Below are 72,089 nucleotides of genomic sequence, written 5' to 3' on the forward strand. Positions count from 1 at the left end.
GCCGAATGCCCTTTCTGTACCCTCGATGACCTACAATTGGGACGGCATGTGCGGTTGCATGTCTCCTCTCCAACAGTCTCACCAGCACGCTCCATATCTCCCCATCGACCCTCCATTGGTGATAGATGTGGGCCCCAGATGGGTGCTCACAGTCACCGGTCCTAAGGCTGGTTGTAATGAGAGTATCATAGGTAGTATCATGCATGCCAACTAGGCAAAATTTGATGAGGTGACATAGAATTAAATGAAGAAAGAGAGGGTTGAATATAATATCATAATACCGTATCATATTAAATGTTGTACTACTATGTGTCATGCATGCTAATAAATGAAGTCATCTATGATACTAACATATGATACTATGCACTATGGATACAATATCATACACTAGTATCATATGCATGATACTAGTATATCATACTTGCCATTACGACCAGCCTAACACTGCCCTCGAACGCGGGCGCATAGGAGGGCGAGATGAATAACTGCACGCCAATGTCCGTAAGGGGTGAGGTCGAGAGCTATATGTCAGCGTCGGCCAGTGGCGCCCAAAGTGAGACACCATGCTGCACGCCTGCTTCCTCCACGGCCTCAACCTCGGATATGCTTGCTTAAACCGTCTCGGTATGTACCCTACAGTAGCGCCATGGTAGGATGGGTTGAAGTGACTAGTGTTAGCGCTCAGCATGGGCGTTGCCATCCAACGAAGCGTGCCATGTACTCCTTTCGTTCCGAATTACTTGTCTTATATTTGTCTAGATACGGAGGTATCTAGCACTAAAACAAGTCTAGATATATCTATATCTAGACAAATTCAAGACAAGTAATTCGGAACAGAGTGAGTATATCATTAAGCGCATGCAAGCTATCCATATCCTCAATTTTTTAGCAACAATTAATTTAACCAGAATGCCACAAAGCCAGTATAACATGCATCTGCCCTCCATTTACCCTAAGTTTGGCTACCATTCTTACAACGAGAATGTGGCGTTCCATTATTCTCATATATCCTAATTAGTTCTCTTTTAAATTCATTGATCTAACTTTCCACAACAACCACAGGGAGTTATATAGTTTTACAAACACTCAACAATATTGCTGCAGTGGCGTCCACAGTAGTTTTGAGAAGCAGTAGGCATGCGGGCAGCTTTGTTGAGAAAAAGATAATATCACCGGGAGTCATAAAACTTGTGTCGCATATTCAGGCCTCCTTTGGTTCATACGATAGGAATAGTATGGAAATAGGAAAATTATAGAAAGTGAAATGACGTGCATCTCAATTCCTATAAAGAAAGAGATGTCATCGGATGCATAGATAATAATTTCCATTAAGTCTAGGCTAATTTATTTTGATGTGAACGATTGATTCCTATCCTATATAGGAATAGAAATCCATTCCTACAAACCAAAAGGGTTCAAAGGTATTTTCCCTACAAAGTTTCTATAAATGACATGGAGAACTTAATAAATTAATGCTAATACTTACAACGCCATGCAACCACTTTTTGGAAATGATGGCTTGAAGCATATCAGGTGTACATGTTTCCCCACCAATTCCCATCATGTGCACGACAATTTCCTACAAAGCTTCTCCGAGTCTGCTAGTGTCTGGATATAAACCGTCGCAACCTCTATGTGTTCCTGATTAATGTAATCGGTACTAATCATAGCGGCTCTTATACCAAACAGATCTAAAATAGTAAAAAAAAATCATTGAGTTAATAAAGTGCACATGAAAGGACTGAAATATCTTACAAGAATAAATTGCCTAGCACTTACTTTTCTTTGGACGTTTACGTCCACCGTTCTGCTGGTAGGGTGAAAGACAGTATTTTGCCCGTTTTCTATTGCGTTTCCCATCATTCTCCTTAGTGCCACTTTCTTTCGCATTTTTAATACGGGTGTTCAGACTATCCATACTAATCTCCTCAGATTTATCGACGGTAGAGCCGTCCGACATTGTATTTATATTCTCGGGGGTTGCAGTAAGAGCTGGAAAGTCATTTGTGTCTACCGTTGCTAGAGAAGGGTTGGGTGAATTACCATTCTCCTCAATAATGAAGGGGTCGCCTTCAGCTCCTGTACCGGGTGTGTTGTGATGCACACCTTTCTCCCGCGCCGACTTCTTCCCGTTCCCCATGGTGAAGGATGCCTCCATGTCTTATTTTGCAGGAGTTGATTTTACATCCGTCCAATATTTTGATGGACAATACTTCCCCATCCAGTCTTCACTATGCTCCACAGACTCAACATCATCATGAAACCCCCCTGTTTGGATTGAAGACAAGACCTTCCTTCTCCAGCTTCTCCAGTACTATCTTCAATAACACATTGAAAGCATTAACTGCATGCAAACATTATGAATAATCCTATGTAAATTGAAGTACACAACACTCGTTACCTCAGCACATTTTTCAGGGAGAAGACGAATTTCTTTTTGCATATATTTGATGCATTTCATCACTTCATCTAAGGTAGTATCCCTGCTCGACGAAGCCTCGTCTCTATTATCTTTCCTTTTTCGGGCACGACCTGTTAGATCTTCTGGCTCAAGTTCTTCCTCTGCAATTTTCCCTTCTCGAGCAATTAATGCCTGTCTGTACCTCTCATTTATTATGTCATCAATCTAAGACACGTTAAATAAGTTTAAATTACTCAACATTTAAATAGTAACATAAGTGCATGCAGTACAAACTATAAATACTTACCCTCCCATTCCCGCGGACGTACGATGTGTCGTACGCGTCACGCTTAAGAGCCTCATCTTCTGTCCAGTTAAGTATCAACGGTTATTCATGAGCCAGTGGATCGAATGTCTCTTCATCTACTGGCTGCACTTTCTCCCAAAACAAGTACTGCATGAACATGAAATATATTAGCAATCTTAATTTTTCAAACTATTGTTCAAAATTAAAACTATAACATACAATTTACCTGTATGAGGGCAAGGTTTCCCACCAGCCATGTAAATTTTGTAAGATCTCACATGGTCTTTTTGATGCCATCAACGCAAACGCGTAAAGTAAACACATTCCAGTTAAATGATTTGATGCTCTCCACACCCTCCACTAACTTGTAAAAAACATTAGGAACTTCTATCGTGGAGTGCGGTGCAAGAACTGTGCCAAGGAGAACCAGCAGAATTCGACGCAGGAAATCATCATCATATGTGCCACTAGTAGTGATGTCCTGAATAAGCTGGTCTATCATTATTTCATTCGTACTAGAATCTATGAAACGACTCGGCACCTTCACCTTCGCGTTTAACCCCCTTTACCTAAAGCTCTCATGGCATCTTTGCCCTTGTTCTCTAGACCAAAAATATCAAACACATCTTCAGCGTGCAATGATATCACACCATTTTTTGATGGCATGGTGAACCTATTTCTGTCCAACGCATATGATTTAATAATGAACTTAAGCAAACACTTGCGCATGAGCACACTAGGAATCATCAATATTTTTTCTAGTCTAGTGCTTGCAAAACGCTTTTTCTGCCTTGAGTTCAGTTTGCTGACCAACAGACACCACTTCTGGACAGAATAGTAAATCTCTCCGTACTCCTCCATCACTACCAATAGAAGCGAAAAAATATTAGCTACTTTACATGTCTAGATGATAAACATGATGAATGCACCGTTTGAAAAACAAAAAAAATACCTCCCACCATTAGGCCGTACGTGGCCAGCCGGGGGGGGGGGGGCACGACATCATGCTGTGGAACCGCGGACGGCAATGTCAGAGACTTCGGATGACGTGATGGGCCAGATGTGGACGGCGGACGGCGGATGGCGTGTTCACGAACAATGGACGGCGAACGGCGGCACGCCGTCACGGGGCCAGATGGGCATGATGGATGGCGGCGTGCTGAGAAGGTAGGTGGCGGCGTGCGTTAGGGTTGGGGCAGGGCGTCGTGTGTGTCGTGGGCATATGGCGGCGTGCATGCCAGGTACAAGGTCCCAATCCCGATAGATTCTGTCAGGCCCGCGTCGCCTCTCTCTCTTCTGCCGTCCTCAATGATTGGGCCGGGGCCCCAGACAACGCACGTGATTCAGAGTCGGGCGGTCGGACGGCATGCTAGTTTAGTCCCACCTCGGTCACGGAAGTGATGAAATGGTCATATTTAATACTGTGCCGCGTCGGTTAACCCATGCATGCTCATATTTAATACTGTGATGTGACTTTACACAACTGTCCGGACAGTGCACTTTCTGGGTACTACCCGAGTAGTTTTGTAAAGTCACATCGCACTATTTAAAATGTCTTTTTATTTTTTCGCACAATTTTGTCATTTTGTGCACTTTTTTAACCTTAGATTACAAACGGGGCTACTTTTTTTCGACTCCCTCAAATGGCCCCAAACTTTTTCCACACGTTGGCATCACCATCCACACCACCCACGCCAATTTTCATACTTTTCCGACGCTCGATGCATTTACTAGGATTTTCCATGCGAAAATACCCTAAAACACTGCCCGGACGTGACGCAACGTTCGTTTTATGTCCATTTTCGTTCATTTCTTGCGTGGGGGCCTACGTTGGCCGTACCCATATGTATGCACACTTTGGTGCAATTGCATGCATGTGATCGTGTAGCCCCAGTGCAACTAGCTCCGTTTCGGTATGTCGGAGAGGGGGTTCCCAACTACGTTTTTTGTCGACTCCGTTAAATGGCCAAAAACTTTTTCCACACATTCGCATCACCATCCACACCACCCACGCCAATTTTTATATTTTTCCAATGCTTGATGCATTTCCTAGGATTTTCGAGGCAAAAATACCTTAAAACACTGGTCAGACGTGATGCAACATTCGTTTTGTGTCCGTTTTCGTTCATTTCTTGCGTGGGGGCCTACGTTGGGCGTGCCCACATGTATGGACACTTTGATGCAATTGCATGCATGCGATCACGTAGCCCCAGTGCAATCAACTATGTTTCGGTCTGTCGGAGAGGGGGTTCCCAACTACGTTTTTTCGACTCCGTCAAATGGCCCGAAACTTTTTCCACACGTTCACATCACCATTCACACTACCCACGCCAATTTTCATATTTTTCCGACACTCGATACATTTCCTAGGATTTTCCAGGCGAAAATACCCTAAAACACTGGCTGAACGTGATGCAACGTTCGTTTTGTGTCTGTTTTCATTCATTTCTTACGTGGGGGCCTATGTTGGCCGTGCCCACATGTATTCACACTTTGGTGCAATTGCATGCATGCGATCACGTAGCCCTGGTGCAACTAGCTCTGTTTCGGTCTATCGGAGAGGGGGTTCCCAACTATGTTGTTTTTTGAGTCCGTCAAATGGCCCGAAACTTTTTCTACATGTCCGCGTCACCATCCACACCACCCACGCCAATTTTCATATTTTTCCGATGCTCGATGCATTTCCTAGGATTTTCCAGGCGAAAATACCCTAAAAATCTGGCCGGACATGACACAACGTTTGTTTTGTGTCGTTTTTGTTCATTTCTTGCATGGGTGCCTATGATGGCCGTACCCATGTGTATGCACACTTTGGTACAATTGCATGCATGCGATCACGTAGCCCCAGTGCAACCATCTCCGTTTCGGTCTGTCAGATCGGGGGTCACGCCGGCTGCCGCGAGGCGGAAGGCGGCCATGACCTCCCAATAATCCTTCCCGCGCCAGAAGTTGCGGCGGCCGAGGATGTTGTGCCGGCCGCCGCGGTGGCTCCGGAGCTCCTCCTCCGTCGCGCCGGGCCCCGACATCCGGCAACCGTCCTTGTCGATCTTCCAGTTGCGTGGAAGAGGACAGCCCGACGGCACGGGGAGGCATTAGCGGTGGAGCTCCTCCGTCTCCGGCACGCCGATGCTCGTCGGCTAGGAGCCGGGGATGTTGTCGTCGTCGTCGTCGCCGCCTACCTCGCCGACGTTGCTGCTGCCGCGGTAGAACATCGTCGCCGGTGGGTGTTGGGGGGACGAAGGTGTGTGGGGCGTCGGGGGGACGGGGGATGCGTGTGGCGTCGGTGGGCGTCGGTGGCGGGGCGTCGGTTTATATAGTCGCGGGTTCGGTGGGTGTCGGTGGGCGCCGAGATCGACGGGGTGGCGCGACAGGCGAGGAGGTGGCCGCGGTGGCGTGCTGGAGGCGGGGAGGCGGCAGGCGGGCGCGGCAGGCGAGGCGGCGGTAGCGGGCAGGCGGCAGGCGGGCGCGACGGGACGGGGGCGAGGCGGCAGGGCTGTCGGGCGGCAGCGGCGCGGGTTGACGAGGGGGCGCGACAGGCGAGGCGGCCGGCAGTGGCGACCGACGGGACGGCGGTGCGGCAGGCGTGGCGGCCGGGCGGCCGGGCGGCAGCGGCGACCGACGGGACGGGGCGGCGCGCGGATGACGACGCGCGGCAGTTCCACGCATTGACTGCGGGCCTGCCACGTTGTTCGCGGATGGGCTCGTCGGCATGCACGTTCGCAGGCGCGTGCGGGCGGGCAGGTACGCTCCGGTCTTTTTTTTTTTGCGGGCGGCCGGGCGAGCGGCGTGCACACGTCTGCATGCGTGCCATGCTCGTAGTCGCGTGCGGGCGGCCGACCGGAGCGGTTCAAGTTTTTTCCTGGCGGGCGGGATTTCAATTTTTTTCGGGCGGGCGGGGTACCACTTTTTGTGCGGGCGAGCGGGTCTTGTATTCATATATGTATACATTCCGGCCTTTTTTCCGCGGGGAGGGGGGAGGGCGGTTGGGCGGACTCTTTAAAAAAAAATGCCCATCCTGCCTTCTGTTATGAAGAGGTATTAGGCAATCTCAGCCGTCATTGTGTTGGGGGGGGGGGGGGGGTCTATCGAAGCGGAAGTGAAATTAAGATTGTTGCGATAATGGATCTTTGTCAATTGTTTGATTCACCTATGAGATATGACGAGAGGTTGGTAATTTGCAGAATGGATGCAGGGCCCAGTTTCAGTCGAGCTATTACGTTCATGCAGGGCCTAGTAATTTGCAGAATGGAGTACTACTATTTTCGCCTTGTTTGGTGGTCAATTCGTTAGCAAAGCCATGAGAAGTTGAGGATCGGTTAGGTTTTAACCAATTGGGGATAAATTGATTAATAGTATCAAGGAACCTGGACGACAAAGCAGCAATTGTGGGGGTTTAATATCTTCAATTCAACTTGCATCGTTACGAGATGACTGAGGGACGACAGCATGTCTGCGCAAGTTTGCGTACCAGTTCGTTCTCCACAGATACAAAGGTCGCTCCAAAATTGGACAATACGACCGTGCATGATGTTGTTTCTACCTTGCTGAACTGAAGTGGAAGATTCCACTACGATTTGCTTCTGTTTGTGCGATGAAGCCATTGCCTTCTAAACTTAAGATCCCCAAGAATATCGTCTCCTATATCAAGTGTAATCATGCTTGTACGTGTATCATGCTCAAATCATTTTGTTGCGACATTCATTTCCTCTGTGAAAATCCAAATTTATGTGTTTTAGAGAAGTCTTACACATATCTATATATCTATACCTAATAATAAAGGACGAAAATTTTCATAGTTCTTCATAAGTCAACCTTTTTATATTCATTAGTTTTATGTTTGTCATGAAAATTGACGGCTGAGATTTAATAGAAGGTGTGTCTAATTTTTCCATCTCACCTCCGACTGATTTTGGTCAGCACTCGCTCGCCCTATTCGCCAGGCTGGTGTCCGTATGCAAGTACAACTCATATTATGTATACTTACTTTATGGTTGATCAAATTCATCAGCAACACGTTATCAATCGGCCCACACACGCTGCCGTGCCTTCACAAAATCACGATGGGATAAATGACATTGTTCCCAATACGTAGCAAGTTCTGTCTGTCCCTCAAATTCCCGCGTCCACACGGTCGCTCTCGCTAGCCACAGCGGGAAGCCTGGAACCACGGCCCTAGGACCCTGAAAGTTCATGAATGAATCATCGTATACCTGCAGATGACCGCATCGCATCTCCCCTACACCCTCAACGGCCTCAAATATTTCACCAAGCGCGACGGGCGACACGGCATGCAAGTATGTCGTGAGGAAGATGGGCCTCAGCGGCGGCCTCCGCATGCCTCCGGTGGTCATGCGCGTCAACCTGATGAGCGCCTACGCGCAACACCTCCGGGACATCATCAAGGAGTGCGTCGACCAGCCGACGCGCACAACAACACCCTGCTCGAGGGATTCAAGGTCATCTTGAACGCCAGCAAGGGCTGCGGCGGGTTCTTTTTTTTTTTGACGGGAAACTACGGCGGGCTTACGCCAGCCTGAACTTATATTAGCCAGGGAGAGATGACAACATTCAGGTAGTTACATAGGGTGAAGAAAAGAAAGATTACAAGGGGTCAGCCCCCAACAAATGGCAGATGATAAGCTAAATTCTTGCAGATAAGTGATACAACATGAACTCCAGTCCTTTAGAAGGGTCTGCTTGACCGCATTTTTGCAGCGATTAGACTAGAACACAAGATCCTCTCCAGATCGTCGTAGAGTGACATACAGATCCTCATCGTGAGCACGGAAGACCATAGCATTTCTCGGCTTCCAAATAGACCAAAGAATGGCAATGATAACTGTAGAGCGAACTTTATCAATTGAGGGGTTAGACCAAATATCTTGAATATGTTCGACTTCTGGAGGACGAAGAGGAAGAAGATTGTCCCAAAGCAACTTGATGGAGTGGCAGTTCAACAGTAAGTGACTTGTGGTTTCTGGCTCATCGCAAAATGGGCAAGTATCGGAGCTTGACATCCCATGCCGGAAACACGGATCATTTGTAAATAGTCTGTCCCGGAAGGCTAGCCAAGTGAACAACCGACACCTATTTGGAGCATAGTTCTTCCAAGTAGCCGTGGCGTACCTGTCCTCCGGCCTAGCTGCAAATATAGAAGCATATGCTGATCTTGCCGAGATCGGCTTGTTGTTGATACGTGGGTTCTCGGACGTGCTATCGTGCTACCAACTCGCGCTAGCACCAGTATAACTTTCTATTTTTTTTCAAACAGAATGAGTATATGTAACAATATAAAGACAAACCATTTTGTGAATACTAACTGAAAACACTATTTGTTGTGCACTTTCAATTCATCACTATCCACAGTGGAATTTAGCATTCTTTTACTGTGAGTTGGTTTGTGGCGCAGACGCAAAGCATTAGATACTCTCTGGTGTCCATGGTAGCATACCATGTCATAGGCATGGTGGAGCTTCAAAGTGTGGCAACTGACGAGAGCCTACCACAAATGTATAGGTGAAGATAGAAAATCTAAAAGCTGGGTAGAGAAGCTGCTGCCACGACTCATGTGCTAAAATAATAATAGCGCACACAAGCTGTGTAATGTGGTGGTCCAACAAGGAACCTTCATGTCATCAATTCTCAATTGATAAATATCAATCTCTCTTGGACCTCTCAGCTCCAACCCCTCTAGTAACAATGAACATAGATCATCTGTATATCCACACAGCAGAAATCGTACGCTATATCGAAACCGGTCTTGTAGGCTTGAAAGGCACCAGGAATTATTTCACGACAGGCCCTAAGACCAAATATATATCTTTCTTTTCTTCAAGGTGCAAAGATACCACCTGGCCAGGGCATGAAGACGACATTGTGGTCGTACGGCAGTAGGAGACAAGTAAATGCTCTCTGGGCTGTTTCCTCTTCACTCTATGGGCGGAGACCCTCAAACGCACACCCCGAGTTGAGAGAGAGTGCAAACACACAGGAAAGGGTGGAGCAAGGATGATAGTACAGCCTGGTCATGCTTATTTACCCAGGGCTCCGTTCTTGCCAAGGGACTCATTATTGTGCTGCTCACGGCCAACACGCATACACCTTGGGATGAACCTCTTGCCAAGGGGCTCGTTTAGCAGTCGACAGCTTCTGCAGACCGTTGTGAAAGCTTTTTGGTATGGATGCTCGACATCTCTTCAAGGATTGTGTAGACTTGAAAGCCACCGGAAGTGATTTTATGACAAAAACACGGAGTCTATGTCTGGGACTTCACTCTCTTGAGGACATGGCAATTGGACCAGAGGGGAGACGCAAGATCATGCTTTAAGAACATCTCCACCAGACTAGGCAAAAAGCCAAGAAGTGTAAATAGCGAGGGTTGTTGAAACTGCATAGGTCAAGATTAATCATCCAGAATAACCCTGAGCAACCACAATATTCTCTTCGGCTTGACGATGGCATTTGTTTTAAAGTCCAAAACCACATCTGTATTTTCCATTGATATCCAATAGCTTCCATTGATCTCCAATTAAAATGTGACATGTCAGCCAGTAAAAGCAAACCTGGAAAAATCATTCGTAGATTTAGCATTGCTCTTGGAGAAAAGCCTACAAAGAGGAAAGGGAAGCTAAAGAGGAAACTAATTGATGGATCATTCTGCCTAGCGCGCCAATGCCTTGAAGGCACAATCAGTGGCAAGTCCACGAATTGAACTTACGAGGCGTGCAACATTCGAGGTCAAAATATTTTAACGTACAAATGCAAGGCTGGTCTACCAAAACTTATAAAATTCACATACAGAGCCGAACACACTCGAAAATTAACATAATTGGTTCAAAATTATCGGCGACTAGATAACTCTATGGGGGCATTTTGAGGGTCCGTGGTTACCCACATTCAACACATGTTCTGCCGATTTATACTCCATGTAAGGGTCTTTCCTGGAAGTGCGGTGCCTTTGTGTTTTTAGATCAAACAATGTTTTTGGCTAGCACGGACCATGAACATGTCTCTACTGGCGGAAGCAACCTAGTGGTCACAGGCAAGTGCTAGAGGCTATCCAGGACACTGCAATTCACTAGTACCATATGATCGGAGGAAAAGACCAGATGATCGTCTAGAAAGATATCGCACTTGGTCCCTTGTACCCCGAAGCCCTCCTGCAGTGCTCCTCGCATGGTCACACAAATGCTTATTATACGCCCCGCAAACACACAGAGACATCCTTTTTTTTCTTTTGAATTCCACACAGCGACATGCTGCAATGGCCCTATGTTGTGTCTATTTTTTTAACTGCTAGGCGCGTCTGTTGCAAATGTTGTGTTGATGGATGCAACAAGCGTTTTCTTAGTGCAAGCATAGCTTCTCGGCACATTTTTTAACTACTCAGATTTGAGGAGTTAAGATTTTATGAGCAATCTGACAGAGTAGTGGGCTCCCTCATAATCTGACGGCCACGATCCTATAACTCCCAAGCAGAATCTGACGGCCGCCGTGATCTCTCCCAGCACATTGACGCCCGGCCGTAGCGCAAGTCCCGGCCACTTCCCTGGCGGCAGAGGACGGCGACCTCGACCTCCTCCTCGACGTGCTCGGCCCTCACGCCGTTGCCCCCTATTCTGGTCTCGTCCCGACGTTTGGGTTTGCACTGGACCGGGGCGCGTGGTGCCCCTACACGTTGGCAGCTCGGCGCGGCGTCGCCGTTCGCCATCCCGCGGTTTCCAATGCGACCCCAATCAAGGGAAGTGTTCTACAATGCATCCCTTTTAGATCTGGGAAATCGGGTGCTGGGGCTTGAGAATTTCCCCTTCCTCTTGGTGTTTAGATTGGGACAGTTATTTTTAAGGAGATAAATTGAGATTGTTGCGATAACGGATCCTTATCAACTGCTTGATTCGCCTGTGAGGTTTGACGAGAGATTGGTAATTTGCAGAATGGATGCAGGAGTTAGTTTCAGTCGAGCTTATCATTATTACTATTGTTTTCGCCTTATTTGGTGGTCAATTTGTTAGCTCAGCCACGACAAGTTGAGGATTGATTAGTTTTTAACCAATTGGTTTAACCAACTGGGCATAAATTGATTAGCTCAGCCGGTTAGAACACATGCCTCGAATAAAACAGGGTGTATGTATGTTTGCTGATGCCATGCTTGATAAGGCTCTGTATATAGGCATACATGCTGTCTGGAAGATAGGTCATCAATTGAGAAGCTGCCCTTCACAGGGGCAGGTGTTAAGGCCAGCTTCAGAGGTTCGCTCCTGATAAATGAATCTATTCTGACTGAAAATTATAGTTGTGTTTCTACTAGTATTATAGATTGGTTTCTGTGATCCCAGTCCACTAGTCCAATACTTGGTACTTTTCCCCAAGAATCACTGTGCAGACTCTTTTTTTCCCTAGTTTTTTTATCGTTGTATAGGAATTAACATACAGTTTCCCCCCATCATGTAGATAACTTCTATACAGTCCTTAGTTGGGTTCACTGATGTCTTAAACTTGGCCCCTTTTTTTATATGTCAAAATATTATTCATTCTCCTTTCCATTTTAAACCAACAGACAATATCTATAATAGGATTAGTAATGAGCTTTTTCATGATACATACTGTCAGTCTAGTTCCCCCGATAACCGAAATGAGATGTTTCCTTGTTTGGCCTAAACCTAATATGTTGTTTTTTCTAACATACTAACACATCTGCAGGACATTCAAAACCTGTCCCAAGGTGTGCGCTCCCAAAGGATCTAATTGAGGAACTTCAGAAGCACATCCAAAACACTATATTTGTAAGCAGCCTCTGCAGGTTTGTCACGAAATTAAAGCACTTGCAGCATTGTCTATCATCTACATATATCTTAACCATATGTTTATGTGGCTATAAAGGACCACGGAATACAGGGATATGTCCTTTTGCGATGCAGTTCTAAAAATCTGATGTATGACATGTCTGAAACCCGTCCTCTTTGCTAAAGTTACAGTATTGATGCTCAGTCTGGTAATATGTACTACCTCCTTTCAGAAATATAAGATGTTTAACTTTTTGCGAATCAGATGTATATAGAGTTATGAACACGTTTTAGTGTGTTTGTTCCCTCATTTTAGTCCGTATGTCGTAGTCTATGTTAAAATATTCAAAACATCTTATATTTCTGAATGGAGGGAGTACCACATATGTTCGTCATAGCTGTAAACCAGGCTAACAGAACTTTGTTTCTAGTCCAGAATTGTTGCCACTTCAAAGATTTTATTTCACTAATTTGTAAGATTTAATCTGATCGACTATATCAAAATGAACAGGAAATTGGCAGCTCTCCCCACTCTGCACTCGTTTGTTGATTGGCACGAATCTGTACGTGTGGGCTCCCTGATCAAAGTATGAACTTAGTTACAGCTTGAAGAGTGGCAAGAAGAATCATCTTTTAACTTTTTGATTGTGCGTGCTTACATTAATCTCCATCATTGTGGGCACAAGGTCATTACCCGTCTGTTTCCAGCTTTTGGTGCATTGCAAATTTGCAATGATGCAATATGGTACCACATGTTTTCAGTTTTCACAAATCACAGTGGCCAGGCAGTTTAGGTGTGATAGAACCAGCATATGAAGTTGGGTGTAGTACCTACTACCTAGCAAGAACAAAGAATATATATTCTCCTGTCCAAAATAGGTCTGGAGTCTTTTCGCCAAAAAAAAGGTCTGGAATCATATCTATATTTTTAAACATATCTTGGCCAATGTTAGTGTGGTCACTTTATTCCACCATTAAACAACAATATCACATCTAATTTTAAGTTGGAAAAAATGATACTGTAGGAGTTTATATGCGATATGCGAATTTTATCCCCGTAGGAAAACCTTTGTTTATGTCAATAACGAATTAACCATACTCATTGTCTTGCTCCTGTTGCACATGTGGGGTGAGCTATGGTGAACTGACATGTGTCGGAACAAATGCTTTCGAATGTATCCTCTAGGACTTTTGTGTTAGTGCTTTGCAGTCAGTTCGGTCACCTGCTTTAATACAAGGTCTGTCAGCTGTCAATCCCTTTGGAAAAATCAACAGACATATTCTTATAGTTGGTGGAAATAAAAATAAAAAACAAGTCTAGATCAAAATGATCGTGCATGAAGAATATGATCTAGCAGGGGATAAAAAGAGGATGGGATTGCTGAAGAGCTTCAGGAACCCACCATGGCCCAATAGCTATTGCTTCTAACCATGTATTCTACTGCTACGATGAAGTATAAGTAGTCTGCATTGGGACTACAGGGTGTTTCCACTTTCCAGTAGTGCCAATGTAATAACACTTCCCTCTTTTGGAGCTACAACATGATTGCACTCTGTTTCTCTAAAGACCACTATGAGTCGTAGAACATGATTATGATCAATCTACCTTGATTGTTATCATTAATATATGATTTTCTTCGATGAGTTGGCACATACATGCATATTGTATCCTTGTTCTTCCTACTCATCCTGGCCAGGTTATGTTGAGAGAACCTAAGAAGGTGTGCACAGGCAGAATTGAGCAGCGAGGCGATATACTATAGACCTAATCTTCATATACAGCATGAACGACACGGAGAATCGAAGACTTCAATAAGAGCAATATGCAAATATCCTCCACATCAGGGTGCATTTTAGAAGCTCCACATCAGGGTTTGACATCCTCTTCAGAGCAATATGCAAATATCCTCCAGCTTTTAGCTGGCTGTGGGGCTTGTGGCATCTGCTGGTGGGAGCATAATTTGGCTGGGGAATTGCAGGCCCCGCCTCCACCCCGTTTCTGTTTTTTTCTTCCTTTTTAGGGGAGCTATGGAGCCTCGTGGTCTCAATCTCTATCTTCTATAAGTACTGCAACCTCTCAACATTGTTATTCGTGGGACAGACTGCCTCCGAGGGCAAAGGTTCCAAGGATTCATCCAAGCTCTGCTGTCCCACACAGATTGCAATGGCAGCAGTCTCAATGGACGTTGAAGCGGGAAGAGATGACAAGGTATGTAATTGTGAGATAGCTATACGATACGAGTTTTCCCTTTTTTAGGGATTAATTTGTTCCTTTTAAAACAGTAATCAATAATAATTGTATATCTTCACACCAGTCGATTTAAGTCTGTCTTTCCTGCAGAAGAAGGGGTTCCACCAAGATCTGGTCCTAGCTTACAAGACATTGGGTGTCGTGTTCGGTGGCCTCGTCACTTCACCTCTCTATGTTTATCCATCGATGAATCTGACCAATCCCACCGAGGAAGACTACCTGGGGATATACAGCATCATGTTCTGGACCCTGACTCTGATCGGTGTCATCAAGTACATATGCATAGCTCTGCATGCCGATGATCATGGTGAAGGTAACAAAATTAACCAGAGATTCTCCCAAGCTATCAATGATAAATAGGCCAGACCGTATATTTCTTGATTTCTTACTTGATGGGAGTTATTTTTCAAATGCAGGTGGCACATTTGCCATGTATTCTCTTCTCTGCCAGCATGCCAACATCGGCATCCTCCCGTCCAAAAAGATTTACATCGAAGAAGAGGATCTGGTCTCGACTGAGCCTGCTGTGACCAGAAGGCCAAGCAGGCTGAGGAGATTCATCGAGCGCAGCATTGTCGCCAGGAGGCTGCTGCTCCTCACTGCTATATTGGGCATGTGTATGCTAATCAGAGATGGCATTCTCACACCTGCTATTTCAGTCTTGTCTGCTATAGATGGACTGAGAGGCCCTTTCCCATCCGTCAGTAAACGTATGCAGTTAATCCAAAGTTGTGAATTTCTTCATTGCAACAAAGGATTGTGCTTAATAGTGTGTCTGGGATTAATGTTTTGCAGCTGTGGTGGAGGTTGTGTCTGCAGCGATCCTCATTGGGCTCTTCCTGCTGCAGAAGTACGGCACGTCGAAAGTGAGTTTCATATTCTCGCCAATCATGGCTGCGTGGACTTTTACCACACCGATCATCGGCATCTACAGCATCTGGCGCTATTACCCTGGCATCTTCAAGGCCTTGTCGCCACACTACATCATTATGTTCTTCATGACCAACCAGAAAAGGGGCTGGCAGCTGCTCGGTGGAACCGTTCTCTGCATCACTGGCATGTACATTTAAGTTTTTATCTGTTTCACGGACAGTTGTAATGTCCTCCATTGACAAACTTACCGTTTTAATTCATGCAGGTGCCGAGGCCATGTTTGCGGATCTTGGACACTTTAGCAAGAGGTCTATCCAGATCGCATTTCTCACAAGCATATACCCCTCCCTCGTGCTCACCTATGCTGGGCAGACGGCGTACCTGATCAACAACGTCGATGACTTCAGCGATGGGTTCTACAAGTTTGTGCCGCGTCCCGTGTACTGGCCCATGTTCGTCATTGCGACACTGGCAGCTATCGTGGCAAGTCAATCGCTGATCTCAGCCACCTTCTCCGTCATCAAGCAGTCAGTAGCCCTCGACTACTTCCCCCGTGTCAAGGTGGTGCACACCTCCAGGAACAAGGAAGGGGAGGTATACTCGCCGGAAACCAACTACATACTCATGCTGTTCTGTGTTGGTGCCATCCTCGGTCTCGGCGATGGTAAGGACATCGGAAACGCGTTCGGGGTGGTAGTCATCATGGTCATGCTAATCACCACCGTCCTGCTCTCCCTGGTGATGCTCATCATCTGGGACACGCATGTGGTGCTTGTGGCACTCTACTTCGTGCCATTCCTGATCCTCGAGGGCACCTACGTGAGCGCAGTGTGTACCAAGATCCTCAAAGGTGGGTGGATGCCGTTTGCAGTGTCATTGTTGTTGGCATTAATCATGTTCGGCTGGTACTATGGTAGACAGAGGAAAGCGGAGTACGAGATGGCGAACAAGGTAACACTCGAGCGGCTCGGTGAGCTCCTCGCTGGTGCTGACGTGCACCGCGTCTCCGGGCTCTGCTTCTTCTACAGCAACATGCAGGACTGGCTCACACCGGTGCTCGCGCACTACATCAGGAACATGCGGTCATTGCACAAGGTGACCATCTTCCTCACACTTCGGTACCTCCTGGTGGCCAAGGTCGATGCCAAGGACCGTGTGGCCATCCGGCGGCTTGGGCCCAACGGGGTTTACGGGTGCACGATACAGTATGGCTACGCCGACCCGCTCGACACCGAGGAGGACGAACTCGCTGACCTGGTGGTGGGTGCCCTGCGGGACCACATCACCGAGGAGGAGGTGGCTCTGCTTGAGGAGGCGAGGGAGGCTGGGGTGGTGCACATCAGGGGCAAGATGAGGTTCCACGTTGGCAAGGACACGGGATTCTTCGACCGGGTTCTGCTCGGCTTCTACGAGTTCCTGCACAGCACGTGCCGGTCGGCGCTGCCAGCACTTGGGATCCCCCTGCAGCAGTGCGTCGAGATCGGCATGCTCTCCAAGGCCTGACGCTACGCTTGCACACACTTGCATATGTATGACGCAGTGCGTGCTAATAAATCGTTCTGGTTTTCGGTTGTTTCAGCTACCTGTAGTAGCCACGCAATGGCGTTTGTAAGTAAACCTCAGTATGAAGGTTGCCATGGAATAAAGCATGTATACATGCTGCGGAAGGTAAGCTTTTGCAACCATAACTTAAGAGTTTCGGGTACTCTGGAAACTTTCAGCTCAAAGTATTGCTTCCAAATTTCTTCGCCACCCCAATCATGGCATTTGTTTCTGATATACTTGAAAAAATTGCTTTTTGGTATAGCATATTAATTCTTGTGGTTGTGGGTAATTTATGTTGGTCGCGATGACTTCGCCGCCAATTGTGGGCTACAATGGTCTGGTCTTTATCAGGATTTTTTCAGGTTGTTGGCATGGATACCAATTGGTGTCATAAATAGTTCCTATTGCAACATGTGGAGCGACGAAATACATTGACTATTTGGTGCATTTACTTAGAGATGGTAACAGGTGCTTCTTTGCTTTCTTTGGACTACAACTTCTTAATAGACTCTGTGATGCATGCTTTTGTATCACTTGAGTGTTTTGCTTCTTAATTCCTTGGAGTGAGAAATGACTTGGTAGTAACTCTTTTCCGTTAAATATATCTATGTGCATCAATTATATATACAAGGGATGTAGAGGTCGGTGGTCATTTCTTGTATATATATATATATATATATATATATATATATATATATATATATATATATATATATAACCTTCCAACCCACACATCCAGTGAAAAATAATCAAATTTAAACTAATTAGCTTAGCCAAGTGTCGAAATTTGAACCATGGATCTCAACACTCATATGGGATTGGTTAACTTGGGAGTTTCATCTTTAATCTCATATGTACGTTAGGATTCTTGCTATTAGCATGTTTCTTAGTTTTTATTTTGCTAATTCTAAGTTGTTTCCATGGCTTTCGGGTAGCTTTGAGATAATTCTTATTTTTTCTGATTATGAGCACTTTTCCGTGATTTTTTTTGTTTATTTCATTTTTCCGAGATTTCCTCTAAATTTATGTTTTTCTCCCTCTTAAATCAATTATGACACATGCCCTGTTCTATGCCACAGTTAAAGAGTAGTGCTAACAAACTGTGTTTTATAGTGTGGAATTGTTGCTGCTACTAAGATTGGACTTCCCAGTTTTGTAGAACCTAATCGGATCAATTATATCTAAATGAATGGGAAATTGGTTTCAATTATTGGCAGGCCGTACATAATTCTGCCCACTCTGCAACAACCCTTCTTGGACGACATGATGATGCTGAGTGATCCACATAAATCTGCAGGTGTTGGCTTCTCAAATTATGTACTCATTTGAGATCTTGAAGAGTCTAAAGAATAATCATCTTTTTAGCTTTTTCCTAGTGCGTGGTTACATTGAACTCCATCCTCATCCTTGTGAGGAGAAGGTTACCTGCCTGTCTCTAGCTTTTGGAGCACTGCAAATTTGCAATGATGCAATGCAAGATGTACCATGGTTTTTCTGATTTCACAACTCACATTAACCATGAAAATCAGACTGCATGCTGAACTTGCTCTGTTGTTTATAAACAGGACTTGATTTCAGCTTAATCAATAAAGCTTTATCATATATAGGGCCGATGATCCTGGGACCGAAACACCATAGACTTTCCAATGTCGATCACAACTGGACGAGATCAGTCTAGAACTGGATGAGGACAAAGCAATGACATTTTTATGTGTATACTGTCACTTCTGCCACATAGGCGTCATTGCTAAAAATAGACAAATCTAACATAGAAAGAATTTGAACTGTAGTCCAAATGTTTGATCCATGATTTCTCACGCCCTATAGCTGAAAAGGCCACAGGAGACGAGGGGAACTTGGGAACAACTAGTACTGAAAAGGGGAAATGGAGAATGGAGGCCATAGCTTATCTGTGCTATGGTTTTCTTTTTCTTGTTATATCTAAGCCCGTGTGATTTGCTCCTCTGTTTCAATGTAACTGAGGTACTAAGATTGTCCTAAGTCAAACTTCGTTAGGTTTGACCAACTCTATATAAATATATATCATTATCTACAAACCAAATTTACTTCATCAGATTCATTATGAAATGTATTTTCATATTATATATATTTGATATGGTAGATCTTTACAGATTTTCCCTACGTATAGACTTGGAGAAAGATTAAAAGTTGGACTTAGAAAAATCCTAGAACTTAATAAGTTATTTTGAAACGGGGGAAGTATCATTTTCTATTGTGGCTATAATTATGAATTGCATGCATGCTCATCTATGTAAAACTTCCATTACAGAAGACAAGAATCATCTCTTTTTTGGTACATGTTGGTTTATCCCTGAAGATATGCTACTTGAGAAGTACTAGAACAAGCATATGGAATTTTGACTTGGGGGGGGGGGGGGGGGGGGGGGGAGTAGGTAGGGAGAACAAAGAATATATATATATTCTCATTCTAAAAATAGGCTGGAGAACACATCTATAATTTTATCTTGTCTTCCACAATTGGTCCTCTGGTGACTTTATTCCACCATTAAACATCAATATCACACTAACTCTTGGTTGAAATTTTTGACACTGTAGATATAATTTTATCCCATAGGGAAACCATTATCTAACAATAATGATGTACACTGTCTGCTCATGTAGCAAATCCAGGACAAGCAATGGTGAACTGACATGTCTCCAAGCAAGTGCTTTCCCATGCATTCTCCAGTAATGTCGTATTGGTGCTTTGCTGCCAGCTGCCAATCCCTTTGGCAAAGCAGGGGAGGGATGTTCTTAGGGTTCGAAGAAGCAAAGGAAAAATAAGTCTGGATAAGAATGATCGTGCATGAAGAAAATGATGTAGCAGGAGGGATAAAAGGATGACGGGATTGGCTTGCTGCAGGGTTTGAGAAACTCAGCATGGCACATTGCGTTGGACCTAATAATGGATCGGTGTGGTCACATGAACATTCTAGTATTTCACATAATCCAGTATCACTTTTGAAAACTTAGTTAATTTGGTTGAACGAAGGAGGGCTGGTGGGTACCCTAAGGGTGTGTTTAGTTGAGGAACCAAATGGAATGGAATGAAATGGTTCCATTCCAGGAGAACGGGTCGGTTCCATTCCTATGTTTGGTTGGAGCTAAAAAAATAGAACGGAACGGTTACGTTCTTGTGTTTGGTTGGAAGACATTGAATGGGACAAAATTGATTCCACTATCTCTTTCATATGGATGGCGAGATTATCTCCCATATAGATGGTGTAGAATCTGAAACAAATACAGCCTTTGCAAACTGAAAAACATATTATGTGAATTTTCAGCAACATATTTATTTTAGTTTTCAGCACAAACAGTTAACAAAGTGCATTCTTGTACAAACAAACATTTTAGAACTAGCCAAACAATATACATCCAATCCGAAATTTACATCAGCGACATACTTAACGATGTATTTTTCATTCTGTAACATACGTACATTGTACTGTGTTTAACAAATACAGAACCATCTGTACACTGCTTGCTGCGGCGAGTTGCAGAATTCAACAAATCAATCCGTCGCTTCCAGCGCTGCCTGCCGGCGCTGCATCCGCTGCTTGTTGTCGTCCTCACGCACTTGCCCATCTGAGGAAACAAAAAGGAAGGAGAGGCTCGAACTGCGGATGGACGAGCAGACATCCCGAACGGACGAACTAACGAGCGAACCATGAGTCCGCCGGAATCACACCTAGACCGCCGCCCCACTGCAAGAACGCCGCCACGCAGCTCCAGTTGGAGGGAGGAGGGTCTTCTGCCCCGTCCGTGACTCCCCTGTGGTGCTGCAGATAGCGAGAAAAGAAGAGTGAGCCGGCGGCGAGGATTCGAAGGAATCACGGCGGCGGAGCAGATCAAGGAGGGAGAGAGACGAGGGGAGGCGGCGCAGGTGACGGTCGATGGGGTTTGCGGGAGTGAGACGAGGGAGACGGTTCCTTGTCGTCCGCTCGATTTAGAGGTTCCACTCGGTTCCGTATCTGGGCCGAATATTCGGTCTGCGGGAACGAGTTGGTTACCGTTCCATCCATGAACCAAACGCGAGGACTAGGCCCAGGAACAGGTCCGCCCCGTGACATTCCAGTCCATTTCAGAAACCAAACACACCCTAAATGTTCAAAATTTGCATCCCTACCGCGTGGCATGTGATCACTACACTCCAGCTTCCTCATCTTTGTTCTCCGACTCCTCTCCCTCAACGTTACAACTTTGCCAGCCTGACCGTCCACTGCTGTCCGTGGTCATTAGCCTTGAGGCAGGGCGCCAGGTCCCTCAGGGTGACAATGTTACCCGTATGACTCCCCGTATGCTATATGGTGTGACCATCACCACCCAAAGTGGGCGCCATGCAGTAATACATTGGAAACATACGTACTACTCCCTCCGTTCCTAAATACAAGTCTTTTAAAAGATTCTACTATAGACTACATACGAATCAAAATGAGTGAACCTATACTCTAAAAGGTGTCTATATACATCCGAATATAGTCGCTATAGTGAAATTTCTAAAAAGACTTACATTTAGGAACGGAGGTAGTATATTTTAATGATAAACATGATCAGGTCTCCTATCCACATGACATACGACATAGTACATGCAAGAGCTCTTCACACAAAGACGGGATAACTGAAGTCTCTGCTAAATTAGTTGATATGTGATCTAGTAGAGCAATACTATTACTACAAAGGCAGGGGTACATCCTCCTTTTCAGAAAAAAAAAGAACTTGAGAAAATATTATTATGCTCTAAATAAGACAACCGAAACTGATATGAAGCTCAATGTGAACTAGATGTACCCACCAAACATGTCTGCATGAACAATGATGACAACTAACCATCCAGCAAGCGCGGTTGGAACTAATTAAGGAGATCACCCTTTGTGCACTCATTCCCACACTGCAGCCGCGATATATATAGTCTTCCAAGCATGTTCTAGTTTCTCTATTGAACGAGGATCCAATTATATCATAGTGTTTTGTTTTCCGCATGGGTGGTATGCTATCACCTAGAGATCACAATACTGACTTGCCGGTGAGCTACATAGGATTAGGATATCTCGGGAAATATGCTCAGCCTTATTCTTTACTAGTGCCATCAACATGGGGTTGCAAAATATCACTGAGAAGGAGGGGTTGGCCATCATGTTGCGTATTCTCTTCGTCCGGACTTACAAATGGAACCATCATCGAAGTACATGGTGCTACATGACAAGCTCCTGCGTTATCTTAGCACAAGGAGTTATAGAAGTACTTACGCCTAGTAGACAGCCTCGATGTGTTGTCTTCTCATAGTTAAGCGATTGCTACTCATATTTGCTTTTTGCAATTGTAGAACTACACCAAGGAGCTCTAAATAGGGGTTTGGTTCTCACGAAACATTATTTCTATTGGTTCTCAACAACTATATTCGACAACTAATGGATGGTATTCAAGGTTTCAGAGATAATGAAAATGACTTCAACAAGTAATGAAAATTGGATGTCACTGCCATGCTAGGTCACAGGAAGGCCGAGACTTGACTTCTGGGTCGCTCCTAGCAACTTCGGAGGCCCCCGGCCTGCCACCCAAAAAGCCTCCATCACTACTGCTCTACCTCCTCTTGCCACCGTCGGAGAAGGCCGTCGGGACTGCCGAACGGCGTAGGAGGCGACCCTTGTCCGCTTTCTCTCCCTTCCACCCACAACCAATCTCCTAGCCTCCTAAACCCCACATCGCCATCGTGTTGTGCTGCCCGACATCATGTGGCAATGTTAGGCCCGTCGTGCTCCATATCTGTGGATGCACTCGAATTCCTCTCAAGCCACATGGTGTATGCTACACAACGGGACCCCCTGCAGTTTGTGCACGACTGCATGAGGCGATGTGTGTGTGGCAACTTGAGGCAGTGGTGAAGGTTGTTAAGCAACGACAACGTTGAGAATATTCAGCGAGGGTATTGTCTGATCATACTGGAGTTTCCGCCTCATTGGTATGTTGGTCGAACAGTGATTTGCTGCCAGAGGCGAGGATAACGAAGCAAGTTGCTGCATGTGGGGGTGTTGTCCGATACAGATCTTGCACCGACTACCATCTATTAGGATTGTGTGGGACTACCAGAGTGCCGAGTTAGTGATTTTAGCGGTGCTAGTGAGCTTCCTTCCTCATCAATAGCTTTGTCGTCCGTGTCACGACAAGCTTTCGTTGTTCGACGCTTGGTGTGGTGAGCAACTTGTGTCTCGGCTCAGTTGCATGCTTTTGCAGGCATCGCCATCATTTGCGTTGAATCTGACCTCATGATTATGCACGTATGTAGTTGTTGGGATCACTGAAAGCATATGTGAAAACATAGGAGGACTTCGACTTGGTGGGGTTTCCCGAGTACCAACTCTTGAACTCTGGGTTGAAAACTGTAGGCCTGACCCTAGTTGTTCATACCTATCAATAACACTTTTGTGTCATTACCTTGTTTCATTTTCTTCGAACCTAATCTTCAGGGTGAAATCACACGATCTAGCCATTGATGGTTTGATCCGGCGACGGTGGTGCTCACTTGTTGTTCCGTTTCTAGAGGCATTGCTTTCGAAGAACCTCAGTGATAACCATTGTGTTGTCAAAGATATGATTGGTCTCAATGGTTGAAGCTGCAATTTGTCCATTGTTGTTCCAACTCTATATAAATATATATCAATATCTATAAAACCAAATTTACTTCATCGGATTCATTATGAAATGCATTTTCATATTATCTATATTTGATATAGTAGATCTTTGCAGATTTTTCCTACATATGGACTTGGTCAAACTTTAAAAGTTGGACTTAGAAAAAATCCTAGAACGTAAGTTATTTTAAAACGGATGGAGTATCGCTTTCTATTGTGGCCATAATTATAATTTGCATGAATGCTCATCTTTGTAAAACTTCCATTGCAGAAGACAAGAATCATCTATTTTTAGGTACATGTTGCTTGTTCCCTAAGGATATGCTACTTCAGGAGTGCTAGAACCAGCATATGAAATTTTGACTAGGGGGAGTAGTAGCTAGGGAGAACAAAGAATATATTTATTCTCGTGCTCAATGTAGTGTGGAGATCACTCTATCATGCCTTCCACAACTGTTCTGGTGGTAACATTATTCCACCATTAAACAACAATATCACACTAACTGTTGGTTGATTTTTTTTTACTCTGTAGGCATAATTTTATCCAATAGGAAAAACATTGTTAAAATAATGATGCACACTGTTTGATGATGTAGCAAATCCAGGACAAGCAGTGGTGAATTGACATGTGTCAAAGCAATTGATTTGCCATGCATTCTCCAGGATAATCACATCGGTGCTTTGCTTTCAGTTTACTAGTAAATGTGCACGCGCAATGCACGTCTCTACCAAACTTGCACGTGCAATGCACGATCTCTATTCTAATAACCACGGCCCTTTCACTAAAGGGATTTACAAGGGCCAATGGTAGAAACATACCGGCACCCGGCAATGTCACAAACCCTGGCGTGGCCTTATAGCACTACCAGCATGAATTGCCATCTCTCTACTCCCATCGCCACATAAGTCCATGGCGGAGTTGCGACTTTCTCCTTGCCATGCAGCCGATTTTGCCATGTAATAGTAATGGGATGTGCTTCTTCTCAAACCTGAGGGGCATAGACAGTTAAATCGCCACATACAACTTATTAAAATGAAGTAAATTCAGAAGGCTTGAACAACTTATTAAAATGTTCAAGCGCAAAAAAAAATCTACCATCAGAAGATGAAATGCATAGTAAGGCATTAAATCATAATAAAATAGCATGAATTCAACTACCTTCGGATTCCATATAAAGGTTGTGGAATGGACATGATGCAACAGAAAAACGGCAAGCAAACAATAGTTGTTCGTATGGAAATGGTCACCATAAGGAAATAACAATTTTCACAAAAAGGAGCTTCTTTGCACTTTACTGAAAGATAAAAAAGGACAACACTGCAATAAACACCTGAGTAGAGAATAACCAAAGATGGAGCGCTCCATTTTCCTACATGACCTTACTTTCTAGAAATATCATAGGGTGCTTTATAAAGTACAAAATAACATCTATTATCTTTAGGGTGTTTAGAGAGCAGAGCTCACAAGCATATCCATTTGAATGTACAGCTAGCATTGATGATAGGAACTCCTCCTTTGGGTTCTAAATCAATTCCAAGAGGAAAGGCTTGTGCTTCAGCTCAAATCTCTAGTAGCTAGACTATTTTCCTTCAAGCACGAACAGAAAACAAGACAAGCATATAAATAAATGTGTTCTTGTTCTCAAAAGGATGTGTGTGATAGCTACCTGATGCTCCAGTTTAGCTGGATAGAAAGTTCCAGGAAATAACTAATGATAAGTATGTTCATAGGGTCATTTTGCTTAAAAAGACTACTGTCACAAAATTGTGCTGTGCATATAAAGGTCCTTGTCTGAGCTGCAAAGTACATTGGCCAACACAATTTGTGACACCGTATGATCCAAGTTATCTGCTTCCCCGTGTATTTCCTTGTCATCTTAATTACCGTCGAGGTAGTAGAAAACTCACCGGTCTTGCATTCTTATCTATAATAATGATGAGAATAGTAACGGGCGATCATTAAATTGTTAAGAACTTAAGAAATCAGAGGCGCCTGCAATATAAACCTTTGTTCGCCACCATGTTTTTGAAATCTGCCATCTTCACCAACATGAGGTACAGTACCTTTGAATGGTTTGGTGTGAACTAATTGTACCAATGGTTCAGAAATATTAATGTTTCTCATTCTGAATCAAAGCAACAATGACTACTTGTCTAGTATAATCAATATTCTCAGTCTAGTGGGAAATAAACATAAAAACGTAGAAAAATAAATCTATGCTTTGCACTATTAATACAAAAAGTTTTAAATAAATATGACGTAAAATATTTATTTCAGTTCTCAATAAATTATTAATGCATACAAAGAAAATACCCAAAGCTATTTGTGGTTCCTAAAATATGCAGTCGAATTATTGGCCAATGGAGAAATCACAGATCTATCTGTGGTTCTTTCATCGTTAATAATTCCTTGTGTTTCTAAATCTCTGTAGTAATACTGAGAGGCAAGAGAAACTTAGCAAAACTATTGTTGGCAAAGAATAATGGGAGTACCTAGAACTCATCTAGATGAGATATAATTTGGTCTCGTTCACCTGGAATACAAGGACAGATACAACCCACATCAGCACACACACATCTTATAGCATCACATCCAATGGCTATAAAAGGTGAATGAGATCAAATTATGTCTCATCTAGATGAGTTCTAGCAAAACTGAAGAATAATTCTGTACAACACAGAGTATGGAACTCTGGATCCTCTTTTATTTGACCACTATTAGCAAAAGTAGATCCTCTGGTAGGTTGCAAGTGTTAACAAAAGTACTTTTAAGACACAAATGGAAAAGGGTTAATTGGTTAACAAGTGTGGACACATGCCACAAGCTGAATTAACTACTCTTTCTCCTCAAACTGAATCAAGATGCACTCGTACTGGGCATATCTTTCCCCGTCTGACAGGTTCAAATTATCATCAGTGCTAACCAAAAAGCAGAAAAACAAAACTTTTCTGATTGTGCTAAAAACCTGAAATACAGCTGCAAATAAGGGTGCGAGCATGGTATCATACATGATTTATCCAGTAACGATTGTTGTAAGAACTTACTCTGAACTCTCTAAGACCCAAAGAGCTATTAAGAACAAATTATTCTGATCTAGAAACCACGAACAGTCTGAAAGGAGATAATCAGAAGAAAATAGCACATGTATGCTTCCAATCCATGTATGATATACAAGCTTTCTAACACACATTTTCAAAAATTCATGCTAAAATATGAAAGATTGTAGAAGATACGGCACAATAGATGATTGGAGATAAATTCGACGTCTATAACTAAATTTTCAAAATGTGCATAAATTGCACAGAACACTACTCAAATGGTTAGGAGGGAAAACGCGCATATTCTCTTCCTTTGAATGGGCTCCAGCGTCACTGGAGCAACAACCTCTACATCTTCGGCATCCTACCCCAGTCTGCAACAATAAATAAAAATATCAGGCAAGAAATAATGCAACTGGCCTGATATCCGTATAGTGACTCCCACCGTCGCGGTGCCTTCGACGCGCCCTGAATTAGTGAGAGCGAACTGCTGAATCTTCACGGCGATTACAGCCCTGTGGGTGCTCCCATGAATTAGAGAGAATCACTCCCTGAGCGGATTACCACCATTTTCTATTATCTATGTGAGAATGCTTGCACTTCCAATATAATTACAAACAGCTACATGCCTTGGTGATCGGCCGATCTAGATAAACAGGAGAAAAAGGAAAAAAGGTATCTCATGTTCATCCATCTACCTACCTATATGTAGTTCTAAACTCAGCCTCGGCGGTGAGCTTCTCCTGCTCAGCCAGCGGCTGCCCATGCTCGGTCACCTTGCTGGGGGTCGCCGAGCTTGTGCTTGAAGGCATCTGTAACTCCGAGAGTTAGTGTACGGAAACTACTCAGAAATTGCAGCTCGGTGAGGTCGGCAGGACTGTGAAGGAAGCTGCTAGCTGAGTTGTAATTTCAGGTGTAGTAACACACTAACAGTACCATCTAGGCATCTAACAGTTGATCCGGTGACTGAACCACACAAGTTTATCTTCTTACTCATCACATGAATACTTCGCCGAACTCTATAAAAGTTCGTTCAAGCACTTACTAAAAATGCCGCGTCGAAGCCTCTTATTCTTCTTTACGGGGTCAGCAAGCTGGGCCCGAACATCTTTCAGTTCAACACCCAGCCGGGTATTGGCATCTTGGAGATCGTTTTTCTCCCGCCTAACCTGCGTAAGCACGCACTCGCCATCCTTTAACTGTCGTTGAGCATGTTGCTCATCCCCTCGCACGACCTCCGGATTCACTCCGGGATCATCTGCAGAATCTATTGTTAGATTTGCATGCATGCCGAATACTAACTGGTACATGTCATTCTTTTAGACAAAAGCAAGTGTTACCAGATGGGGCCTTCTCGGACTCCTTCATTGCGGCAACTGCGGCCCGTAGCTGGGCTTTGCACTCCTCCAACTCTTGAGACAACTGGGTATTCTTTTCCGTAAGAACCTACGCAAACAATGATCCTTAAATCAGTTGTGCCAACTGTTTCAAGTCTCAGGGGCTACTGATATACATAATTATTAGATTTTTTTACCCGTATATCCTTCACATACTGGTCCGTGGCTCGGGCAAGACCATTTTGAGCAGCTCGGATGTACGCGTCTCCTGAGTTGAAGGCATCGAACGCCTCTTGAGAGAAACAAGCGTCGCGGAGTACGGCCCGGCGACGCCTGTGATTCATGGCACTCTCCACTTCAAAATTCGTAGCGGACAGTCTATCCGCATCCTCTATAGGAGGAACATCCGGTGTTGGCCCCACATTAGCATCTTCCTCTAAGTCCGGCTCTGGAGCCCGGCTGGTGAAGGCTTGGCCAGCAGGCTCTCCGGATATGGTCCGGCGAGCGTTTTTTCTGCCAGGAACCATGGACGCTATTATATTTTAAAAGACGACAACCACGGAGCGGGGTTCTTTTTCATACCTCTGCGACGGTGTCTCAGTCCTAACCGCCTTCCTTTTAAGCCTACCCGGCTTCGGTGCCCCTTGTTGGTGAATCACTACGGGTTCGGCATGGCGTCCCGAGGGCCTTCCCTATAAGACACCATATGTGTGCGGTAGGTGAAGTGCGAAAAATAGGGATCCTTCTCGAAAGTTGGGACTCCGGTTTTACTTACATGCGATGCAGGGAGCAGTCCAGGATAATCGGCTATGATGGCCACCAAGACACCGTCGCAGCTTAACTGATAGAACGTCCTGTCGATGAGCTCCACAAATGTGTCCGGATCTTCTTCGAGTCCGGGGTCGAGGGCCTAGTCAGGGTCCTTTGGTTGTGGAGATGGGCTGTGGACCTCCTGATATAGCACCGAAACTCGATGTCAGGTCCGATCGGTTGTTGCGGCCCGACCTTTCACGACACTCCACCACCAGCAGTAGCAACCTCTCGCCCGCGCACGTGATGTACACGAAGTAGAGGGTTTAAACCTTGCGGCCCAGCACGAGAAAACCAATCTCGACGAAGGTACTCACGTGCAAAACAATTTCCACGAAGAGAAATCGCAACACAGAGGTTTTCTAAAGATCCCTCCAAAACTTGATACAGGTGTCTACCCTGAAAAACACATCGTGTCTATTTCATATAAAAATAACCTCCAACTCTTTCCACGTTGAGCACTTTCCTCTTTACGTGGAGGCGGTAAAAACAGAAATAAATATCGGCCTTTTATCTTCTTGATGGATCCCAACAAATCAGCCAATATGTCTCCTGTTTTATTATCTCTGATCAAAGTACGTGACTTGCATGCAAATTCATGAGCAATCCTTGGCCGATCTATTTCCTCCAAAAGATAAAAGCAAACTCCCTTTGTACTGTCCGTGCATGTACTAGTTTGTTTTAGCATGGACCCAATGATGCACCCAGTCAGCTCTAGGTTTGCTCCTCTAGTTGACTCATGTGTAATTTCCTGATTGGCCAATGTAATTGTCATTTGGCTGAACTTGCTCTGATCGTTGCACCATGTTGCATGCACGCATGTAACGGCGACTTGCTCATCAACGTCTTCGTATTTCTGCTGTATCCAGGTTGAAACATATACATCACCCTCTGAGACTACTACTGGTGTGACAACAACTGGATCCTGAATATTAGCTTGTGTGCCATCATTGTTGTCGGTACACTTAGAACCGGTCGTATCATCCTCCTCCCCTTGAAACAAAACCATCCTCGGTTTTGAGGCGATCTCTTGAACAATATTTTGATTTGCAGATTGAACGACAACCGTGACAATTTCAGCAGCTTCGACCCTTTTATTGTCTACTTCTTTCTGCTTATTAATCTTCTCAAGATGTTCTTTCCTCCAAGCAATAAAACGGTCGTCTCCCATGGGCACGAGGTCGTACTTCTTTCCCTTCTTGAGGGTATATGTGTGTGTTAGACAATCAAACATAACATCATGCTCTCTGTACCATAGCTCGCCCAACAATAAGTGACACGAAATCATCGGTGCCGAAATCACGTCGCACAAGACCTCAAAAAAATAATTTCCCAAAAAAAACGGTACCTTGGTCTGGTGCGTGATAGTGAGCTCTTCATAACCCCAACAAAACGAGTATGGTTGTGGATGTGGTGTCATTGATAGCTCCAACTTCTCCACCATCTCGATGCTTGCGGCGTTGGTCAAACTCATGTGATCGATCGTCATGGCACACGATCTCTCTCACCACCACACGGGTGTGAAAAAGCCCGGCCCAGCGGCCTTCCTCCTCCAACTGAAATCCATAGCTTAACTTACTAAATGATGATGCGCTCGTCACCTTCTCCATAGTGTCGTGAACAACCTTGCTCTGAATACCACCTGATATAACACCGAAACTCGATGTGAGGTCCGATCGATTGTTGCGGCCCGACCTTTCACGACACTCCACCACCAGCAGTAGCAACCTCTCGCCCACGCACGCGATGTACACGAAGTAGAGGGTTTGAACCTTGCGGCCCAGCACGAGAAAACCAATCTCGACGAAGGTACTCACGTGCAAAACAATTTCCACGAAGAGAAATCGCAACACAGAGGTTTTCTAAAGATCCCTCCAAAACTTGATACAGGTGTCTACCCTGAAAAACACATCGTGTCTATTTCATATAAAAATAACCTCCAACTCTTTCCACGTTGAGCACTTTCCTCTTTACGTGGAGGCGGTAAAAACAGAAATAAATATCTGCCTTTTATCTTCTTGATGGATCCCAACAAATCAGCCAATATGTCTCCTGTTTTATTATCTCTGATCAAAGTACGTAACTTGCATGCAAATTCATGAGCAATCCTTGGCCGATCTATTTCCTCCAAAAGATAAAAGCAAACTCCCTTTGTACTGTGCGTGCATGTACTAGTTTGTTTTAGCATGGACCCAATGATGCACCCGGTCAGCTCTAGGTTTGCTCCTTTAGTTGACTCATGTGTAATTTCCTGATTGGCCAATGTAATTGTCATTTGTCTAAACTTGCTCTGATCGTTGCACCATGTTGCATGCACGCATGTAATGGCGACTTGTTCATCAGCGTCTTCGTATTTCCGCTGTATCCAGGTTGAAACATATACATCACCCTCTGAGACTACTACTGGCGCGACAACAACTGGATCCTGAATATTAGCTTGTGTGCCATCATTGTTGTCGGTACACTTAGAACCGGTCGTATCACCTCCCTCATGACTTTTCGAAGTTCCTGCTATGAAATAGAAAGGTAAATACTTATGACGAAGAATGCAGGAAGGTCTGGAGTAGAAAGTTGCAGCTCACCCAGTTTGGGGGGTTGTACATGGAGAATCCATCCCTTGGCTTAATGCGGATGAACTCCTCTTCCTCTCCTTTATATGAATCGGACAGTATTTTTGCTAGAGCAGCGACGGAGTCCGGTCCCTTACGACCGCAGTGGGTGGCATCGTCTTCTCCATTAAAGTGCCACATGGGTTGTCCCCGATATTAAAGTGGCTGCACCCCCCGCATTATACATATTGACATAACCTCGATTATTGTCAATCCTGATTTGGTCAGCGTTTTTATCCGGCCCATCAGGTAAATGACCTCTCTGTTATCTTCCTCTTGGGGGCTCCGAGGGCGCCAGCTGCGGCGTTTCTTCAAAGGGGTGTTATCGAACTCAGGAAGGCCCATCCAAATAGGGTCCAGAAGAGGGACGTCCTCCATATAAAACCACTCCGAAGGCCAGTCTTCGGATGTCTTCTTAGGGGTACTGGACAGGTATCCGGTCCCGGCGATGCGCCATATCTCGGCTCCGCCCACTTGATATATTGACCCCTCCTGTGTACGGGGTACGAGGCAGAATAGCCTCTTCCATAGCTCAAAATGAGCTTCGCAGCCCAAGAACAGCCCGCAAAGGGCAACGTAGCCAGCGATGTGTAATATGAAGGCGGGAGTAAAGTTATGCAGCTGGAGGCCATAGAACTCCAGGAGCCCGCGGAGGAACGGATGGATTGGAAATCCAAGCCCCCTCAATAAGTAGGGGACAAGGCATACCCGCTCCCCCATGGATGGGTTGGGAAAGCTCTCCGCTTGCTCCCTGCCGTTGTAAGTGGCAAGTCCAGCTCAAACAGGGACCATATACGCTGGAGGGAGAAACCCCTGGGTCTGTAACTCTACTAATTGGCTGTGGGGGACGAAACACTTCTTCCAAACGCTTGGCTTAAGTCCACGGGAGCGAGAGGACGAGCTGCGATGGCCGGCCATGATGGGATGGACTTTTTCCGGGCACGCTCCGATGGATAGTCGCTGTGGGAGGATGGTGTGATCTGGATCTGAGGATCCCCGTCTCTTTAAATAGACTAGTTACTCACGTGGTTATGGTGGCAAGTGTAAAAATGCCCCAATTTCTCGCATTCGCTCAACACGTGGAGGATAGCTATTATTAGGCATAGAAGCCAAGGAGTGCAACATTCATGGGAAACCAAACACTACTCGACAGGTATTCGGAATTTGGAGAAGAACCCGCCTTGCAATGCCGAAGACAATCTGCGCGCCGGACTCATTGTCATTGAAGCCTGGTTCGGGGGCTACTGAGGGAGTCCTGGATTAGGGGGTCCTCGGAAAACCGGACTATATCCTTCGGCCGGACTGTTGGATTATGAAGATACAAGATTGAAGACTTCGTCCCGTGTCCGGGTGGGACTCTCCTTTGCGTGGAAGGCAAGCTTGGCAATTCGGATATGTAGATCTCCTCCCTTGTAACCGACTTTGTGTAACCCTAGCCCCCTCCGGTGTCTATATAAACTGGAGGGTTTAGTCCGTAGGACAACAACAATCATGATCATAGGCTAGCTTCTAGGGTTTAGCCTCTACGATATCGTGGTAGATCAACTCTTGTAATACTCATATCATCAAGATCAATCAAGCAGGAAGTAGGGTATTACCTCCATCGAGAGGGCCCGAACCTGGGTAAACATTGTGTCCCCTGCCTCCTGTTACCATCCGCCTTAGACACACAGTTCGGGACCCCCTACCCGAGATCCGCCGATTTTGACACCGACAGCGAGCCCCTAAGCCGATAGACCTGCGGCGAGCTAGATGACATGGGTGGTGGTGTACATGGCCATCCGACCATGGGTGTGGATGCTGAGACGGCCAGCAAAAGTTATGCTCGGTGCATCCCAGGCCAACGATAGTGGCACCTGCGGGCGTCGCTTCCTTCATCGAGGTGTCGTCGTTATTGTTCTCGTCTCCCTGCCCTCATTGCTTTGGGACAAACCCTAGGTCCGAGATTCTTGTACGAGAATGATGACATAAACTTGATGTCATGTTCCTACTTGGGGCACTGTAGTGGAGTTGGATCTAGCTGGAGAGACTCGTTCCTTGCATGGTGGTCGTCGGTGGCTCATGTGGTAGTAGCTATGTGGGTGTGACAATGGGGCTGCAGTGAGGCTGTGGTATCCGGCTCTGCAATGTGTCTGCTTGCCCATTGTGGTATGTTTGCTGCGTTGGAGTCGAGTTGCACGACGGGTCCCTGTGGCAACGATGACAAGCGGTGGATGGCCCTTCTCGATGATCCTTCATAGTTCCAGCCATGCATAGTTCTTTGTTGCTTGTCTATTCTCATATCTGATGCTTCCCTGTTGCAGACAATTGTGTTCTTCATTTGGTAAAATCTTCACGTGGTCTCTTCTGCCTCTACAATGTGTGCTCTGTCGTTTGATGCTTGCGGGGATGAAAGGATCAGTATAGTTGACTAGAGGGGGGTGAATAGGCAACTAACAATTTTTAGCTTTTCTTTACCAATTTAAACTTTGCATCAAAGTAGATTGTCTAGATATGCAATGAGGTGAGCAACCTATATGATGCAACAACAAAAAGTACACAAGCAAGCTAAGGATACAACACAAAAGGTTGCACAAGTAAAGGCACGAGATAACCAAGAGTGGAGCCGGTGAAGACAAGGATGTGTTACCGAAGTTCCTTCCTTTTGAGGGGAAGTACGTCTCCGTTGGAGCGGTGTGGAGGCACAATGCTCCCCAAGAAGCCACTAGGGCCACTGTATTCTCCTCGCGCCCTCACACGATGCGAGATGCCGTGATTACACTATTGATGCCCTTGGAGCCGGCGACCGGACCTTTACAAACAAGGTTGGGGATCTCTCCACAACCGAATTGGAGGCTCCCAACAAAACCACAGAGCTTCACCACAATGGAATATGGCTTCGAGGTGACCTCAACCGTCTAGGGTGCTGAAACACCCAAGAGTAAAAAGATCCACAAGTAATGAGTGGGGGAATCAAATTTCTCTTGGTGGAAATGTAGATCTGGGCCTTCTCAACCAATCCCTAGAAAATCAACAAGTTTGATTGGGTAGGGAGAGAGATCAGGCGAAAATGAGCTTTGGAGCAATAAATGGAGCTTGTGGAAAAAAGGTAGGTCAACTTGGAGAAGAAGACCTCCTTTTATAAGTGGGGAAGACAATCCAACCATTACCCTTGCTCAGCCCCGCACATGGCGGTACTACCGTAGGGGTGAGCGGTTCTACCGCTGTGGCCAGCGGTACTACCATTCCACCTCGCGGTACTGCCGTGTGGTAAGGCACAGAGCAGGACCTGGACCCAGGGCGGTACTACCGTGGAGGTAAGGGCGGTACTACCGCCCACGAGCGGTACTTCCGCCTCTACTACCGCAGCTAGTGCCGCAAAACCCGACACGAGAGGAGAACCCTCAAATCGAGGCGGTAGGAGCACGGAGCCGCAGAAGTACTACCGCTGTGGAGCGGTACTGCCGCTTGTACCTCTTGAGCGGTACTACCGCTGGGGTTCGTGATACTACCGCTGGGACCAGATCACAGGGAGAAGGCAGCAAGGGAGCCTTCAACGAAAAGGAAAAGCTGAGAGGGTGCAAAGGGGATGTGTACGTGTTGATTCCACCCTAGCCTCACCAATGAGGACCCCCTCTTAATAGTACGGCTTTCCTACGACTCAAATCCACCGAAAAGAAACATAGACAAACGTCGTCTTCAATAGTCTTCGAGGGGGACAAAAACCGTCTTGTGCCTAGTGATGAAACGTCTGAAATACTCAAGGCACATGATTAGTCCGCAAAAGCATTGTCATCAATCACCAAAACACCTTAGGGATAAATATGCCCTTACAATCTCCCCCTTTTTGGTTGATTGATGGCAATACGGGATTTGCACAAAGGGGAAAATAAAGGACATAAGCAAACCCCCCATCTCTAAAATATAGATGAGCTCCCCCTAGATGTGTGCTATCTAGAAAAGTGATTTGGACTGCACGACGCACATACTAGGATCAACACTCCCCCTATATTTCATAGATAATGCATATCTTGCAACAATAAGGCTAACACTAAGCAAGATAGTAAATGTGGGCATAACATAAATAGTACAAGATAACATAAGCTCAATAAGATGCGATAGAGTGCATATGTCTTACACCATATGATAGATAAGTCTCACGAGCACACCCAAACCAACACAAGCAAGGTTCAACACGAGAAAAAAGTTTGCAAGAAAGATAGGCAAGGAAAACACACACAAACACACGCTCGCAACTCGACAACGACAAATCCCTAAGCTCTCTCCCCCTTTGGCATCGAGACGCCAAAAAGGCAAAGAGCACTGCTAAGGCTCCAAGTGATAGTAAACTGAGTGGCTCTATCATCACATCCTGGCGGGGTCATCTGCACTGCCATCCTTAGTCGGAAACTGCTCGGTGTCTGAATCGGTCCATGGACAGTGCTGCTGAATCCACTCCTCCTCATCAGTGATCTTGCCCTCAAAACCGCTGGCAACGGTCGCGCCCAACTGACGCATGAGCTCCTTGTGACGACTCCTGACCTGCTTCTCAGCCACATGAGTCATGTACTGACCGTGAGACTCCATGCAGAAGAGTTTCTTCATCTTGCGCTTGAGCTTCTTTGCCCAAGAGGGCTCTGCTCCAGATGGCTCATAGTCATCATCATCATCAGCACCAGCCTCGGTCTCCATGTCAGCACCTCCAGGCGGAATGCCTGAACTCGGAGCTGCGGTGCCCCAGTTCTCCTTCTTCCTCAGACGCTTGATCTCATGAGAAACTAGATCCCGGGTCTCCAGCACCACCTTAGGATACACACGCTCCCAGGCCTTCTCAATGAGCAACATGATAAATAGTCCAAAGGTAGGGCACTTGCACTCAGAGATGGCGGAAACCAACTCAGACCACATGACATGAGAGATATCCAAAGAGTCTCCAGTGTTTTCTTCCTTCTCATGTTGACAGAAAAGAAGCATGTCCACAAGAAAAGAGTGTACCATATCCAAGTTGCCAATGCGAGGGTAGAGGGTCTCCCTGAAGATGCGATGGAGAATATCTAGAAATGATGGTAGCTCATAGGTCTCCTTCTGAATCACTGGGTTAATCTTCAAGGTACAGTATGGCCAGAGAGATTGCTTGTGAGTGGAAGTTGCATTGCGGTGAGGATGAAAGCCAACTGGGTTCGCAGGACCTTGATCCTCAACTTCAAGAAGCTCCATCAAGGCCTTCCACTTGACAGTAAGCAGCCTGCCATTTGTCATCCAAGTCAGAGTCCTATCCTCATCTCTTCCAAGATGGATGGTGGCATAAAACTGAGCCACCAAATCTGCATCAAAATCCTTGTTGAACTGCATGATCTTGAGGATGTTCAACTGAGAGCACATCTGAAGAGCCTCCCCAAAGTAGTCAGGATCCTTCTCCATAAAGGCAACGTCGATGGAGCGAACATCAACAAAAAGATTCTTCTTGGCTTTGATCACATCAAAGTATATGGCATACTGAAAACGGTTCCAGAACGGGCGGTTGACCAAGGCAGGTTCTTGAGCGACCTCATAGGGGTTGCGCCGACGCTTCTCCCAGAATTCCTTGGCAGACATCTCTGTCACAGACTTGGCCCTTGGCTTGTGCTTGGACGCACTCATCTTCTTCATTTGAGGCGGAACACTTGGCGGAACACTTGATGAGGCCGCCGTTGTCTCAGAGGTGTGGTAGCGCTTGGAAGTGGCACGCCCGGGGTTGACACGGCACGCATGCTGCTCAGAAGGACCATCACCTGGAACCAAACACACGGAACAACCAGAAAGAATGAGCATACACTACAAAAAAAAATACACTTCCGTGATGATACGTGTTTGTCACAGTAGGTCGCGTTTTTTGTCATGCATGTACATCTATGACGATTTTATGACAGAATCAAGATAGTCATACCTGTGTTGTCGTAGAAGTGTTCCATGACATTACCAAAATTATCATCACAGAAGTGTCCACTTCCATGACGATAAATCGCGCGTCACAGAAGTGCTTTCGTCAAGGGTGACCGACACGTGGTATCCACCGTAACGGAACGCCGTTAAGCTATTGGGTCGGATTTTGGATCCGATAACCCGTTAACAGCCCTGACCAATGGGAAATTTCCACGTGTGAAATTCTGATTGGCCGAAGGGAACACCTGTCAGCTCGTCAGTGGGCCAGATGTCGCCCGTCCATTGGAGGAGACATGCCTATGATACGTCGACACGTGGCTGGGCCCAACAGAGGCCCATATAGGTTAAAAAGGCCGGCCGAGTCAAAGGTCCGTAGAACTTAATCAGGTACTAGTGGGCCAGCCCAATAACGGCCTGCTTAATAAAGGCCCATTTACGGCCCGAAGCCAGATCTGGCCTGTTAATTGTTCGCCCAATATTTGGGCCCATTTACGGCCCGAAGCCAGATCTGGCCCGTTAATTGTTCGCCCAATATTTGGGCCCATTTGCGGCCCAAAGCCAGATCTGGCCCATTAATTGTTCGCTGAATATTTGCGCCCAACTACAGCCCAGTGACTTTCGGCCTGTTAGAGGCCTGATGTAAACATGGGCCCATTTCAGCCCGGTGTGACTTTCGGCCCGGGAATGGCCCATGCTGCCCATGGTCCATATATGGTCCAATGGGACATCAGGCCCACTAACGGCCCATGCTAAAGGTGGCAACAGTTAAGCCCAACGTGACTTTGGGCCTGTTAAAGGCCTGTCACGTAATTCGGCCCGTTGATGCCTGTGCTAAGCTTTCGGCCTGTTAAAGGCCCATGATATCAGTGGGCCAACTAAGGCCCGAGATATGTTTCGGCCTAGTAACGGCCCGTGAGCTAACTGGGCCCAAAACGGCCCGGTCTACATTTTGGCCTGCTGAAGGCCCGTCGATGACTGGTGAAAATTGAGGCCCAACATGCATTTTGGCCTGCTAAAGGCCCGTTGTTTCATCTCGGCCGTAACAGGCCAGTACAATATTCAGCCTGTTAATGGCCCAACGCTACCTGGGCCAAACTAAGCGCTGGGTCGACAAAAGGCCCAACTAAAATATAGGCCGGTGTAAGTTTGGGCCTGGCGCAATGTGTGAAGGCCCCAATCATTCGGGCCCAAGAAAGACGCAGGCCGGCCCAATTGTGGCCCGCTAGAGTCGAATGTTTCGGTCCGGTCGACTACATCTGATTTTTTTCAGATAGCAAATGATGGCAGTAACTAGTAGGAATTAAGAACAAACCTACTCTATACAATAAAGAAATTACGGCATAGTAACTAAGAATAAACCTACACTATATAATAAAGGATTTAAGGTATATTACATCCACTTGGCATCGAAGTTCGCCACCAGTGATCATAAAGCGCAACGAAGAAGCAGATTACAAAAACTGGGCACCATTGCAGCTGAACAAAATAATACTGAACTGAGACCACTTCCAAGACAGTTCAAGAAAGGTTAGCCTTGCGGGGGAACTGCTGCGCAAGCTGCTGAGCAAGGCTGTGAGACTGGCCTAGCATGTCGGTCATAGCTTCCAGGTGTAGTTGTTTAGCGATGAGGTTCTCATTGGTGTTCTCCGTAATCTTTCTTAGAGATAGGACTTCAAGTCAAAGTTGAGTTGCAAAATGCCTTTCTGCTAGAACTTGGGACTGAAGAAGTCGAACTGATTCAGACAATTAATTCTGTGAGCTTGTCTGACTGTTAGTCTCATGTAACTTGAACACTGCATCAAGACAATACTTTGGGGTTGTCTTGCTATCTTGAAGATGTTTTGCCTTCTTTGCTGCAATATATGTTGGGTTTGTCTCACAGCCTTCAGCAGACTTGTGCATGCCATCAGGCATATCACCCTGAAACAAAGTAGAGAGATGACATGTTTTGCACGTGTATAAACAAAGATGATAACTGTTCTGTCAATTCTATCCAATTTCAAATTAGAAAATAAAGAGTAAGTTCAAAATATCAATAGCATAATTTTGCATTGTTCATAATGCGGGGAGCTTCACCACACTACTGGATTACCATGTCAACATAACAAGCATAGATGAAGGGCAAAGAAAATCATTGTATCTATTTTGGATAATGCGCATGGCATGTTGTTCATATCATCAGCCACATCAGTAAGATAAACAGGAGATGACAAGGTGCAAACGTGGGCTGCTTCACCACACACTGGATTATAGATCCACAAAAACAAGCATACATATAGGGAGTATTGAGTAATGTGCATGGTATGAATAAGGAATTTGGTTTTACAAGTAAAACTTAGAACTTACGATTCTTACGAACATGCATTTTGGTAGAAACAGCAAACTAAATAGCAGTAAACGATAGGGAGTATGAGCAAATTAAACAGCAGTTGAGGATAAAGGCTTTAGAAGGACTGACTTACATTAACAGTTAACATCGGCTTTATAATGCCCTTCTCCATGTCAAGGGAAGGATAACTCAAGAATTTCAGCACATAATCTTCTTCATAAGCATTGCCTGTACTCTACATTTTGTAGAGAGTAATTATAGATATGATAATACTGGAAGGGATAGAGGATAATGAAGACAAGATGAAGATTGATGCTACATAATCAACTACCAATCCCTGGAAGTACAAGTGTCGGTGTCAAAACCGGCGGATCTCGGGTAGGGGGTCTCGAACTGTGCGTCTAGGCCGGATGGTAGAAATGAGGCAAGGGACACGAAGTTTTACCCAGGTTCGGTCCCTCTTGATGGAGGTAAAACCCTACGTCTTGCTTGATTAATATTGATGATATGGGTAGTACAAGAGTAGATCTACCACGAGATCGGAGAGGCTAAACCCTAGAAGCTAGCCTATGGTATGATTGTTGTTTTGTATGTTGTCCTATGGACTAAAACCCTCCGGTTTATATAGACACCGGAGAGGGTTAGGGTTACACAAAGTCGGTTACAATGGTAGGGGATCTACATATCCGTATCGCCATGCTTGCCTTCCACGCCAAGGAAAGTCCCTTCCGAACACAGGACGAAGTCTTCAATCTTGTATCTTCATAGTCCAGGAGTCCGGCTGAAGGTATAGTCCGGCCATCCGGACACCCCCTAATCCAGGACTCCCTCAGTAGCCCCTGAACCAGGCTTCAATGACGACGAGTCCGGCGCACAGATTGTCTTCGGCATTGCAAGGCGGGTTCCTCATCCAAGTACTTTATAGAAGATTTTGAACACAAAGATAGTGTCCGGCTCTGCAAAATAAGTTTCCACATATCGCCATAGAGGGAATAATATCTACACAAATCTAATCTGCTGATGTATTCCGTAGTGTGACACACCACGGCCAAGCCTTTATCCGAATCGTTTTATTATCCCACCTCAGCGCGTCATGCGAGGCGGTTTCCTCGGCACGTCTTGTTAAAGCAGAGATCGTGTCCCCTTATTCCGGGATTCTCATCAATATGGGCGTGGGTAACCCAACCGCTTCTAGGACTCCTAGATTATAGGCAAGTCCAAATGGACACGGAGAGGACGCTTGATATTCACCCTCTTTATAAAGGGACAAGGCTTTTATTTTTCCCTCCCGTGCTCAATCGAGTCCTTCCCCCACCTCAAGCTCAAACGCCCAAAGTTCAGGTCAGGTGCTCCGAACCTTCAGTCATGTCCGGATCTAGCCTTCAAGGCTGATGGGTGCCTTCTTCCGTCATGGAAGAAGACATCAAAAAGTTGAGGGAGGCCAGATATCTGACCTCCGAGATTTTGCATCTGCTGCCTCCCTGTGGGCAGGCCGTCCCCTCCCCCGAACCCAACGAGAACGTCGTGTTCGTCTCCCACTTCCTCCGAGGTCTAGGCCTTGCTCTGGATCCTTTCATCAGGGGTTTGATGTTTTATTACGGGCTAGACTTCCATGATCTAGCTCCGGACTCCTTTCTTCACATCACGACATTTATTGTAGTGTGTGAGGCCTTCCTCCGGGTTACCCCTCACTTTGGCCTGTGGCTCAAGACCTTTGAAGTAAAGCCGAAGACGATCGAGGGGCAACATGCAGCGTGTGGAGGTGCCTCAATACGCAATATGACGGGAGCTCCATGGCCCAAAGGTTCCATTCCAGAGGTGTCTGAATTGTGGCAACGGGAGTGGTTCTATATCACGGCCCCTAGAAGTGCCAAGTGGGCGGCCGCCCCTGTTTTCCGCTCGGGCCCTCCACCACAACTGATGTCATGGATCCGCAGAGGTCTGAGCTAGGGTCCAGCCAAGGACGTGCCTATACTACAAAGCCGCATTCGAGATCTCTTTAATGGAGATTTTAGTTTGGTTGCGGTAATACAAGTTATGCTGGTTCGTCAAGTCCAGCCTTGCAAACGCCGGCCCCTTCGCTTGTGGGAGTTCAATTTCGAGGGACCGTGTGTCATTCAAAATTTCCTCGGCCTCACGCACGAGGAGATGTACAAGTCATTCTTTGGACCTCAGTTAAAGTGTCCGGAAATCACCGAGGACGTGGGCCTGAGTAGTAACCGCGCCGCCGAACAGGTAAGGAATCTTCTGGCCGAACATACTATCTCTCATTTGTTACGAAGTTATTTCTGAGAGTTTGCTTTTTGACCAGGACTGGCTAACAAAGGCGAAGTAGATTCGGTGTTCTGCCCCGCTCCCTGAGGGTTTGGAAAATCCGGTATTGGAAAAGATGCTCCAGATCGCACCTTGCCCGAAGCCCTTAAAGGAAGATACTGTGGAGGATAATATGGGCGGACGCGGTCCCCCAACGCTGCCCATTCTAACCGAGGGAGCGAGCGTCTCCATGAAGGAAGATGACCGGAGGAGGAAAAGGACTGCGCCCGGGGATTCGGAAGCCGAAGCTTCCAAACGGGAGAAGAAGTCTCCCACAGAGGGTCCTACCTTGGGGGGTGCTGTTGCCGCACAAAGTCTGCGGGGGGATCAATTCTCCCGCGAGTCGTAAGTGACCCGTAATACTTTAATAGTACAGATATGCCATCATTTTCTTCTGAGAAAATAACCACCGCATATATCTTTGTAGTTCGGGCCTTAGCCCCTCTCAAATGAGCTCATCTTCGGGGGATCTTCTTCCAGAGATGATGGAGAGCGAAACGCCTCCTCCGGACTCCTCCGCTCCGGAAGCGGGCGACCCCGAAGTGTCGTCGCGGAGGGCCTCTCCGAGTCTGGTGAGGCCAGAAGACAATCCCATTGACCCCCGAAGCTCCTAGTGTCTGGCTCCCAAAGAGAGCAGACAAAAGAGTCCGGCACCGTCTAGTGTGCGATTGGATGTTCTGAGGGAGTTGGTGGGGCGAGCGGCCATCTCAGATGAACACCATGTGCTGATGAATACGGTGATGGAGAGAATCTCGTCCGCCGAAAGCGGATTGCATGAAGCTTTTATGAGTCTACTGACAGGCTTTGAGGTACGCAAAAGAATGTATGATAGTCCTGCACATGCTAGGTGTGCCTTGTGTAGATAGTAGCCCCTGAGACTCTGGTTGTCGTCGGAAACAACGACGAACAGAGGATCATATTCCCAGGTAATAACCATACTGCCTCTATGTGCAGGTGATGGAATCTCCGGTGGCTAGCCGGACTAGCGAGTTTGCCCATTTAAAACGGCAGTTGGATGAGGCAAACGCCGACATCGAGCTTGTTAACAAAAGGCTTGACGAGGCACAGGGTAAGTGTCATTATCTGGTAAACGCCATATAGTAAGAGCAGCATGATGCCAGTATCTTTAATATGTTGTGACTGCAGATGGAGCTGCCACTGGTGAAGCCTTGCGGGTAGAACTTGCTCGAGCCAAGGAACAAGCGAGGTTTGATAATGCGGCTGCTTTGAAGGCGGCCGAAGAGTTGCAAGCCGAGAAGGCCGTGCATAGTGAGAGCCGAGATAAGATGGCCAAGATGGCCATAGAATTAAAAGCCTCAGCCGACCGTTGCCGGGTTCTTGAAAAGTAAAACCAAGCGAAGGCATCGGACCTTGAGAAGGCTGCTGCGACGAGAAAAGACCTCTGCTCTGCTATGAGGGCAAAGAAGGAGGAGCAGCGGGAAGCCAGGGATATTGTAGCTGGGAAATCCTTTATGTTGCGGAGGAAGTTCGGAGATCCACGGTAAGCCCCTCTGGATCGGCTGTGGAGTTTGGAGCATGTGTATATGGATTTGGCAGCGAGCGCTGCCGATGCGGCCAAGTACTTCCAGGGTCAGACGGACCATGAAGTAGACCAGCTGTTTTGGAGACAATTCCATTCTCCCGAGCGTCCGCTTTCATTGACTGACCAATTAGCCGAATGGGCCGAAATGAATAGGTTGTCCGGACTCGCCATGAGGTCTGTTGTGGATCAGCTATGGCCGGAAAGGCCATAACCGAACAACTATTTCAGCTTGGTGCAGCAGTTCCTTGACGTGGTGCCGCGCATTAATGTGATGAAGAGGTCGGCGTGCATAGAGGGCTCATAGATGGCCTTTGCCCATGTTAAAGCATACTGGGCGGAGCTGGATGCTACCACTGTTGCAGCGCGGGATTCGGCCATAGGTCGAATGGCTGCTGAGCACTACTTTGAAGAAGTTCTTGAGGGTGCTTGTTTGATAGAGACCCAGTGCTCAAAAAATATTATGTTTGAGTGATATGTAATCTCATTGTAAGCGAAATGCTTGTATAAATTTTTATAAGGCTATTTTTATACTTTTTCCTGAAAGTAATATGATGCCTCTTGGGCGGCCGTTTATGTATACATGTGTATAACCTGAAAGATTGCAGTCGTCGGCTTCAACCCCCACGCATATAATGAGGAGGTGCTCGCAAAAACACGCGTTCACACTTAACCCAACGTCTTGGTCATATTAAGGAGGTGATAGCGGAGCGAGCGAGGCAACCGGACTATAATGCTTTAGCACTTTCACTTAGCCATAGGAGTTTGACAGTGGGGCTACTAGATAGCCCCTGGTGGCTCCGCACTCTCCCGATCCCGGGGTGCGTACATGCCTGGCCGGAAAATGGCCCTTCGTTAAGGCGGAGGAATTCTAACATTCCGATAGGTCATCGAGTGGTTGACCAGTCTCACGCTATATCATTACAGTCAGTTTTCGGCTTTCTCTACCGAGGTGCTTGTACGGATGAACCAGGGCACAGTCGTAGTAGTTCTCCTGCTGCTACCTTACCCGGTAAAGCGGAATGTAAGGCACCAAAACATAGGAGCCGGGCAAACCCAACATTTGACCAAAGACAATGATTCGGAGCTGATGCATATAGGGCCAAACTCGCGACGCCGAACACTCCCTAAGGTATTCGGTCTTTGTGGTATAAACCGGGCCTAAATAATGGCCTTTGTAAGAAGCCCCTTGTGTCCAGGTACGTGCATTGTTCTGGCGTGGCCACATGCCAAGATGTCAGCATCCTTCTCAACGGTGGATATGTATCAACAAGAGACAGTAAAAAAGGTTAATGCAGGGTCTTAATCTAAAAAGAATCCTTGGGGTGGGTCCCTGCTACACGTCTGCGCCTGTGTCTCCGTTGTGCCGTATCCTGGACGGGTGTAGCACGATGATCGTATGTAAAAGAGAGGAATTTAGGTGAAAAAGTTGTCGTGCAAAAAGATAGTTTTTAAAGAAACCATGTATAATTCAAGATGAGAAGAAATTGCCACTTGTCTGCGCGCGTTGAGCCCCTTGTATTTACAAATAGGGGTATGACCATTTATTCGGTATAAATAGCGGCACCGGACTTGATTAGTTGTGTCTGAGGTCTTGACGACCTATTGGATGCTTTCGCTGGTCCGAGCGCCTTTAGTGTGCGGCTGCCAAGGTAGCCGCGCTCTCTTTGGCGCGCAGAGATCGCTTGATATTTCCGCTCACTGAAATGATGCCACGTGGACCGGGCATCTTGAGTGTGAGGGAGGCATAGTGTGGTATTGCATTAAAGCGAGCGAAAGCTTCGCGTCCGAGCAGTGCTTGATAGCCACTTCGGAACGGCGCGATGTGGAAGGTTAAATGCTCAAGACGGAAGTTATCGGGGGAGCCGAATATAACTTGTAGTAGGAGGGAGCCCGTACAACGAGCCCCTGGGCCTGGCGTTACTCCTTTAAAGGTAGTATTGCTATGGCGAATTTTTGTTGGGTCTAACCCATCCCGCGGATTGTATCCTGATATATTAGGTTTAGATTGCTGCCACCGTTCATCAAGACTCGTGTGAAGTGATATCTGCCAATTACTGGGTCTAATAGTAGGGCAGCCCATCCTACGCATCGGATACTTGCTGAGTAATCGCGATGGTCGAAAGTGATCGGTTGAGACGACCAGTGGCAGGACTTCACGGTGACAGGCACTTGGGTATATTTTCCTGGGAGTGCCGCGTTGTTTTTTCCCTTGATCACGTGTAACACGTTTACTGTTTTGACTTATGGTGGGAATTTCTTTTGTTCCCCAGTGTCTTGCTTGGGAGGCTCGTCCTCGTCTTCACTTGGTTTATCCTCCCCCTTGTGTACAGCGTTGAGCTTGCCGGACTGCTTGAAGACCCAACATTCTCTGTGGGTATGATTAGCAGGTTTACCAGGGGTACTATGAATCTGACATACTTGGTCCAGAATTTTGTTGAGGCTGGACAATTCACCCCTGGTGCCTTTAGAGGGCGGCTTTTGACCTGGCCGAGAGCTTTCGAATCCGGCGTTTACTGCCGTGCCCTTCGTGCTGTCTTCTTTATTCCAGTGTTTGTCATTTCTGTTGCGCCGTGATTTCCCGTTTCCATCTCTAACTTCAGATGTATTGGGGTCGCTGGTGGTGCATCTGGCTAGCCAGCTGTCCTCACCCGCGCAAAAGCGGGTCATGAGGTTTGTTAATGCGGCCATCATTCTTGGCTTATTTTGGCCGAGGTGTATGGCGGGCCATTCGTCACAGACGCTATGCTTAAAAGCTGCCAAGGCTTCGGCGTCCGGACAGTCGACAATCTGGTTCTTTTTAGTAAGAAACCTGTTCCAAAGCTTTCGGGCTGACTCTCCGGGCTGTTGAGTTATATGACTCAAATCATCCGCATCCGGAGGTCGGACATAAGTCCCTTGAAAATTTGCCCGAAAGGCGTCCTCGAGCTCTTCCCAACTTCCAATGGAGCTTTTGGGGAGGCCTTTAAGCCAGTGACGAGCTGGCCCTTTGAGCTTGAGGGGTAAGTACTTGATGGCGTGGAGATCATCTCCTCGAGCCATATGGATATGAAGGATGTAGTCCTCAATCCAGACCCCAGGGTCTGTTGTTCCGTCGTATGTCTCTATGTTTACGGGTTTGAATCCCTCTGGAAATTCATGGTCCAGCACCTCATCGGTGAAACATAGGGGGTGTGCGGCACCCCTGTAGCTAGGTGTACCACGTTGTTCGGATGTTTGTTGTGTTGCATTGTATGCTGGGGCGTGCTTGCGTGGTCCATAGATGGATCTTGTTGCGCCGTCCTTCGGGTGCGAGCCCTCGCATGGGTCACGTGTTGTATTGTGAGTGGCGTTGTATGCCGCTCTGTGTTGGTAGAGGGGTCGTCTATCCGGCCAGGTGGCTGCTTTGATATTTGGTTGTGGGGGGTTTGAGGCCTCCTCATCGAATTCAGGTAGCAGCTTCCGCTTTGGGTAGCTCTTGGAGGGGCGATTGTCGCCGTACCTTGCTGCTGTGTTGAGTATTTTACTCCATCTGATTTGGTGTGTGTCTTGCGCAGCCTTGAGCCTTTGCTTCTGCTTTTTAATACTCCTCTCGGTGGCAACAAGCCTTTTATTGGCATTCTGCTGCTCCGGGTGCCTGTCCGGCGTTATGTCGTCCGGACCATTATCCTTGATAGAATCTGTTTGTTCAGTTTGATTATCCGGATTGCCGTTGTCCGGCAGCGGTTCGCCCTTCTCCAGCGCTGGGTCTGTGTGATCGTTATTTCTGTCGAGGCGGGATTTGGGGCGGCGCTTGCTCGCCGCTTTGACTGCTTCTCGAGGAAACAAGCCTTCGGTGCGTCCTTCCGCTCCTCGTCGTCGTCCTTTGGTGCATCCACCATGTATATGTCATATGACGAGGTGCCTTTCCAGGGCCCAATAGGCGCTGGTTCTTCATCGTCTCCTTCATCGGCGTCCGTGCCGTCGATGTCTTCGCAGTCGAGGTCGAGCATGTCGGTTAAATCGTTGACAGTGGCTACAAAGTGGGTGGTGGGTGGGCTTTGAATTTCTTCATCGTCCGTATCCCAACCTTGCTGACCGTAGTCCGGCCAGGGTTCTCCTGATAAAGTGAGAGACATTAGTGTCTTTAGAATATCGCCGAAAGGCGAGTGCTGAAAGATGTCCGCGGCAGTAAGCTCCATGATCGGCGCCCAATCGGATTCGATCGGCAGGGGCGCGGAGGGTTCGGAGTCCGGAGAGGAGTCTGACTCCTTGGAGTCACGAGTCTTGCAGAGTGCGGGGCTGGTGTTCGGCTCAATCGCCGTTGGGATCACAGCCCCCGAGGCGGTGTCCGACCACCCATCCTCGATTGGCGCAGTCGGCTCCGAATTGAGGGTCGAAGCCGATGCGGGTGCGGCCTCCAGGGCACTTTTCGGCGGTAGAGATAGATCATGCTCGTCGTGATAGTGCGGCGCGCTCGGCAGTGGTTCGAATCCGTCGAAGATCAAGTCCCCGCGGAGATCAGCCGTGTGGTTTAAACTTCCAAATCTAACCTGACGGCCAGGGGCATAGCTTTCGATCTGCTCCAGATGGCCAAGTGAATTGGCCCGCAGTGCGAAGCCGCCGAAGACGAAGATCTGTCCGGGGAGGAAGGTCTCACCCTGGACTGTATCGCTATTGATGATTGTTGGAGCCATCAAGCCTGACGGCAACGACACAGAGGAACTCTCAATGAAAGCACCAATGTCGGTGTCAAAACCGGCGGATCTCGGGTAGGGGGTCCCGAACTGTGCGTCTAGGACGGATGGTAACAGGAGGCAAGGGACACGAAGTTTTACCCAGGTTCGGGCCCTCTTGATGGAGGTAAAACCCTACGTCCTGCTTGATTAATATTGATGATATGGGTAGTACAAGAGTAGATCTACCACGAGATCGGAGAGGCTAAAACCTAGAAGCTAGCCTATGGTATGATAGTTGTTCTGTATGTTGTCCTATGGACTAAAACCCTCCGGTTTACATAGACAGAGAGGGTTAGGGTTACACAAAGTCGGTTACAATGATAGGAGATCTACATATCCGTATCGCCAAGCTTGCCTTCCACGCCAAGGAAAGTCCCTTCCGGACACGGGACGAAGTCTTTAATCTTGTATCTTCATAGTCCAGGAGTCCGGCTGAAGGTATAGTCCGGCCATCCGGACACCCCCTAATCTAGGACTCCCTCAACAAGCGTTACAGGACAAAATGTACTGACAAGAGCAATGGGCTACACTTCTGCACTGGCATTGTCTATGTATTCTACTAGTTGGTAAGATTAAATATAGATCTGATCTTTTTTAGTAAATGGTGGGCGAGGGAGATAAGATGCAGAATGCTACAAAATGAACCAATCCCTCTTCCCATAATGCAAGAGTGTTTTGAACACTGGTGTACTATACAAAACGTTCTTATATGGGACGGAGGGAGTAGCTGTTAATGTAAGTACAGTGATAGACCACGTTCAGTTCTTACAAGAGGACTGCAGAGCTAAATCTCTTCAAAAGAATTGGGTTGATTCTAAATTTATGTAAGAGTCCATACGGATCTTATAATGTCCACCAAATGGACGATTACGAGGCTAACATGTGCTGTGATGCTACATAATCAAACAGCTATGAAAGTAAATATGGTCATACAGGGCAAGAGGTACTCACAAGAGCAATGTAGTGTGCAGTATAGTTGCCAGATTCTATGGTCCCTTAAGAACGAATGTTCTTCTGCTAACAGTTTTCGTACAAGTGAGACATTAAGGAAAATGCAGAAATGTTGTTCAAATTGTGATGTGATATCACAGACAGTACCTTACGCTGCAGCCGAGACCAATGTGTAACAAGATTATTCCAGTCACCGTCGGGTAAATGTAGCACCGGAGACTTTACAGAAATTTCGTTCAGAGGCTTGCCATCAAAGTGCGCTTGCCTCAGGTAGGAACGATACTTCATCAATGAGTGCTTGAAAAGCGCAACCAACCCTTGATCGTCATCACAATCCAGTTTGCTCCTCGCCTATTTAAAAGAATGAAATCTTGTGTCTTCTGTCAGCAGAAACATACGCAGTAATGACCATGAATAACATTAGTACATTACTTACGCGTAAGTTGCAGAGGAAGACTGGAAATTGTTCTGTGTTTGTGGTATAATCTTTCCATGAAGGAAAGATGCGCACAAAGTTCCTGACAACAACATAAACTTCGTCTTCTAAACTGGGAATAAATGGAACAGGGGTCCTATTTTCTGCAATTGGGGCTCTCTCTGGTTTGAAAAGGGATTTGGCAACTGGATTTGGTATACTCTTTGCTGGAATGGGGTTTTTGCATCGTACAGCTAGTGCTATGCCAACTGGCATAATCATACTATTTACTGCAGTTGGGGTCTGCTGAGTTGGGGCAACTACACCTAATGGGATATTTGATTTATCAGGTGCCACTACCTTTTCCAAATACTTTGCTTGTGCTCCTCCACGATCAACAATCGCCCTCTTCCTTTTGAACGTCTGATACACAAGAACAACAGTTGAATGGATAAATATGGTATGATGACAGATGGAATATGTACTGAAAATGGATAGGCAGGGCATATTCACATACACGATGTGTAAACTAAGCTAATGGCAGTTCAACAAAGTAGAAGCAATGCAAAGCATCAGTTGCAAGATATGTGCGAGCAATGTAACCTTGGAAAGTTAGAGCAAGTATCTTGATGGGTGAATAAGATAGGGCATCTTCCTCTGATTCCTCCACTAGGGAGCTACATTGACTTAGGTCTCCCTCTAGCTCAGAATCACTGTTAGGATCATATTTTGAGCATGAATCTATAGGTGGAGAGCGTTTTCATTGCATTGCATCCAGACTTGATTTCAGTCCCTTAATGCCAAGTTTGACAGCCATGGCATTGTTCTGCTTTATTCTTTTCATGCGCGCAAGCTCATAATCATCATGATGCTATTCAGAATTTGAGATTCATGAAAACATAAAAAGTAGTCAGATTATCTATGGAATGCATTGCGGATTCAACTCGGAGAGTGTCTCCTTATAAACCCCTGCATATGCAAAGTTCACCCCAACTGTGCTGACCAGACCACACACAGAAATACAAACCCCTTATGTCTATATAACAGGCAGGCACACATTTCAAAACTGAAGTAGGAACATTAGAATCATATGAAATTCATATTTGAACAAATAAACTAAGCAATTATGAGTGGCGTAATGTTTAGCTTCAAGGGTGGAGTGTTTGTAGTGCGACACAAAGCAAGTAGGCAGATTGTATTCCATGTAAAAGATCGAAACCTATGTAAAAGCTGGAAATGACACTTTCTTTCTATACAATGCAGTGTTCGTTACCTACACATGATGGAAGAGATCACATAGAGAAATACTATTCACTCATGTCTACGGTTCCAGTATTTAGAAACAGGGTGGTCCACCCTAAAAGAATATTGACAACAAATATGACAAGGCAAGTATAGATGTAGTGAATCAATCATTTACTTGTGAGCTTACTGGGACAAGTATGCAGAATTGTAACTGCAGTAAGAGACCGTCCAAATCTGAATGAAGAAGTTTGTCTAGCACTTATTGTTTGCAACTAATCGACGTGAATAATTGGATATTATATCGAATGAGTAAGAAAAACAAGTAAAATTGTCAACAAACCTGACTTGCAGTAGTAATCTGGGTCAATGTCACTACGACCAACAATCCAAAATGACTAGTTTCTGTTCCGAGGGCCAGAATTTTGAAAACCCTGTGAACTTTAGAGGTACTAAAGATTACCGAAATACATGTGAACCATTAAGTGTAGGTAGCACTGAGCACACAACAAACCCTAATGACAGTCCTGCCTAATGAGTAATGAATCAATTAGAAAATAGGTGATGAGGAGTGGCTGCTGAGTGTTGAGGACGTATCTCACGATAAATCGGGTTGGCTTGGTGGGTGCTGCATGCCTGAGCCCTGAACGGACTAGGAAGGTAGGCACAGCGGCGTGCCCGGGCAGCGGTGAGGTTGTTGGGCAAGCGGCTCCTGGCCTCCTGTTAGTCTGGCGTCTCCTCCTAGAGTCATGCCGTCCGGGGACGGCAAGTCGCCAGCGAGGCAGGTGGCTGAGTAAAGATCGGAAGCGCGCGGCAGAATAGAGGGGAATCGGGGCCTGGGACGACCCAAAATCCCAGGGTGGGCCGGTCCACCGTGGGCACCCTGTAGAGATACACACCTGAGCGGCGAACATGCATTTTCGAAACTAATTTAGGAACGTTTAGCTGACCAATTAAACAACTCTGTTTTAATAATATCAGATTCGTATTTGAACAACTAAGCTTGTTTAGCTTGATGGGTGGAGCAGTGTTATTATGACACGAAGCACGTATTCTGATCGTATAGTGATCATAAAAGGGGGGAAACTCTAAGCATATTTTTTTAGCAAAAGAGGGTTACCCCTCTGATTTCTATTAAAGAAGCCACCACGGAACCAACATGATCAATTAAACCCTAAGCATTATCAATTAAACTGTATTATGGCTGTGCCATGGCAGATTTGAAGCTGCAAACCGAAGAAATGATATTTAGCATCCATTGTTTGCTTCAAACTAAGAACTAAATTCTAAGAGCTGGAAAGAAAGTAGAGTAACCAAGTTAAGATCTATTTTCTGGTGGAGATCAAAAAGTTGAGGAGATATGAAGTACCACCTCTCTTGCGGCGTAGTGTAGGCATCAGGGGTGCGATGGCTGTCAGTGGCGTTGAAGCAGATCTGCGATGGTAGACAGGTGCATTGGGGGATAAGTCTCGTTGCGGTGGAAGAGAAGGTTGTGTGAGCGGCCCCGACAAAGAGGACAACGGCACCGATGAAGCGAGAGGACGTGATGCAAGGCTATTGGTCCGTCGCCGTGGATGAGAAATGTCCATCTCTAGCAGTGGACGACGCGGTCTTGGTAGGCGCTCCGGCATGGTGGAGGACGGTGGCGATAGATGTGGTGGAGGACGGTGGCGATGGATGGGGTGGCGGACGGAGGCTGGTGTGGGGATGGGGTGTTCTAGCGCAGACAGTGTATGAATGTGAAAATGGAGGGAGAGGTACGGGGAACCATGTTTTTGGGACGGGCCTGTCTGAAATATGGGAAAGTTATGAACTTAGCCCCCGTTTAAAATTTGGACGTCTCGTCGGTTGGGGATAGGATGGTAATCTCGCATCTCGCCAATATGTGCCCAGAGCGATTTCGGGCGAGGAGAGGGTGGTTGGCGCCCATGGTTGGCGCCCACGGTGTATGTACGGGGCTGACAGGTAGGGCAGTTGTGTCACGTCTGAGTGAAGTTACAAACCTGCCCCTATTGAAAATATTTGCCTACATCGATTTCGGCCGAGTCGAGTTTGTTTTGCCACCCATCGTGTATGAATGGGGAATGGAGGGAGAAACAGAGGTCTTTCGGACGAGCTTGAATCAAATGAGTTTTTCCGCCCATGTTTGACGCCCACCGTGTTGGAATGGGCTCAGAGGTGGTCGTGTCATGTCTAATTGAAGTTACTAACCTACCCCTATTTAGAGCAGTGGAAATCAGGCCGATGGGTTGTCCGTGTAATGGGTAGACAGTAATTTCCATCTCCAAAACACTTGGCTTCGGGCAGCCGACGTGGGAGTGAACATTTTGCTGCTTCTTTCGAATTTTGAGACAATAAGCATCCACGTTTACCCTTGCAACTAAATTCGAATCTATTTTGTATTCCTATATGAATCTTTATAAATCATTCTGTGTTTTTATATATCTTTAAAAGGACGACAAAGATGTATTCCACTGTCATATATGAATATGGTTTACAAATGCCGATACTCAAATTTAGAAACTAGAATCCAGTTTAAGGTGAATTCGAATATTTGGAACACTTCATGTCCAACTCAAATGTCACACGCAGCATAATGTGTACTCCCATTTAGATATGTACACAAGTGATGTATCAAGATTCAAATACCGAGTCAATCAACCAAGAATGTACAGAACTAACAGACATATAAACACTTATAGAGTATATGGATCAATAATATCAACTAACATACATAAGCCAGGCCGCTGTACTTTTTTTTGGCTACAACAGCATCCTTTTTTTAGACAACATCTTGGCCCTTTCCAATGCGTGCCACTTATGGTCCATCTATACTACTACTATTACTGAATGCACATTCAGCCCGATTGGCATATTTGTAGGTCTGGCACAGTAATCCAAATGAAATGTCTCCGAGTCTTATCAGTTAATACAAACTTGTGCTCAAATAAAATTACAAACCAAAAAACAAAAAACAATTATTACATGATCTCTAAAACAAATGGTTTGATTGATTACATGAACAGACAACACAAAGGTTACATGAACAAATGTTTTGTATTCCTATATGGAAAGAACATTTCACCTATGATTTACCAAGTAGGAATTTAATTTCTTTTTTTCCTTCAGGACCTTAACAATCTGGTCAGTCTCAGCTTGCTTCATTTTGAAATCCACCAAATATTTAATGGTTGTCTTGAGTACTGCTTGTGATTGTGTTGTTTGCTTCCTCAACATGTCAACTTCATCTCTAAGTGCAGAAGCAGAATCTCTTTCTACCACTAGTTTAGCCTGTAGAGCATCAGCAGTTGGCAATTCATAATGCATGATTGGTCCAGTGCCACTGCTGCGGGATGATGCAACGTACATGGGGACCTCGCTCTTTGATCTTGGGCTAACCTGTTTTGCCATTAAAGTTCCGATTGGATTCAAAAAAGTTGAAATTAGCAAAACATCTCAGCTGGGAGTTATAACAACAAACTGGTTAAACAAACAAGGAATTAAAGAGTTTCAATTGGATGCTGAAAAGTAGTTATTAACATCATTGTAACCCACTGTTGCAGCAGTAAAGCAGTTAAACAAACAAGTAGATATTTAAGTTAAGGCAAACAGGTAATTCTTAACAGTAAGTATCAAAGACATAGATAGGCGCGGGCTACAATATGATTAAAAGGCTGTGCCATTATGTAATCAGTAGCAAACTAAATTAAGCCAAGCAACATAATTGAATAACTTTGCAATAAGTGGCTAACTAAAATTCCGAGAAGCAGGTAACTGAACTTACGCTAGTTCTTTGTACAGGCACACTGCAACTTCTTTTTCGCTTACAAGGTTATATGAAGGAGTCCATGGCATCAATTGCTTGGATACGCAGTCCCAATACTTCTTTCTTCCCACACTGCATGGGTAAGTCGAATGGTTAATCTGGTAAGATGGTGCGTCCTTGATATGTTATATGAGGACGTGTAGTCAGACTAGTTGTAGTCAAACACATCACACTGACTTTTACTATATATTTCATGCGATTACTTTTGGCATATCGAGATCTAAGCAATCTACAATAGGATGAAAAGACTGACATCCTTCACATTATTGGTGAACTCAGTTCAACCATTCTGTGGGTAAATCAAAAGTGCCACTGGAATATTTTTCACTATCCAATCATACACGCAAAAAGGGGCGACGCCACCATAGGGGCTGGTATGGGCGTCCGCCTCAGGTGGCTGGAAAGTGTGCACCTAGTTTGAGTCGTCCAGGTTGGCCCATGCTAGTTTTGTTCGTCCCAACGCACGAGCAGGCAATGTAAAATATGAAGAAAAATGTTTCAATTTGGATGGGCCAATAACATAAGTGCAAGGCAGGCCCTATAGCAGGCTCGCGACCCAAACGAGCGCCTCCCATATTGATCGACAGTAGGAAAAATCCCAATTCATTCGCTCCAGCCTCCAGTCTGGTTCGCTCCTAACCTAGCCGCCGCTGGACAGACCGACACAGCACTTCCTCGCGCCCTCGTTGGAGGGCGGTCGCCGGGCTTCAAGCGAACGGAAGGACAAGAAGATGAAGATCCAACCCTAGGTGTAGCCTGCGTGGGAGGTAGCGACGGCAGCACGGGCATGGCATCGAGCTTGCGCAAACGGATAGTCGCAGATTGCAAGAGTAGCATGCGCAACGAGCAGGTACATCACATCCCTGATTATATCTAATTCAACTCTTCAATTTCTGGCCAATAGTTAAACCTGACGGTGTTGTAAAACTGCTTGTATGTAGGGAATCTATGAGAAAATGAAACCAATTTCTACTTATTTTATAACTCCCCCAATCAATACTGAACTGACTGAATCTGATGTATCTAATCAAGTTTCCGTTGCAAACATACAAGCTCATGTTGTTCTTGAGCCCGAAGTGTCTAATGAATAGACTGCTAATGAAGGATTTGATGCAGCAGTTTACATGCTCCTGGTGATGAACATATAGTGTCTAATGAGGGATCTAATGCAAGCATTTTGCAAGCTCATTGAAGGATTTAGTGTCTAATGATGATCTACTACGTTGAGAGAGACAGAGATTTGCAGGCATTGATGACAAGCAAATTATAGTGCATTTTCATAGCTTGAGGAAACGTTGAGGTCATCTACCAGAAAGTCCTCGTATCATGACAACATAGCATAAATACTTTTCTAATCTATTGTTTGAAACTATTGGCATACTTGTGTAGGATAGATATATTGATATGCAGTTTGCGCACTGGTTATATGTGCAATTACACTTCGATATTTTCAGCCAGAGAACGAATAATTCAAGCAGGTACAGACCATGTTTGTAGTCCTTGTACACCATGTTGCATTTTATGTCTTTTGGTGCTTGCATCATTTAGTGTTTATAATCTGAACTACTTTGGATCATTAGCTGGTTTTCAAAGTGCATATAGCTTCACATTTCTCAAGTTATGTTGAATTCCGGAGTGCAAGTGCCTTCATATTTTTTAAGTTAAATGTTCGCCCTGGTAACTTGAATTCATGGATCAGCCACTACACACAAATCATACACAAATGCCAGTACGAATGAAATGAAATGCAGGGACTTACGCTAGCTCATTGTACAGGCTCACTGCAGCTCTGCTTGCGCTTGGGATGTTCCATGTACAAGTCCATGTTACCACTTGCTTGGATGTGCAGGCCTTGTGCTCCTTGCATCCTGCTCTGTATTTTTAACACGGCGAATGGTTGATCAAATAAGAGGAATCGACCTTGATGTTGTACCGGAGGACAGATACTTACAAGGTTATACGAGTGTGCAGGATGTGTACCAGATCCCGTAGCACCGTCATGCTTCTCTAAAAAATGGATTTTCTTGTTTCAGATGATATCTCCAGAAGAAATAAGAGTTAAAGCTAGAGTTGCATAGGCGTGTAAGCTAAGAGAGTAGTGAAAGGATATCCAAACATCGTCGGAACAGTGCACAAGGGACTGATGTGTGGATACCTAGTTCGGCCCGGCGTTTGGGCATGCTCGCCTAGCTGGAGTGCGGGTCACTTCAGAGCCGTTGAGGGTGATGCGCTGGTGTTGGCTGGCCGTGTACGGATGCAAATATTGAGTGGCAGCGGAGCGCTCCGATTCGGTGGATGAGATCGTTGGTGAAGCCCCAACGGCCTCGGGGGGCGGAGGTGCGATGATGTGCTCGATGAAGTAGCCCCTGTGAGCTGAGAGATGGCGTCGGTGAAGCGCACCTGATGCGATGGAACTCGGTGTCTGTGAGGCACGTCGGTTGCGGCGGCCGACTTTGTCGGTGGACCACCCGGTGCGGTGGACGAGGGCGTAGATGAGGTAGCTCCAGTGCGGTGGTGAAGCGCGACCGTCGTCTTCGTCGTCGTCGTCCGGCACAGAGGTGGGGAATGGTGGGGAAAGAGACGAGACAAGGGGCGATTCGAGGGTTGGCGACGAATTAGGGATTTGAGAAAATCTGGGCGCGGAAGGGGACGGTGGAGAAGAGAGATTTTGCAGGGCTGGAATTGGGGCCGCAAGATATTTCAATTTGAAACATGGAAGCGCGAACTTATATTGTCGTCGTCCTTTTTTTGGGGGGAGGGGGGTGGGTGGCTTCGTGCTACGCGTCCCTCCGACACACGCGACCACCCCGACAGGACTATGCTTCGGTGCCTTAAGGCACCTGCCTTTGTGTCCATGACATGTGGGCCCAACAGGTGGCTGGCCCACATGTCAGTGACCCAAAGGCAGTTGCCTTTAAGGCACCGAAGCAGCGTCCACCCCGACACGACCCTGGTCTACCTGGTGCGCCTACATTTGAGAATGCAAACGAATCTTCTTTCATTTGCAAACGAATCTCTATGTATTACCATGCCCGTGTTTTCCTTGCAATAATTAGTCTTTCAAAACGAGATACTCCATCCGTTCACTTTTGTAAGTCGTTTCAGACAACTTAAAATGAACTGTTTTGCACATTGTGTGAAATGTCTTCAAGGTCTTATAAAAGTGAACAGAGGGAGTACTATAAATTAATTAATGAGGAGTTATTCGAAAAAAAATCGAAACGGTACCCACGCTAACGTCGATTAGAGTGTGTGTGTCACATAATTAGTTATTTGAATTAGAGTGTGTGTCACGTAGTTAGTTATTTGAATTAGAGTGTGTGTCACGTAGCGATCTCCAATTCTAACGTGGATTTCACATTTCACTATATCCATGCTACTTTTTTAATACAAATTCACATGTATATGATGAACACTATGGTAGTGAGAAAACTTTTGGATGGATTGAAACATATGACCTACAAAATAGCACAACAAATTGAGTCAATGTCAACTTTTCGAAACTTAGTATGGCACGAATTCGAAATAATTACCCATATGCCTAGTCCCCGGTTCAAATCTTACAATGTACACCGAATTGAAACATCAATATCAAGTCTCATACTATGTACATTCAAAAGTTGTTTTTAGCCCCCCCCCCCCGCCCGCACAAACGCTACATACTTCCTTTATCGGTCAATCTTCCTCTCCTAACAACAAAGGAAGCTATCGGTTTCCAACGCACGTTCATTCTTTCTCTCCATGTTTCGATCCCTAAGTCCCTCAACTACACAACCCCCTTTTCCACTCTGTTACCAAATGTATTTACCTCACACACCCGCCATTGCACCCCATGCTGAGCTCTCTCTCTCTCCCCCTCTCCCTCTCACCCTCTCGCGCTAAATACATGCATTGCCTATCTAGCCCCCCAACCTCTCATGCGCATGCACGCACGTTGTATATCTAGGTCACTCCCTTGAGACTGTCTCACTCTTTCTTCCGCATGGCGGGCCACACTCGCTCAATCTCGCTCTCTTTATCTGAGTCTCGTTTAACCTCGTTTTCTTTCACACACAAATGATATATCTCCCTGTTCGGGCCTCGATCGACACACTCTATACTCTCTCACGCAAATTGTCTATCTAGGTCAGTCCATCCAAGCCGCCGCCACTCTTTCGACGTCATGGTGGGCCACGCTCACTCAATCTCTCTCTCTCTCTCTCTCTCTCTCTCTCTCTCCGTATGTCTCGATTGACCCCGCTCTTTCTCGGACAAAAACGATATATCACCATGTTTGAGCCCAATTCGACCTATTCACATTGTATACTCTCTCACGCACATCATCTATCTAGGTCATTCTCTCCAACCCGTCTCACTCTTTTGATCGCACGGCGACCCTATGTGATCGGTTGACCTTGCTTTCTCCCACGCACAAAATATATCTACACGTCTGTGACTGGATCATCTCTCAAGCTCTATCTTACAGCCCTCACCCTTGCCAAAAAGCTCAATCGGACAATATCTCTCCAGAGCATATATATTTGTTCAATGAATGTCGGACCACACTCACTTTGTCTCTCTATCTATATGTCTCTCGATTGACCTCGCTTTCTCACACCGTATCTTCCACATGTTGAAGCTACTACCTCTCCATCCCTTGCAAAGCCGGAGCTGTTTACATTGCGAGGGGCACTCCAACCTTGGATTAATTTGTGTAGGCATTTATTCCGGTCGGTTTAGATTATATTTTCGTAGCATTCGGCCCACAACTACTCCAAACACCGTTGCAACCCACGCAACTCCCCTAGTTGATTTCCCTCTGGCTCGGTCATCACTCTCTCGCACGTCCTTTCTCGCCTTCAACGTCACACCATGGTATTATTGAAAAAACTATGTTGTTCTCTTTAATTGTTATAAATAAGCTACAAAACTACACACCGATAGTCCACTTGGAATGGAACAAATTTCGACCCACAAATTAAAGTGCTACAAACTACACACCAAGGGGCCCACATGTCATGAAACAAATTTGTACCCATATACAAATTGAAAAATAAAGGACGAGGATCGAACATGCGACCGGGCCTTCAAGCCGCACGTCAATAGGCAACATACATAGAATAACAATGTTTGTTGTACCCCCTTTGTTCACATAATGTTTTTATATTACCACAACCTAATTAATGGATAACATGTAGTATTATTCGCCTTCACTTACTGGTGGGTTCCATGTGTGCTCTCTCTCTCCTCCCCTTCTGCGTTTAGACGCACGGGCAAACAGGAAGAACTCGCGGGCGATGTTGCCATTGACCATATCTGGACTCGTTCACAAGTCACGACACCAGTTTCACGTACTAGCAGGACTAGTCAGTGTGTATGTGCAATGCACGTTAATTTGGAAGTATATTAAGTGCATGCGGATATTAAATACTAGGATATTATTTGCGTGTTGTCATGTGATTAGCACTATTTTTGGCATGAAATTAACTGCACGCCAAACGTGTTGAGCGCTCGACATTGAAGCAGTCCAGGTCGTTGGATGACAAGGAATACATATGGCTTGTTGACGTTTTATATTTAATTTGATATGGCTCTAGCAAAACATTAAATCGATCAAACCATACATTTCGTTCAGTCTGACTCCGACTTTAAATTATACGATGATCGATATAAAATAAACGGAAATGATAAACGTTCGGATTTTAAGCATGGCAATCCAAACGTTTTTCATGGCAAATTTAGATTACACGGCGGCGGTGGGGGCGTCTCACGGTGGGAAGTGGCTCCTCTGCCGTGATCTGTGTGTCGTCGGGCCACTGACCGACGGCGACGGCGGTGTCTTGCACCGTTGTTGGCGTACTCCTGGACGTTGGCCTAGCTTCAAGGAAGGCCAAAATGTTCTGGACTTCGGAGCGAGTTAACTGGCGGGAGGAGGCGACTGGCGTTGGTGCAAGGAAGCGGTCGACGGCTGCCATCCATGGCACTGAGGGGGGCACTGGCACCCGCGCGGGGACATGCACTGTCAACGGCACGGTGGAGACATTCGTGTGCACGGGCACTGGCACGGGCGCGCACGTCAGTGCATGCACAGGCGCATGCGCTGGCAGGTGCACGGGCACCGGCACAGGCGTGCGCGTCAGTGCACGCGCAGGCGCATGCGCTGGTAGGTGCACGGGCACCGGCACAGGCGTACGCGTCAGTGCACGCGCAGGCGCATGCGCTGGTAGGTGCACGGATGCATGAAAGTCGGCGGGGACCTCGCGGAACCCCATGGGATCAAGCTCGGCGACAATGTGCGGCTCCCAGCCCATCAATGCCACAGGGATGGGCGATGGCGCAGTCGGGGTGACGGGAGCGGGGACAGGCGCGGCGTCTTCCCGCAAGGCCAGTTCAAGATCGTCCCAAAGCGCCTTATGTTCTTGAGACTCCGGCTGGGTGTCTTCCTCGGGAAGCTGGTACACTAAGGGCAGACCATCGTGATGCGGCATGGCGTACGTTTAGGTCAGGCTAGTTGGAGGTATACGACAGGAGAATCGGAGAGGAAGAGAGAGGATTGTAGCGATACCGGGTAGTGCGGGGTTGATTTTAAACTGCGGCGCCAACGACATTAAAAGTGGGTGCAGTTGGGACGATGGTGGGCGGCGGAGCCTGGTCAAAGGGCTCACCTCCCGGTGAGCCTGCATAGTGGTCTGCTCGCACGCCTCCCTGACAGCCAGCGCAGCGGTCTGCTCGCACGCCTCCTGTCGACTCACACGCTTGCTCGGATGGCACCTGCCGATGAGAAGCGGAGACTTGTGGCGGCACGTAAACGCCCACGGTTTCAATAGTGAAAGCGTTCGCCTTAACGTGACAGGCTTTGTTCCAAAATACCTTGGCTCTTCATTTGTGCAACTTGTCATAAGCAGCTTGTCTCAAATTGAAGAAAAAACTTACAAAGTAATATTTGTGCCATATCACGTGACCATGCTTAGTTTCAAGAATTTATGCTCACTTTTGGATTTTTTGAAATTTAAGATCCAGGATTCGAAACAATATCATAACCTACATCATGCAATAAATTTTCAAGCCGTACATCTGTCCTGTTGTATTTCTTAAGAAAGGATTTGGTCAAACGTTTTGCTTAGTTAGACTTCATACAAGTTATATATGCAGAATAAAAGGATAATCCCTCCGTACCAGTGCATTTCCTGATATATTAACTCAAGTACTAGGCACGAACAAACGGGCTCAAGTCTATGCTCATCCTAGTGTAGTAGTAGTAGTACTAGGCAATGCAGTTGACGGGTGACCTTGACGAGCGGCGACCGAGGGAATTGAACCGTGCTTGGCACGGTAGGTAACATTGTCTAGTTACTAAAGCATCCCTCCGTTGTTCATCGGTAGTCATTATGGACCGAGGACATGAGGGGAATTTCCTAGGGCTGGAATTCTGGTCGCCAGATATTTCGACTTGAAACGCTGAGGCTCGACTGGTTGGGGTTGCCTAATGTGCGTACCACGCACGCCACCGACGGACACGAGCCCATTTTTTTAGGATCAACACGAGCCAAGGTCTGGCTGGTACGCCGTTGGGTCCTACCATTCGAGAATAAGAAAGGAACCTTTTAAATTGCCGAACGAATCTATGTGTATTACAATACCCGTATTTTCCTTGCAAATACTAATCTCAACGTGGTAATTGATTTATGACGTGTTGTTGAATTAGAGTGAGTTTGTGATATAGTGATCTCAACGTGGACTTCACATTTCATGGTATCCCTAGTAAGTTTTCCAATGCAAATTCAAATTTAAAAGATGAACAATATGGAGGTGAGAAAACTTTGTATGTATCAAGCATATGACCACACACACACACAGAGAGACACACACGCACGAACACAACAACAATCCAATAAGTATAGTGCATCTATTTTTCCAAACCATGCATGTATGACACGAATTCAAAAAATACTCCTATTCCTAAATATTAGTATTTTAGAGAGTTCAACAAGTGACTACATATGGAGCAAAATGAGTGAATCTAGACTCTAAAATATGTCTATATACATCCGTATGTGCCAGTCCATTTGAAGCCTCTAAAAAGACTAATATTTAGGAACGAAGGGAGTAAAATTTAAGACATCCATGGTCCTCAGTTCAATATTTAAAATGAACATGAAACTGAAACATGAATATTAAGTCTAGTACTACAGTACATGCAAATGTTGTGTTTAGGCGGAGCTATGATTGTCGGGGGTCAACCCCTCGACCTTAGATAAAATTGTGGAGCTCTATTTAGGGTTGTTTAGATTATATTTGTCCCCACCCTCCCAACCACCAATTGGTTGTGCACCCCCACCCCTCCTCCCCGGGAGAATATCATGTGCCCCCATACCTTAGATGCTATATGCCGATACGAGTTGCTTGGAGCTTGTAGATCTGAGATATAGCAGCTCACATGATGTGTCTTAATATTTTTGCGGGAAACCTTGATGAGTTTGAGAACTGCACACAATTTGTACAAAAACTACTTAGATGCCCTTTGATCCCATATCCAACAACCTCGAAGCTCATATTACCGTAGCATCTAAGATGAAGGAGGACATCATATTCTCCTGTATGTAAGAATATCATGTGCTACCACACCTTAGATGCTTTGGTGATACAAGCTCTTCAGAGGCGTTGGATTTGTGACCCAACACCTCCTCGGTGGTTCAAATGGTTTTTTGCAGAAAAGCCCCAAAAGTGTTTGGCCACTGCTTACAAGCACAAAGACTGCTCAGATGCCATTGGATCTCAGATCAAACGACCTCCAAGCTCGTATCACTGTAGCATCCAAGCGGCGATAGCACCTTATGTTTTCTCGCACGCGAGAGTATGAGGTGCTCCCGCATCGTAGATTCTGTGGTGATACGAGTTCACTGAGATCTAACATCCCACAGTAGGAGGTTTGATTGTTTTTGCAATATACAGCTGATAGAGTTTGGGAAATGCGCAGAAAGTACAAGTACTATGCATGTGCCATGTGATCACTGATCATACGACCTAGATGCTTATATCACCGTAGCGGGTAATTAAGCTACGGGGAGCACCTAATATGAGCACCGGGGAGCCGTTGGATCGAAGATGCAGTGGCACACACGAGGCCTGAATGTTTTATTTGCAAAAAAATCTTTGGAGAGTATTGCGCATAATTACAAAGACTACTCCCAAGCCATTGGATCTCACTTCCAACGGTGTAAAAACTCGTATCACCATAGTATTTAAGCTGTGGGGTGGATGTGATATTCTATGCCGCTGTCATTTTTGTTCGTAAACTTGCAAAAGTGTGTAACTCGTGCCGTTACTTGTCTAACCGCGCAAAGTGTTTGTTCAAAAAAACCATCCTACACTGAAATATCAGAACAACACACGGGGTCCCACTTGTAATTAATCAAATTTGGACCTAAAACTAACAAATCTGAAAGACGAGATTTGAACTGGCAACCTAGACTACAAAGCGTAAGTCGATAGCCTGAAAAAACGAACAGTTGTTGGCTTTGTCCCATAACTTGATTTTATACAGTACTTGCGTTGAGTAGAGTAGAGGGAGTGCCTCGTCAACACGTGCATGACCGTTGTCTCACTTACTGGTGGGTCCCAGGTCTGCGATCTCAATCTCTCTTCTCTCCATCGTTTGCACGGGCACACACGAAGAGCGGCGCTAGCTTGTCGTGGTGTTATTACAACTAAAAAAGCTTGGAAAATAGAAGAATCGCCTAGAACAAGAGACATTGTGGCTGGTCGAGACAGAGCTAACCACATCTATCCTCCGTGCCACGTTTGCATGATGAATTTGTGTGGCTAGTGGGGTGTTTTCGACCGACTGGCTGGGTCCCGAGGTCGAACCATAGGTACTATGTCTGATACAGTATATTTTTACAGCACATTTTTCCTCCGTGCCGAGACGTGGCACACCCTACCGCGCGGTTTCGGGGTCCTCCCAGGTGGTGCACGCATATATTCTTCCTATCGTGGGACGCCCTACCGCGTATTTTCTGGGTCCTCCTCGGTCATAGCGCCGAAGCAAGTAAATGAGTCGTCAAATCATGAAAGACCACCTTTCCCGCCGAGTACATCAGTGAAGCACGGTGGCTAGCAAGTTGGGTAGTTCAACCGATTAGCTAGGCCGCTACCACATTTGTTTTTCACCCCTTTTTTTATCTACTTGCTGGCAGGTAAATTTAAATATCCACCTCGGCGTTTCTCTGGTGTTTGGGTGCGGCAGGATTTTCAATTTTTTGATTGACGGGAGCAGGCGCGGCAGCAATTAGTCACGATGACTCCACCTGTAAAAACCCACTACTCCCTGATGTGAGAAGTCATCGACTGGTGTTTTACCGTGGTGAAAACCAAAAGATTCCCCACTCCCTCCGCCTTCCCGTAGATTGCATTGCCTTGTAGCTGTTTCGCCCCCTTTGCTTCCTCTCCCCATTGCTTCTACCTGGTGCCATGGTGGCGCAGCAGATCACGGAGTCCGAGGTTGCACCCTGCATCACCAACGTCGTGCGCCTCGAGAAGCAAAGGGACTTCAGTGGTGTTTAGGCGCCCTCTGCATGGGCATGTCCATGTCTCGGCGCAACATGACCGTTGGATCAAACTCAGACGGTGCAGATCAGTCACTGTAGCACAAAGCGTGTGGGTGTGTTTGGTTGCATTCTCATCTCAATATAGTTGTTTCCTTTTCGTGTATTTTTGTCAACCTACTAGTGTGGACTCATGCACCCTTCATGCACTCTGCCAAACACCCAAAAGTGGGTCAAGAAAGGAACTTTTGCTCCCATCCCATGCACCCTTCATACACCCTGCCTAACACTATTCATGCTTCATATGGTTCATGTTTCGTGGAGTACTATAGCACCGTACTCTCCGTGCGATGTGGACCTAGTTCTGTTAACATTGATCTCAGCGTTCATTCTCGACCGGACAGTCGAAAAAGCGGTACTATGTTACATATAGGAGTAGTTGACATGCGCACAACATCATTTGTTATCGTCATATCTTACTACACTAGCAACAAGATTGTGTAGTACTGACGTATGAACCACTGCACATGCCTAGTAGTAGGAGCACTGTGTATGTTCAAGTGGCTTCCGTGTTTCGCACTCCTCCGTTGTAAGAGTGGAAACTCTTGCTGTAATCATTTTTTTCTTCAGAAAAATAATGGACACGCTCTACCGTGTGGATCCTCCTCCAGTCATGCACTAAATTACTCACTTTCGCCGATGTGTGGGACAGCCAGCACGTGGGTCCACCAGCGATGCACTAAATTACTCTGTAGTAGAGTGACAGTAGACTACCCCGATCGAACCGCCGCATTAATGCCCAATGAGCCGTCAAATCACAAAACCCCCTCCTTTCCAGCAGTAAGTTGGACGGACGAAGCAATCATCATTTCACTCTTCTCTCTCAGCTTCCTCTCTTGAAGAAAACCCCCACTCGCTTCGCTTCTCCCTCATCTCGTTCCTCCTTTCACTCTTCTCTCTCAACTTCCTCTCTTGGATGGATGCTGGAGCACCGGCCGACATGATGTCTATGGCTCTGGCCAAAACCGTCGAGGCTCATGGTACGAAGAAGCGCAAGCACCCTGCCGAGACTACCGCAGACAAGCTCAAAGCCATCGCCCTGTCCAAGCCCCCCTCTCCGGGATCCCTCATTAAGCAAGTCCATGTAATGTCTCTTGTTGACGATCTTTTTCTCGATCTTGATCGTGTTTTTTCATCTAACACGCAGTACTAGTACTGGTAGTACAACTTTCCGGGTGATCTTGCATGTGATTTTAGTGTGCCAAATGACGGTTCTAAATTCCTCTTTTGACCAAAACATGCGAGAGGTTGACATTGATTTCTTATAGATTACTTTCAACTACTCCCTCTATCCCAAATTTCTTGTCTTAGATTTGTCTAGATACGTATGTATCTAATACTAAAATGTGACTTGATACATCTGTATCTAGACAAATCTAAGACAAGAATTTTGGGACGGAGGGAGTACTTTATGAACATCAATGCTACCTTTTAAGAGGGTATATGTAGTCATATATGGAGTATAATATCGAAAATCATCTTATATTTCTGAACGGGGGTAGTAATAAAATATGGTTTCTGTTTGAATTAGAACCAGGTCCGCGGTGGAGATGAAGTTCTTAGGCCCTGTTTGGTTCAGCTTTTATCGACGGATTCGGCTGCCGCGCAGCAGAATCTGAACCAAAGGGCGAACCCAGAAATATCCGATTCTAGAAATCCGCTTCCAAAATCTGAACCAAAAGAGGAAGCAGCCCAGGACGTGCTTTCCAAAATCTGATTCCGCTGCGGGCCAAAATCTGAAAAAGCTGTATCAGCTGGTTTGCCAAATGACCTACATCTTTTTCACATTAGATTTCCACAGCTGTTTTTCCACAGCAGATTTTTCACAGCCGCTTTTAGAAATCCACAGCCGAACCAAACAGGGCCTCAAAGTCATGCCGTGTGAACTAGAAGACCTGATGATGATTCTACTGCTGAACTATCTAGCTGCTGTGTCCTTGTCGCCACGTGTCCTGAACTAGTGTTTTCTTGTAGCATTGTTGTCAGGCGTGTTTTCGAGGCTATACTTGACCACAACAATTTCCTGGTTGTGCCTTCAATTACGAAGGGTGTGGTTCTTGTAAAGCTTCCCAACAAATGTGATGCGGCTTGTCTTCATCATCATGTTTATGAGTGGAAAGACCACTCTGTTAGCTTCTCCAAGGTTGACAAGATGGTGATGGTGCATGTAGACATCTCACACAAAGTCCATAGCCTAGTCAGTTATGCGTGGTTCATCTCGTAGGTCGGTGGCAAGAAATAGTCTGTAGAGTTTAGTTAGTGCAACTTTGCTTGTCTGTAGTAAGTACTATTGTGCAGTACTTGATTTGTGTTTGTGAACCCTGTATTGTTGATTAGTACTGCCACTTTTGGTGTGTGGTCAGTCCTGAGAACGGTCTATGTTAATGTCTGTCCACTCAATTCAGTATGTATATTTTGAAGTATCCAAATCATATTTTTTGTGAGGACGGTTTATCAATTATGGTTACACTCCAATATCTGTATGCATTGCAGGGTTTATCGCACCACTAGGATTTCCAGTCCCATGGATGTTTGGTCCATATGATTTGTCACGAACTTTGGACTGTCCTGCTTGTGGAAGTAGGCGGGGCCCCTGCATGCCACGCGTAGTTGGACGATCAATCTTCTGTTTAGTACTTCAACATAGTGATTTCCTGGTAAGGATTCACTTGTGTCACATCAAGTAAATCTTATTGATTTACTGTCTAAATCTTATTGATTTAATGTCATGTTTTCTTTCTTTTCCTGCAATTTTACGATGCAGGTTTTGCCATGTGACATTCATCACAGAATAAACCATTTGGTTTGCTCTACGATGGCTATTTTTGCAGGTTTCACTTTGTCGTGTCAGTAACGAAGGCACTGTCCATCACTTATATTACTGGAAAAAATTGGATCAGTCTGGTGTCTGAGTACAAGCTGAATCCCTATGATGAACTACAGTTTGGTTTAACAAAAACGCCACAATTAGTCCTTCTCGCGTTTAAAAGAAATGAAGAAAAAACTGGATCACGGTCACGGATCCTAGTCAAGTTAGAAAGCTGATCATAGCAGACCAGACACGATCGCCATTGTCTCGCACAGATCGAGCACCGGCAGTTGCTCTAGCACTGACAGCGGCAGCAGCTCAGTCTGATCCAGCTGAGGATTGGGCACCGACCGCGTCAGCGGATCTGTCTGATCTACTAGAGGATCGGGCATCGACACCGGCACCTGCTCCGACACCGGCACCAGCTCTACAAGGAGCACCATCTCCGGCAGCAGTAGCGGCTTCGGCACCTGCACCAACACTTGCACTTGCATCTGCTCCGGCTCATGCAGTTGCACCGGCAATAGACTGGGCTGCAGTTCTTACTTCATATACCAAAGTCCTTACAAAAACCGACATGTCCACCTTCTTGGTAAGCATTGGCCACCCAAGTGCTTCGTTCTTTTTTCTTTCCATGTTGTTTCACATGATTCACTGTGTTCATCTAACTGTTTGGGTATGTCTTCTTGTTTGCAAACAGAGAATTCCTAGAGCAACGAGGGAGTCGTTCAACAATCCGGGTGACCGCGGACAAGTTTCTCTTACCATGCACAACCTTGGTGTGAATGAACCTGCTCAATATACCGTAAGTACAAAGGATGGTCGCATGATGATTGATGCTAAAGGATGGTCAAGGTTCAAATCTAAATCATATCTTGCGGTAGGGGATGATGTCAAAATCGAACTTTCTCGGCAAGGAGAGCTGGTCCAAATCAACTTTGAAATACTTCAGTAGCAGCACGCAACTGCCGAACTGATCTATCCTCCGAGAGATTTTGATGTAATAATCTGGCATGGTGAAACAAGTGTCCTGTGTGTATAAGTAGTACGACAGTATTATTTATCACATGGTATATCGTTGATAGAATCGCAACTCTGATTGTTGGTTAGGAACTGTCGTTCGATTTCATTCCAACAGTTGCCGTGCTTTATTCAATTTTGTGTATTCGCCTTGCAACAACATCTAAAACCAGCGCCGTACCGATCGCTTGCAATATGAAAAGCGCTGAGGTAGAACACATAGGCCCCAAACATGCAGGGTCGGCCTGCGGCCCAAAGTCCAGAACCGTGAGCCTATCTGTGTATTATATTCTCATTTGAACCCCCATAAAAAAAGCTGAACCCCCATAATGCCCGTTCGTTGCAGAGGGAGTATATTTCTCGGCAAGGTGAGCCTGTAATATAAAAGATTTGTATATTTCTTTAAGGAGGGAGTATCTCTCTGTCAAAAAATATATTTATGTGTAACTAGTTACTCTTGTCTTTCTACTTCCTTTCGCTAATATGTGGGGCAACCGGCAACGGGGTCCACGTGCCATATGCACAAATTAGAGTGCACAACTTCACGGTAGACACACCCCAGTCGTAGCACCACAGTAATGCCCAATGAGCTGTCAAATCACAACCCCCCCTTTCCAGCATTAGCAGTAAGCTGGACGAACGAAGCGACAATATTTCACTGGGCCTGAATCCCCTTCTCCCTCGTCTGCTTGTTCAGAGAAAACCCCCTCTCAAAGATTGCATAGGGTTTTCTCATGGAGAACCAGGTATGAATTCTTTATCCATCCCCGATAAATCCAAGTCCCTTGGTCGTAGGTAATGCTAGGATGGCATCCGCCACCATTGATGCATTTTTCTTCCTAATGAGTCTAGTGTGTTTCATTTGCAGTGCCCAAAGTGCGAGTACCCTACAGGTTTCTGTGCCCTCGGCGAGACGCCACACTTGTTCCTTCTCATCCTAACACAGCATTTTGAAACACGCATAGTATGTTCCTAGAATCCTCTTTTCTATCTGGGAGGATGGTTTTTTTTGAACATGCTGTGTTCTCATATTATTTTTCCTGCAGTGTATTATTTGCTCTGCCAGAACACATGTACTAAAGATGCTTGGCCTTGCCATAACTGAATACACTAGTTTAATGGTCACAGTGAAGACAAGCCATGGATATAAGTTCCGAGTTGGGTTCATGAACCAAGAAGATTGCTGCTTTTTTATGGCCAAACTTGGATAAACTTTCTCAAGTGTTACGGAGTGAAGGTTGGTGCACGAATGTTGATGGAAATAGCAGAACCTAGTCTCATCTTCAGTGCGATCTTCCACCCCGACGTCGTTCCAATTGTTCATCCATGTTAGCTTTGTATCTGGTTCTTGCTTGTTACCTCGATTACTTCTTAATCCACCTATTCTGTCTAACTAATCACAATTTAACTTTAGAAGTAGCAACGAATCTCTCACGAAGATGCTACTTCTAACTAATATTTTTTCTTATAATTGGTGGCACGTGTAGGTTTTTTCAGAGTTAAGCAGTCTGCTCATTTTTTACTCTGTAATAACTCGGTTGTTACTAATGGCACTGAAGTTGACTGGATCGACATCCACAAGTTCCTACACTTTATTGATCGTCTTGAGGTCCTTGTGGGGCGTTTCAATGGTGGAAGGCCACGTGGGATATGTGTGCCTCTGCTGCACTCATTGAACAGGTCCAACTGTGTCGAGAAACTTATGGTACGAGCTGTTTTCTGTTATATATGTTGATCATAAACTATTACTTATACACAGTTTTACAACTGTGATCTTCTTGAAACAGGAACTGCCGAGTTCTATTGTTCCTATACAGATGCCTGACCATGGTCGGGTCAGACTTGCGCTTGGTCACAACATGATGTTTATGTTGACCTACTCAATTCCCCCTGGAGGTGAAAAGATACTTATTCATGGGTGGTCTCAAATAATGAAGGCCCGTCCATCTTGGAGAATAGGACAGAAGATTATGTTCATGCTTTTTCCATGGCTCTAAAGCGAATATCCTGTTTATTGACCACGTTCCGAGATGAAGCCGCTTTCAGAAGGTTGTGGATGTGCTGGGTGGCGCCTGGGTCTTGTCCTGGGGCTTGGCTGCCTCACCCTTGGTTAACTGTAGGTAAAGTAGCACTGTTCGAGGCATGCTTTGTATGGTTGAACCTGTATAAGTACTCATACTGCTTTCAGCTTTGGTTGTTAAGTGACCCTGCTAGTTTTAGTTAAGGTTGTTAAGTACTCATGCTGCTTTTACAGTTTATCGTGTTTCTTCAGTCCTGTCTTCCTCCAGCCGCCAAAACCAAACCAGCGCCGGCAGGGTCGCCTGCTTCCGCCTCCCACGGCTGGCTGCACCTCAGCACACGCATCGCTGCCCCACCGTCTCCTAAATCGTTAACACCGACGTCCTCCACACGCTTTGGTCCGCTCGCCGCGGTGCCACCCTCTCGCGTTGTCAACATGGTCAACAAACAACAGGAATTGGCAGAAGTACGTGGAGAGGATGACAGTAGGGGCCTACCACGTCAGCGTATGGAAAAATAAAATGCTTCCTCCTAGTGTATTCCTGACATCTGGGACCCACGACATTGTGAGCGTATATAGTCAATAGACAAGAGAACGGCACAAGATCGGCTGACACCTGCGACGTAGCTACTCGAGCAGTATTTTTTTGTTTGGTATTGTTGAGACCGAGCAGGGTTTGAACTGGGCTGTGGCCCGTCTAGCCCAGGCTTATATTTTATGTTCACCATGTGACCAGCCCAGCTATTTTTTCTTTGTGAAAATGAGCCCAGTTTATTTTTTCTGAAGAATACCCAATCCAGGCCTACTTATTTTTCTACGCCCTAATGGGTTGCAACTCT

The 72,089-nt window shown here is 46.0% G+C and overlaps 1 protein-coding gene across 1 annotated transcript; it reads left to right on the plus strand.

The window, feature by feature from the left end:
* Positions 1-11,206: 11,206 nt before the first annotated feature.
* Positions 11,207-17,302, plus strand: LOC123152478 (probable potassium transporter 4). Its single transcript, XM_044572008.1, has 7 exons — positions 11,207-11,957; positions 12,408-12,507; positions 13,002-14,699; positions 14,832-15,054; positions 15,158-15,451; positions 15,537-15,797; positions 15,880-17,302. The coding sequence occupies exons 3-7, from the start codon at positions 14,655-14,657 to the stop codon at positions 17,115-17,117; spliced, it is 2,061 nt and encodes a 686-aa protein (XP_044427943.1). The 5' UTR covers positions 11,207-11,957; positions 12,408-12,507; positions 13,002-14,654; the 3' UTR covers positions 17,118-17,302.
* Positions 17,303-72,089: the final 54,787 nt, after the last annotated feature.

The sequence above is a fragment of the Triticum aestivum genome, chromosome 7A (assembly GCF_018294505.1).
Source record: "Triticum aestivum cultivar Chinese Spring chromosome 7A, IWGSC CS RefSeq v2.1, whole genome shotgun sequence".
Taxonomy (NCBI): domain Eukaryota; kingdom Viridiplantae; phylum Streptophyta; class Magnoliopsida; order Poales; family Poaceae; genus Triticum; species Triticum aestivum.

Excerpts from the sequence above, each read along its gene's own strand:
- LOC123152478 (XM_044572008.1), top strand. The coding sequence starts at position 14,655 with ATGGCAGCAGTCTCAATGGACGTTGAAGCGGGAAGAGATGACAAG. Across the intron at positions 14,700-14,831 it reads AAGCGGGAAGAGATGACAAG|AAGAAGGGGTTCCACCAAGA; the intron begins GTATGTAATTGT and ends TCTTTCCTGCAG. Across the intron at positions 15,452-15,536 it reads TTTCCCATCCGTCAGTAAAC|CTGTGGTGGAGGTTGTGTCT; the intron begins GTATGCAGTTAA and ends AATGTTTTGCAG.